The sequence below is a fragment of the Panicum virgatum genome, chromosome 4N, assembly GCF_016808335.1.
Source record: "Panicum virgatum strain AP13 chromosome 4N, P.virgatum_v5, whole genome shotgun sequence".
NCBI lineage: Eukaryota > Viridiplantae > Streptophyta > Magnoliopsida > Poales > Poaceae > Panicum > Panicum virgatum.
The window spans coordinates 25,039,352-25,111,440 of record NC_053148.1 but is presented as its reverse complement, the minus strand read 5'-3'; positions in this window follow the sequence as shown (position 1 = coordinate 25,111,440).

Below are 72,089 nucleotides of genomic sequence, written 5' to 3'. Positions count from 1 at the left end.
GTATGTTGGGGTGCCAGGCCGGCCGGCCTACTGGTATTTTGTCCATTTTTCTTGATTTTTGGTACACTAGTTTCTGCAACCACAACTCATCCAAAACTTGTTGCACTTGTTAGAAATAAGAAAAATATGCATGGAACATGGAGTAAAGCTCATGTTATTCCTCTAGAAGTTGACGGTCAAAATGGGAAATAATGGTCGTCAACAACCAGGCATCCTAGGATCTTTCCCTTGTGTACCCCGAAAACACATTTTTCGGGGTTGAGGCTCAGGTTTGCTTTCCGGAGGTTGGCGAAGGTTTCCGCCAGGTCTGAGATGTGGTCCTGCCGTGCGGCGCTGATGACGACAATATCGTTGACATAGGCTAGGATGTTCCTTTTTAGCTGTGGCTCCAGGACTTTGGAGGTCATCCTTGAAAATGATTGGCCAGCATTTTTGAGACCTTCGGGCATTCTTACGAAACAGTAAGTGCCGAAGGGGGTTATAAAGCTTGTTTTCTCTTCGTCTTCGGTTCTCATCCAAATCTGATGGTACCCTGAGAAGCAGTCCAAAAGCAACATTAGCTGACTGTTTGCAGCGTCGTCAACGATTTTGTCAATTTGTGGGAGAGGGAAATCATCTTTTGGGCAAGCTTTGTTCAAGTTAGTAAAGTCTATGCACATTCTCCATTTGCCATTCTTCTTCTTGACAGGCACTATGTTGGCGAGCCAAGTTGGATACTTGACTTTGCGGATAACCTTCGCGTCCAGCAGGTGCTGTACCTCCACTTTGACAGCGGCAGCCTTTTCGTCGGACATCTTTTGGGGATTTTGCTTTTTTGGCTTGATGCCAGGTTTGATGTCGAGGCGATGCTCAACTATATCTCTGCTGACCCTCCGAAGGTCACCTACTGACCATGCGAACACGTCTTTGTTCTTGTTTAGAAAGTCAAGCAGTTCTTTTTCTTTTAAAGCGGATAGTGTTGCACTTATTGTTAGAACCTTATCCGGGAGGTGCTTGTCAAGGGGCACTCTTTTGACTTCGCACCCTTCGTTGAAGGTTACTTTCTCTTTGTTGGGCTTTTCGGAGATTGTTATCTTTTGAGCTTCGAGGACATGTACATTTCTTTACCCTGGGGCTACCCCTCGCTCAATGTCTCTGGCGAGCTGCTAATTGCCACGCACGGTGATAATGCCCCTTGATGCCAGCATTTTCATGCACAGGTACAGTTGGTATACGACTGCTTTGAATTTGTTGATTAGTCCTTGGCCGAAGATGGCGAGGTAGGGGTAGTTCATCTCGACAACGTCAAAGGTGATATGTTCTGTTCTTGGGTTGATGGGGTCATCGAAAGATATAGGGAGTGAAATTTTTCCGAGGGCCTCAACCCTTTTCCCTCCGAACCCAGTTAAGGGGATTTCGGCTAGTTGGAGGAGGTTTCTATCTATGTTCATTCTGTCGAAGGTTCTTGACAAGATGATATCTGCAGAGCTGCCAGTGTCAACTAGTATTTTCCCGATGGTCCAGCGTTGGATGTTTGCCTCAATCACCATTGCATCGGTGTGCGTGTAGCTATTGAGGCTCATGTCCTCCTCTAAGAAGGTTATCGGCATGTGGGACCAAGGTGTTTTCTTTGCCGGGCCGTCAACTAGGATGCTGTTGACTTGTCTGAAGTAATCTCCGCGCTGCCTCTTATTTTGGAATTCGAGGGTGGAACCACCGGATATTGGCATGATCATGCCGAAGGATGGCAGTGCAGCTGTTTGGGGAGTTTGGGAGCCTTGAGGCTCTTGCTTTGGGGGTGGGCCTGGCGGTGGTGGACTTCCTGAGCCTGCTGTTGGATCGAAGGTGGAGGTAAGGAGAGTGGTTTGGGGTAAGTTGGTGGCTGAGGGGGCCAATTGTTTGGGTATGGGTTGTAGGTGATGGCGGGCGTGGGTTGAAAGGTTGGATTGTATAGTGTGGGTGCTGGCAGGAATGGCAGCGCCGAAGGTCCTGACCACGCAGTGTGGCTGACCAGTTTTGCCTTTTTCTCTTCTTCCATTTGCTCTAGTGTTCTCTTCTTCTCGGGGCAGAAATTGGTTGTATGATCCGACTCGTTGTTGTGAAAATGACAGAAATTTTTTTTCGGTCCATGCAAAGGTCCTCGACCTTTTCCATGACTGTGCCCGCGGCCTCGGCCCTTATGCCCTGATGAATGATTAAGACCTTGGTTGTGCTGATTTTTTGGGGACTTATTTGGGGGAGTCATGAATGGGTCCTCTGATCTTGTTCAGGGCTGTTTTCTTGCGAAGGTTCCACAGGGAACATCAACTGCAGGTTTTTGTTCTGGTAAATCCAGTTGTTTTTTTAGCCTGCCTCATTATCCTTCACTGTTCAACTCTCCGTCTGTGATCTGCATCTGACCTGGCGTATTTTTGTACTTCTGCATATAGGTCACTGAGCATTCTAGGTGGCTCCTAGACAGATGCGAGGCTAGCTATCCGGGTAGTAAGCCGACGATGCACTTGGCGATTGCATCTCTTTCTGGGAACTTTGGAATGAGAGCCTTTTTCTGGACGAACCTTCGAAAGTAATCATAGAGTGGTTCTTTGTCTCCTTGCAGACACTGAAAGTTTTCTATGGTGTTTGGGTCGAGTCGCCCGAATGTAACACCTGGTTTATAAAAGGACATAAACCGAGCAATCATATACATGCCAGGATCAAGTCACACGTATATACAATAGAATGAACAGTATATCACAGCACATATCACGAATAAGACATAATAAATCGAAATACGAATGTTATTTAATACATTAATGACAAAAATGTCTGATACAGCGGAAGCGAAGTACAAATACGATAAAAGCTCTCCGAAGCTGAGCAGGGCGCCACAGGGACGTCGACTGGGAGACGAACGCCTAGAAGTCCTCGTAGTCCTGGTAGCGCTGAGCGAACTCCCTCATGTCGGCAGGAACTGAGCAGCAGTAGCGTAGCCAAGAGGAAAAAGTAGAGAAGAGGCAAGAGTGAGTACACAACTTGTACTCAACAAGTATAACACAACTATGAGGCTCTAAGGTTGGCTGACTCAACTGCATTAGCTTTTAAGTGTTGGCAAGATTTTATTAAAGCTATTTACTACAAGTTGATGAATTACCATGAACCCCGTTACATAGTAATTAATCAGAATTAATCATGTTACTACTAAGAACCAAACCAAAACCAAAACCAAACCACCAAGGTAACCCCGAGAGGCAGCTCCCTCGTCGGAAGGAGATAACCCCACTAATCAAAAGGAGGATCTGGACCGCTCATAACCGTGAGCACGGCTAGTATACCAGTTTTACACTCTGCAGAGGTTGCACATCTTTACCCACAAGTCGTGAGCTACGCCAGTTGTTCATCACACTTCCTTAGGTGAGATGACTAGCGACTCACTACGAGGCATTTACAAAGAATCTCGTTGGTAGGGAGTAACCGCGAGGGTGGATCGGCGACTATGGAGCAGGTCTAGTGGGCGTCAAGACACGAAGCACAGACGAGGCCACTCAGCACGAGGGCCATAGAAGCTTACCGCCCCTGCCCCGCAGGTAAGTTACTCCAAACCAAAAAGATCTAATTATTACGCCAAGTCTATCCCATTCTAGCCTTGTGGTAGCGCTGTTGTCCCAGGTTGTCGCTCTATGAACCGGTCCTTATGGAGAGTGGCCAACCAAACACTAAGCACCGTGCTGGCCCCCTAAACCATGTTTCTACAAAAACCATATTTTAACGAGACGTGAGCCACCCAAGCACGAAGCACAGAGGGCCACTCTCAGAATTAAATTCAAGTAAACCATTAATCAAATTAATTAAAAAGGACCAGAGTGTGTTATAGCGCAGCAACCTAGCACAACTAAACAAAATGCAACCCAAAGGATATATAAAGGATATAAAGTGGCTAGGACAGTCCTTATAGGCATACAGTATTAAATGCAGTATGAAATTGTATTTAAAGATGATAGGTTGTTCATGTTATACTTGCCTTCCTCGTACTGCTCCTGCTGCTGCTCAAAATGCTCAGAAGACGGCTGCTCCGGGTACTGGTACTGGGGCTCCTCCGGTAGCTCAACGTCTACTCACGAACGCATGGCCAAAAACAAGGCACAACAATAAGCATACAAGCAAACACTAATAAAAGCTAAGAAACAGTACATCAATTCATAAAAACAGCACACTAAACTAGTCTAAATCTACTCTACGCGTTACAACGATTGCGTGGACATAAAGAACGCTTAAAACGGAGCTAAAATGGATAAACTAGGCCTAAAACAAGGTTCAGGGGCTAAACTGCAAGAAATCGAAGGTTCCAGGGGCTTTTCTGCAAAAACCGAGGGCCTAATCGTAATTAAACTAAAGCTTTAGGGTCTAACTCGCAAAAACTTCAAGCCTGGACTGCGGGTTGTATTTTAAAGAAACCCAGGGAGCTACGCGTTAAAACCAGGACTTAAATCTAATTATTTTTGAACACAGGTGGACCGCGGGTTGATTAAAGAAAACTCCAGGGTCTCTTTAACAAAAATGCCAGGGCGAACCGGTAAGATTGGATCTAGGCGCTTGGATCTGGATCGGACGGTTCAGATCTAAACAATTGGGTTCTAATCTTGGCCGTCCATCCGATATCGGGCGGCCAGGGCGGTTCGGGCGCGTGGGGGCGGCGCGGCTCGCCGGAACTCCCTGTTCCGCGGCGGCACGTGACCGGAGAAGGTCAAGGCGGCGCCCTAGGGCTCGGTTTGGGCCGTGGTTTGGCCGAGGAGGTAGCCAGCAGCATGCGTAACCCACTAGTGGTGTTGTGGAGGTGTTTTGGGGCTCCGAGCGGAATGCTTGCCGAAGATGGCGGCTCGGCGGCGCAAGGCTCGCCGGCGCTGGCGTGTTCCGGTCCTTACGGTGCGCCTGGGCTACGAAATTTAGCGCAGAAAGCAAGATGGGGCTGGGACGTAGCTCACCAAGGGCTCGGGTCGAAGGGGAGGCCGTGCGGCGGGGTTGTCGTCGTAGGTCAGCGGCGGCGCACGGCGGAGCTCGAAGAAGGGGCCGCTGCTGGGCGTCTCTGGCCCTCAGATCTCCTTGGTTAGACTCCTGGAGGTGCTGCGGAGAGGCTACAGGGTCAGAGGGCGCTTTAGGAGTCGCCGGCGGCGAGAAATCGGGCGGCGGACCACTTACCTGCGGCGGCGCTCCGGCGAAATCCCGGCCGTTGCAGGTGCTGGGGTCGTGCGCGGAGGCCTGGGAGTTGTTCTTGGCGCCAAGGTGAGGCCCCTGCGTGGCTCGGGAGAGGATGCCGTGCAGCGGGGAGGCACGGCCACGGCGGTGCAGGGGAGCGGCGGCTCGGCGGAGCTGCGCAGGCGAGGGGAGCTAGGGTTATGGCGGCGCTGGTGTGGATGGGGTGCAAGGGGGGGCCTTGGGCCTTCTTATAGGGCGGCGGCCAACCTAGGCGTGCGCGCCTGGGGTGGGAAGGCCGGCGAAATCCTCGGCGAGGATCACGGCTTCGGTTGCGCGAGGAAGGGAGACGAGTCCGACTACGGGGCCCGGGCTATCAGCGGCTGGGCGAGCGCGTGCGGGCGCTGACGCCTTGGGCCCAGGTGGCAGGGAGCGCGCGCGGCTGAGGAGAGCGGGGTGTCGCGTGGAGCGGCCGAGTGCTGGGTGAGCGGGGGCTGGCGCGGGCCGCGCTGAGGGGCGCACGCTGGGCCGGCGTGCGTCGCGGGCCGAGAGTGTGCGGGTGGAAGCAGGCCCATGCGGGGCGTTGAGCTGGGTTTGGTTGGGCCGAGGGGTGGGAGAAGGGGTGACTGGGCCGGTTAGAGTGGGTTTTGGGTTTTCTGGGTTTGGGCTCCTTTTTCTAATTTCTTTTCCTTTGTAAATCTAATCCTAATTCAAACTCAAGGCAAATGAATTCAAATTTAAATTCGAATTCACACAAGCACTCAACAAATAAAACAATGCTCCAGCATGATGCAACAACAAAAATTAAACCTATGATAAATTTTAATTACTTATAGAACAAAAATTTAGATTAAATGCAAGTCTAACTCAATAAACCTTAGAAAATTAAATAAAGCCAATTAAATTTATTAATAAATGCTGAAATTTAAATTAGGGTGTTACACCGAAGCCTTGGAAGTCCTGCCTGAGCCTCGCCTTTAGCTGAGGCCGGCTTGTGATGGAGCCCCAGGGTTGGTGAGAGTACTAGTTAGCTAATAGACCTTCGCTGGCCACGATGAATGATTTTGCCATGATAGGGCCGTCGCCGCCCGCCGAAGCTATGGTGGCTTCATAGGCCATGATGAACTGAGTGGGGTCCTCAGAACCGTTGTACCTGGGGAGCTATGTTGGCTTATAGCCCAACGGCCAAGGTGTGTGCTGCAAAGCTGCAGAGAGTGGCGAATTTGGGTCATATGTGCCAGCCGAAGATGGGACGTAGCGGTCTTGGAGGGTATGAATGGTTCGAATGTTATGGATCTTGTTCTGATGAGGAGTCCCCATCGGAGGTTGCTGTTCATGATTGGACTAAGTACTTGCACATTCTTGCTGCATTTTGACGATTTCTGCTTGCATGGCCGCTATTTTGCGCTTGGCTTTGGCTAGTTGGTTTGCTCGGTTCAGTGTGTTCTGCTACGTGGCCAGCTACTTGGCGAGGATGTCTTTTTGCTTCTCCAAGGCCTAGAGCTGGAGGCTCACGACAGTGAGCTCATCTTGGTTGGACCCCGAAGGTTCTGTAACTTCGGGTGTTCCATTGGGTGGTTGGTTGTCTTGTGGTGGGGGTTGTGTGGAGAGGTGTTCCTGGGAGGTTCGGGAATCATTTTGAGTGTGATCCGCAGGAGGGTCTGTGGGTTTCCTCTTGTGTGGTGCCATCGAGGGTTTGTTTACGAGCTGGGAACACGGTGGGCGCCCTTGTTGGGTTCTTGGCTTCCTTACAACCCAATCAAAATGCATACACGGAGGTTAAACGGAGTAAAGTGGCAGAGTTTCGCCTTCATATATTCATAATCGAGACGCTACCTCGAAGGTTCACGGTAACCTTTGGATCAGCGGTTGACCTTCATTCGCCTCTCTGGACCTTTGGTAGCTCCCGGGGACCTTCGGGCCTTGTCAACCTTCGGCTTCTTCTGGAAACCTTCGGCGCATTTTCTGACCTTTGGTCGAGAGGGTAACCTCCGGGCTTTCAGTGACCTTCAGACCCTTCAGCTCCTGCCCTGCAGTTTCGGGCAACCTCCGGCATCTGAGATGATGATCCCCAACACCTGGATGTCCATGCGGGGTCTATCCTAACTGGTCAACTATGAAAATCCCTCATCGAGCACAAATAAGTTTTTGATACTCTAAAATAAGTGGACACGAGTCTCCTGCTTGCTTAGACTACCAAGGAAATTTTCAACTATGGAACCCTTTTTTGCCTCAAGTATTTGACGGGTGTTACTCGCTTGCTTGAAGTACAAAAAGAGTTCTGTTTTCCTTAGTACTCTGAGTAGTTGTCGAGAGTCTCCTGTTCACCTAATCAAAGAACATTCTAAGCTCCTAACCCTTCAAGTACTCGATGAGAGTTCCCCCTTATTTAATCGGACAATCGAGTCCATAAGAGCATCGCTCTAACAAAACATTTCTTTCCACAAAGAAATTCGGACTAAGCTACGGCTTATGACACTAGTACTTTTCCCACTTGGTTAATCCTATGGGATTCAATCCTAACCGGTCAGCACTAGAGTTCTTATCAGAACCACATAACTTGATCCTATTCGAGAATACTTTGTCTCTAAAGGAATCTACGGATACAATTCTTCATATCTACTATCATGACTGAGTAGGCGCGATGCCGCCAAAACTCAGGAAATTCGAGTACAATTACTCGACACATCAAAGGATTCCACAATCCTACCATAAAACAAGTACTTGATATTACACAAATATTCAACATTTGTTCAAAAGTACTTGCGTCCTATACGCCAACTCAAATTATCAATAAGTTCAAGGGGACTCGGGCTTATTCAGGGACTTTACTATCTGGTTGGCCACCACGGAAGTTTCTTCCAAATATTGTCTGAATTGTTCTTTAGTACAATCAGCTTTGGCGCCCTTCCCAAGTGCATCAAGACGTGTACTTGGCCAGTAAGATTTCACGAACCCAAGTACATGCCCCACATACTGTCGAGTGGTTGTGGAGACGTACCTTTCGAAACATTTAGGTACTTTTCGAAGCTTCCCCGCCAATGTGAGCGGTTCGTCTTCATTCCCTTCCGGGATCTCCATAATCTCAGCCACTTCTTGGGCAGCATCCCTTACTTGCCTCAGCTCCACGAGCTCCTGCTGCATCGAATCTCGGAACTCTGATAGGTCTTTCAGCTGCTTCATAGCTGTCACCACCTCCCGGTCAGAGTCCTCCTTGATCCTCTTCAACTTTTCAATTTTATCTGCGTTTCGGTACATCAGAATCTTTAGATCCAGTACCAAGCTTTCCTCAATCTTTAAAGATTTTGTGCAAGATGTGTATCGATTAAAAGAAAAGCTTACAAACACCAAGCAAAATAATCTAGTCGACTGCACCATGTATGCTAAAGACAAACCTTTCTTGGCTTTGGAGAGCTTCTTAAGCTTCTCCTGGAGGGCAGCCTTCTCGGATGAGAGCATTTTTACCCGCTCCTTCAGAGTATTCAGCTCTGTATCATCTTGGGCTGGACTACCCTCCTGCCCTAGTACCTCCTGCCAAAAAAGCACAAAAAGATCAGTACACACTACTCGATCTATATGCAAGTACCCGAAATATTCGACTACTTACTCCTAGCAGCTTGAACGCAAGCTTCAACTTCTCTTGCGGCACGACACTTCCCGATGAAACTTGGGAAGTACTCACCCGCACTTCAGAAATCGTCCTTTTTGGCGTATCTTCAATTACCCCCACAATATTCCCTGGATTCTGGGAATCTAAAGGGAAAAAGCGCTACTTAATCAAATTAAGAGCAAAGAAAAAGTACTTTTTTCAGTACAAGGCTTTATAAGTTTACTTGTAGGGGTTTCCTCAAGAAGCTTCTCACCACCCTTCTCCTTTGGAAGCTTGTCGCTTCCACTACCCCTCGGGAGCCCTTCTTCGCTCCTCTCAGTATCAGGAAGTGGAGAGTCCAGAAGCATGGCATCGGCCATGTCTTCTGCATCACGAGCACTCATATCAGGAGTACTCGGGGGCTTCTCCACTGCAGATTTTGGGGCTGAGTCATCTTCAGTATCCCCTTTTGCCTCTAAGAGTGTGTCTCTGTCAAGACAAAGTAGCTAAAACTACTCGATACACATACAAAATCCTACAATTACAAGTTTTTTAGACAACTTACATAGGAGCCCTCTTAAAGGCAAGCGCCTTGATGCCCAATTTTTGGGACGGCCTCACAATGACGGCCTGCTTACCGGCATCGTCAGTATTACTTACATTGGAACTACTCGCCGGTAGAGTAGTCCCAGTCCCCTTTGATGGGTCCACTGTAGTGGAAGGGACGGTTTGTCCCACCACAGCATCATCCCCAGATGCTGAGATCCGTGGCATCTTTGCCGCCGGACTTGATAAAGCAAAAATTCAAATCAAAACTAGCAATCCGAAAACAAAAAGTACTCGATTGCAAATCAACTAGCCACTTACCTGTTGCTAATAGTTTGTGAGGAGCCGCGACGCTTCCTCACCGCTGACCGTGCACCCCTCGGATGCCCGGTTTGGGTGTCAGTACTTGGGGCGGAGCTATGCTCCCTGTCACTCCTGTCCTCACCGGCCTCCTCATCTGCACAACCAAGGTCAGATATTAGTACTGTTTATATGAAATTTCATATGAATATACTGCAACTTGGTTGACAGCATAATAGCGCATAGAAAGGACGAATAAATGCCTGGCAGTGGAGGACTACTTTTAAAACGCTCCACGTCCTCCTACAGAAAGCAAATACTATCAGATTCACACTAAGGTAAAGTACTCGATTACTACATATCGACTACTCTTATCAAGTACCTGCTTTGGAGGACTCGCAGCAGAAAACATATCAGGAACAAAGGGAATTTTCTTTACATCTCTTAGTAGTCGCTGTACTCGACTAAACACTTCCTCATCTGAGATCTCTTCCTCCGAGTACCTTGATGAGTCAGTTGTTCCCTGATACTGGAAACCAAGCATTTCCCGAGACTATATAGGCTGGATCCTTTTCTTCATCCAATTGAACATGACTGCTTCTCCAGTCACATTCTTTTGCCTAAGATCGGCAATCCGTGTGAGTAGCTCAGGAAGTTGACCCTCGTCGACTAGTTTCTTGTTCCACTCAGGCCACTGAATCGGAGGGCCTGGAGTAATCGCTGGGACGCTCTCCCACTGGTTCTCGACATAGAACTACTTGGGGTTCCATTCGATTACTTTATTACTAAGACTATAAGGGATATAAACTCTATCCTTTTTTCTGTCTAAGGTGAAGACCCGCACCTCCTACTACATCTAAAACATAGGAAACTGGCTACGGTTTAAGGTGGAAAAGAAATCGAAAAAGCTCAAAATGGGGCTCGATGCCCAGAAAAGCTTCGCACAAATGTATGAAGATGGAAATGTGAACAAAGGAATTAGGAGTCCAGAGAAGAAAAATGAACAAGGAAACCCCAATCCTCTTTCGAGATAAGAAGTAAAAGCAACAATTTCGCCCGTATTCTCATACGGACGATCCTTACCTAAGGCAGGACACCATGGGATGACGCATTTGTGTGCCAAAAGACCAGCAAAAACTAAAGTTTCTAGGTTAGATTTAGAGCACTTACTTCCAATCCTTCCTGATTCATGGGTTGGCTCCGCAGCCGCACCCTTGCCCTTGCTCGACTTCTTGGGGGCCATCCGGAAATCAACGAAGCGCTTCACGCGCATACACTGGCTAAACCCTAGGCGGATTGGGGAGCAAGAGAGAGCAGGAAGATTTAGATCTGGGGCCTTGAAAGCAAGAACAGATCTAAACAGTAAAAGCGAATGGCGACTAGTGGGGTAAAAACCTAGTTACCATTTCATTTTATAATGGCAGTGGCAACATGGTAAAAACACTCAAAAGGCCAACAGACCGTTGCCAATCGCGCAAAACATGGGATTTTTTGAGACATTCCTTTTTTCTAAGATTACATTCTGGAAAAAGAAAATACTCACATCTCTTGTCAACTACTCGACTTTACTGGGATTGCAATCCAGGGTAAAGGAAAGAACTCGACATAGTACAACTACTCGATAATACAACTCGAGTACTTTTTCCTAACTAGCTTTACAATGACTCGGACATGCATGCACAATGCCTGGATCTCTTGGAGCTTCTAGTCGACGCTTGCTGCAGCTAGATCAGCCCGAGGCCATAACAAAGTATAAACATGTTATTCCCATTAAGGGAATAATGATACTCGTATTCTGGGAGAAAAGTTTCAAGAGTTTGGAGGCAGATTACAGTAATCGTCTCACAAGATCTTGTCGGTGTTTACCGCCAAGCCTGCTCAGGGATATCCTTAGCAGTAAGGTTTGTAGGTAGGGATCGATGGCTCTGGAACTCGATGGTGCAAGGAACACAAAGATTTAGACAGGTTCGGGCCGCGAGTTGCGTAATACCCTACGTCCTGTGTGGTGGTTTGTATTTCCTTAGGTGTTGATTATCCTTTGGAGGGGGTCCCTGTCCGCCCTTATATATTGGGGGGACAAGGTTGCAAGGAAAGTCCTAGCCGAGTACAGTTGTGTGGCAGAACCACCTAAATTATCCCGGCTCAAGTGCGCAAGCCATCACCATAAAGGCAACACCAGCTCAAACGCACTTCAAACGGAACAATTCTTGGTCTGTCGGGTAACGTCCCGATACAACCACCGGTTCTCGGATCGAACAAGCATACCACGCACGAAGGCGAGTCCAGAGATATTACAACCCCAATTTTACAACACAGGCATAGTAATGATTACAAACCAATTCAAACCATTATTACAAAACCAACTTTAGTAAAACATTTATACAAGCCTTAAGAGTAAAATTTCAGAGTTAAAACAGCGGAAGATAAAACCACGATGGCTACAACACGTCGCAAAAGTATACCAAGCTAGCCCAAGCATGGTATTACTCATCAGGGTCATTGCCGGCCGAAGACGTATCCCACTCTACGGACCAGCCAGGAAGCAAAGAGTAGGGCCAAGGCAAACTAGCGACCTGGTCCTCAAAACTCATACCTGAAAAAGGGTTTCAACAGCAAGGCTGAGTATTCTAATACTCAGCAAGACTTAACCATCAATGGGTATACTAACCCCACCTTAGCTAGACTATGCAGGATTTGTGAAGGCTCTGGAGTTTATTAGCTGAAAAGCAATAAAGAGTAGGTCCTTATTTTCAAGTTTTAGCTTTCAAGTTCTAGCTGGATTAACCATTCTAGGTTTGCAACTAGCTATACAAACATGGTATAGAAATTATTTGTATTCAACAAATTGAGTATGATCCTTGTTTCACTTCTTACTCTATGCAGCAAAGGGATTAAGCAGTCTCATTTCATCGTGAGAGGCGGACGATTCTGAATCGAAATTCAACCTTGCAAGGATAAACCTAGCACACACGCTTGGAGCACTGTCGAGTCACTTCCATGCAACCTTTGGCTTTTCTTTCCGGTTCATGGATCAGGTCCACTCTCCCCGACTATAGGGCTCTCCCTCGTCCCACAGGGCACTTTCTCTCGTCCCATAGGGCACTCTATACCTCGTCCCTCATAGTCGTAAAGTAACACTATGAGTTTCCATATCCTTTATCATGTTATTCATCTTATCCCTAAAAGAGAGTGGGAGGTATGTCCACTTGCCGGGCCGAGAAGTTACTAGGCTTGCCGCGTACCATATTTACGGCATATGGCTAGTACTTTCAAATGCTTAACCACCGCTACCACAAACTGCGGCCTTAGCAATTTCATGTACACAGATGGATTACCGATGAAGAGGTTGACCAAATCCGTCCATGGTCCTTATAGTGATTGCAGAAAGGTAAACAAGCAATTCCTATAGAACTCGCGAGTGATAGGCAATCACTCGACTTTTACCGGTCCTATAAGCTTAGCAATTATTCGAACTCAGGTCTAGTGTTTAGTACATAGGTTCCTAGGATCATGCATCTAGGGTTTCAATTCAAAACCTAAGAACTGTAAATGCACAAGTAAGTAATAACAGTAAATGACAATAATTTGAAATATAGGTTATGTCCGGGGCTTGCCTTCTCGGTAGTCACTAATATTTCAGCCCTAGGCTCTTGCGAACTGTGGTCCGGGGCTTCAGTTAGTACGGCGGTGTTTGCTTGAGCTTCGAGATCACCTCCTTCGGAATCCGGGATCAGCTCGTACGTCCCGTCCGATAAAGCAGTCGTATCTATATGTAATGCAAAAACAGTATTATAAACACACATGGGCAATCGTTTATAGAGTAGTTAAATAAATTTAGCAAAAATTACCCTAAACAGAACATGAACATATTAAGCTACCCTGTAAAAATCATGCCAAAACATGTAGCCATTGATTCACAACAAATCATTCATTCAGACAACGAACAAGCTTGAATTATACAGGTCAAACTAGAGCAAAGCAGAAGCTCAAAATTTAACAGCAGGCCTAACACAGAGATGAATTAGCTACTGTGAATTTTTCATGATTTTATCTACACAGAATTAATTCTGAGAAAATAAACAAAACAGGCATCAGATTAGCAAGATTCATTTTTAGCTCCTGTTCTATTCATGAACCGGGGCTCAAACTTTATTTACAATCTAAACTATTCAAAAATATCACTCAGAAATATTTTCATGATTTAACATCAGCATAAACTATTTATCTTAAATAAAGTCTACTAAACAAGGATTAAATCAAAGAAATAGCTACACATGAGAACTGGTCACGAAATTTTTATACCAATACTAGTGTCACATGAGTAAATCACCATAAAAATTTCATTACAATACATAGCTTCAATCATCAGTTAAGAAAAAGATAAAACATCTAGTCTTTATGTACCTAGTGACATAAATTAACTTGTACAGCAAAAACTTTCAACAAAAGCCTAACATATTATGATTCTACTACATAGATCTTTACACAAGGATTCCATAACATCAAGATTTGCTATTTTACGAATTTCCTACGAATTTCTACTAAATTTCAAAGTTCACTGCTAGAAATTACAAGGAAGTCCTTAGAGCACTATTCAACTGAGCCTATGGCTATTCAAATAACCCCCTGGGCTTTCTCGAATTCAAACCTGAGGTCCTTGGCTGGGTCAGAGAGATGGGGGCAGTGGTTTGACCGGCGAATCCGATGAGAGGGGTCACCGGCGGCGAGGGTGGAGGGGTGTGTGAGCTTCACGGGTTCAAGGCGCACCTTTGGATGGTCTAGGGGTGCAGGGAGGGGCTCCGAGGCGGCGGCTCGACGGAGCTGGCGGGTCGGCGGCGGAGGAAAACGACGGAGGCGGCGCTCCGGTGATGGATGGTCGATGAGAAGTGGTCGACTAGTTGCGCGAGGGCGGGGCAGATCTAGTGGAGGGGTTGGATTGAGCGGAGGAGGTCCGGAGCTATGCGCTCCACGGTGAGCAGGGGGCGGCGGAGCTCTGCGCGGCGGCAGAGCTCTACGGCGAGGGGTTTTAGTGGACGATAGGCGACGAGAAGAGGCCAGGGAGATGTGCGAGGCTCAAGCGGTGCTAATTGCGGGGTCAGCGCGGGCGGAGGAGCTGCGGTGAGGCGGGTCGACAGCGGCTTGAGCTCGCCAGTGTTACGGATGAACGGCGGCGCTGGTTTGGGGAGTCGGGGCAGGGAGCATGCGAGAGAACGAGGGGAAACTGATGCGGGACTCCTCCCAGTGTTGGGGCGCACGCGAGATGGGGAGCCGAGGCTCTGTGCTATGCTAGCCACGGTGGCGGCGAGGTGGCAGCCGCAGAACCTCGTCGGGGTGGCGTGGCGAGGGGTAAAGGGCTCCAGCGCGAAGGGTAGAGCGGCGAGGAGGTGAAGCGCGACGCGTGGAGCAGCTAGAAGGCAGGAGGTGGCGCTGGGGAGGCGGCCCATAGTGGTGGGCGGCACGGCGACACGCCGTCGGCGCTGAACAGGGGAGTTGGCCTGAGGTGCAAGAAAATGGACTGCTTTGCAATTTCTGAAATTTCCAGGGACCAAACTGTAAAGCAGAGGTAACTTTTAAAATAGGGCTCAAATGAAAAAGTGCCCAACATGAAAGTTGTTCAACTTTTCAAGATCTACAACTTTGATGTTGTGCAAAAATTTATTTGATCAAAGATTCAAGAACTAATTTTGAAAACATAAGAGGGATTTTGAATTCTAGGAATTTTGTCTTTTTCAACGCAATTTCACTTCAAATTTAGGCTGAATTGAAAAGATTCTTGCCATGTAATGATTACACTATATTTTACAAAAACACCCTCCACAAAATCTATAATTGCACACCCTATTCAAATTAAACTATAGAAAGGACCTTGCATAAAATCATAATTACACATATAACCTTTTATATTTACAAAAAGATCCTTTTTCAAGCAATCAAGCACATGATGCATAAAATAGATACACAACTATTGTGCAGACACCTAGGGTGTCACAGCCTTCCCCCCTAAAAAGGAATCTCGTCTCGAGATTCGAGAATAGGAAAGGACCGGGATGCTAAGTACCTGGATTAAGGAAGTCGGGAGAATTTTGTTGCTCCGAAAGTTTAGCAAGAGTAATAATGTTGATCTTCCCTTGCATGTCTTGCTTCTTGCCCTTGCCTTGATTGTTCTGGCTAGTGTTCTGGTTGAAGTTCTGACTCGAATAAGATTTCTTGGGTTCTGGACAATTTTTAGCAAAGTGGGAGGTACTCCCGCAATTGAAACAACGGTTGTAACTATTCCTGCGACTGAACGGTCGATCATTTGTCCTTGGACCAGAATGTTGCTGTTGCTGTGGTGTTGAGAATCTAGTTGTTCCTTGCTGCTGGGGTGGCCTAAGAATCCATTTGCCTGATGGAGCATTTCTCGGTGGGGCCTTAGGAGCTGCGTTTGGCATCAAACGATATCTCGGTGGCTGCACACCGGAGAGTCCAATCGGTGCCTTCTCTTTCTTCCCAGCACTATATGCTGTAATGCAATCATCCTGGGTAATGGCCATATTAACTAGCTCATTAAAACTATTGGGGCATACAAAGTTGAGACATTCCCTGAGCTTGGTGTTAAGGCCACGACGGAAACGATCCTGCTTCTTGGCATCGGTGTCTACATGATGACCCGCATACTGGCACAAGTGATTGAAGAGTTGTATGTACTGAAGCACGATGCGATTTCCTTGTGTAAGTGCCAAGAATTCATTCAGCTTCCGATCCAGGAGTCCCTCGGGAATGTGATGTACCCTAAAGGCTGTCCTGAATTCTTCCCAATTGACGACATAGTCGACAGGTAGCATGGCATGATAATTATCCCACCAGATACGAGCGGTGCCACGTAGCTGTTGAGCGGCGAAAAGAGTCTTGTTTGCTTCGGAGCATGGTACTGGTAATAAAGCGAACTTTGACTCTATGGTTCGAAGCCATGCATCTGCGTCCAAAGGTTCATCGGTCTGGTGAAACAACGGGGGATGGGTACCAAAGAATTCCTGGTTTCCAGCTGCTTGGAGAATATGATCTTCACGTCCACGTGGCTGATTCTGTTGTCCTAGCACTAGTTGTTGTAGAAGTTCAGTTTGCAAGGTCATGACTTCTACTAAGTTTGGAGGTGGTGGTGGCGGTTGCTGAGATCCACTAGCTTAGCCATGGCTGAATCCTTCAGGGGTACCACGCGTTGATCTCATCATCTAATTCAAGGATGATATCCATTAGATCAGTGTTTATCTTTGCCTTCATCCTCACATGGTAAGGTGTAAAAGTTGTAGGATATGATTCATTGAAACGTAAAGCTTCAAAAGAATCAAGAGTGATCAGAATATAAACAAGGCTAGTTGATCACTTGAAAACTCCTTGAACAATAGATCAAGAGTCCAAACTCGATCTAAGCCCCAGTAGTTTACCTCTCCTAGGGTTAACTAGGTTTTAGAACAAGGCGCTCACCATATTTCCCAAAAACCATTCAATCAAAGTAAGCACTCTTAAAAGACATTCAAGTTTAATGCATGCACGTTCTAACCGTCCTCACAAGATAAACAATTGCCAACTATCGTTGGGCTTACGTAGTTAGCACGGTGGCATACATAAATATGGCTCTCCCTATATAGCTAGTCGATACATTCTAACCATTCTTAACTTATCGAATCGCGGTTAGTATACCTGCAGAAAATTGACAGAACATATATATATCCATTGAACCTTTCATGCCAGCACTCATGAAAGCGTTCCCATACATTACCGCTCACTATAGAAGCGGCAGCCATACAATTTCCGCCGTATGGCCAACGTTAACATACACCACTCAGTGGCGTATTCACAAGTTCCTTTACTCCCAATATAGTCGACCGAGGTTGGTATATTGGCAGCAGCTCAAGTAGGTCACTGCTTGAGCGCAGCGTTTGGTTCGCATCGCCGACGGGAAGGTCAGACTCCCTCAGCTGACTGAGTACACTTTACTTCCAATATAGTCAACTAATAGTTGGTATATTGGGAGCACCTCAAGTAAGCCACTGCTTGAGGGCAGCGTTCGGCTCGCATCACCGATAGGAAGGTCAGACTCCCTCAGCTGACTGAGGATCCTTACCTTCTTACCTTAACGTAGGTGCGTCGTTACAGGAATTAAGAGTTGCTTGTGAGTATGGTTTGACAAAACGTAAAGTGCTGGAAGTCAGATAACATAAACCATACATAAATAGCCACCTAGTAATTCCCTTAAATTCCCTAGGACTTTACGTTCTATGCGCAACCCTTAACGAATCTACGTTGGTTTCCAAAAATATCTTGTTGGTCAAATTTATATACGGAAATTGATTTTTAAGGTTCCAACACCTCTGGTGTATGCTTGCAGCTCTGATACCAGCTGTGGCAGAACCACCTGAATTATCCCGGCTCAAGTGCGCAGGCCATCACCATAAAGGCAACACCAGCTCAAACGCACTTCAAACGGAACAATTCTTGGTCTGTCGGGTAACGTCCCAATACAACCACCGGTTCTCGGATCGAACAAGCATACCCCGCACGAAGGTGAGTCCAGAGATATTACAACCCCAATTTTACAACACAGGCATAGTAATGATTACAAACCAGTTCAAACCATTATTACAAAACCAACTTTAGTAAAACATTTATACAAGCCTTAAGAGTAAAATTTCAGAGTTAAAACAGCGGAAGATAAAACCACGACGGCTACAACACGTCGCAAAAGTATACCAAGCTAGCCCAAGCATGGTATTACTCATCAGGGTCATTGCCGGCCGAAGACGTATCCCACTCTACGGACCAGCCAGGAGGCAAAGAGCAGGGCCAAGGCAAACTAGCGACCTGGTCCTCAAAACTCATACCTGAAAAAGGGTTTCAACAGCAAGGCTGAGTATTCTAATACTCAGGAAGACTTAACCGTCAACGGGTATACTAAACCCACCTTAGCTATTCTATGCAGGATTTGTGAAGGCTCTGGAGTTTATTAGCTGAAAAGCAATAAAGAGTAGGTCCTTATTTTCAAGTTTTAGCTTTCAAGTTCTAGCTGGATTAACCATTCTAGGTTTGCACCTAGCTATACAATCATGGTATAGAAATTATTTGTATTCAACAAATTGAGTATGATCCTTGTTTCACTTCTTACTCTATGCAGCAAAGGGATTAAGCAGTCTCATTTCATCATGAGAGGCGGACGATTCTGAATCGAAATTCAACCTTGCAAGGATAAACCTAGCACACACGCTTGAAGCACCGTCGAGTCACTTCCAAGCAACCTTTGGCTTTTCTTTCCGGTTCATGGATCAAGGCCACTCTCCCCGACTATAGGGCTCTCCCTCGTCCTACAGGGCACTTTCTCTCGTCCCATAGGGCACTCTATACATCGTCCCTCATAGTTGTAAAGTAACACTATGAGTTTCCATATCCTTTATCATGTTATTCATCTTATCCCTCAAAGAGAGTGGGAGGTATGTCCACTTGCCGGGCCGAGAAGTTACTAGGCTTGCCGCGTACCATATTTACGGCATGTGGCTAGTACTTTCAAATGCTTAACCACCGCTACCACAAACTGCGGCCTTAGCAATTTCATGTACACAGACGGATTACCGATGAAGAGGTTGTCCAAATCCATCCATGGTCCTTATAGTGATTGCAGAAAGGCAAACAAGCAATTCCTATAGAACTCGCGAGTGACAGGCAATCACTAGACTTTTACCGGTCCTATAAGCTTAGCGATTATTCGAACTCAGGTCTAGTGTTCAGTACATAGGTTCCTAGGATCATGCATCTAGGGTTTCAATTCAAAACCTAAGAACTGTAAATGCACAAGTAAGTAATAACAGTAAATGATAATAATTTGAAATATAGGTTATGTCCGGGGCTTGTCTTCTTGGTAGTCACAAACTATTTCAGCCCTAGGCTCTTCCGAACTTTGGTCCGGGGCTTCAGTTAGTACGGCGGTGTTTGCTTGAGCTTCGAGATCACCTCCTTCGGAATCCGGGATCAGCTCGTACGTCCCGTCCGATAAAGCAGTTGTATCTATATGTAATGCAAAAATAGTATTATAAACACACATGGGCAATCGTTTATAGAGTAGTTAAATAACAAATCTAACTACACAAGGCATCATGATCAACAGCACAAATGAAGTTTACTAACTTCATAAACAAGTGGGGGTGATTTCCTATAACAAGTAAGTCATGGTTTGCTAATAAATAAACAACTCAAAGCACAAATAGAAATAAATTTAGCAAAAATTACCCTAAATAGAACATGAACAGATTAAGCTACCCTTTAAAAATCATGCCAAAACATGTAGCCATTTATTCACAACAAATCATTCATTCAGACAACGAACAAGCTTGAATTATACAGGTCAAACTAGAGCAAAGTAGAAGCTCAAAATTTAACAGCAGGCCTAAACAGGGATGAATTAGCTACTGTGAATTTTTCATGATTTTATCTACACAGAATTAATTCTGGGAAAATAAACAAAGCAGTCATCAGATTAGCAAGATTCATTTTTAGCTCTTGTTCTAGTCATGAACTGGAGCTCAAAATTTATTTACAAGCTAAACTATTCAAAAAGATCACTCAGAAATATTTTCATGATTTAACATCAGCATAAACTATTTATCATAAATAAAGTCTACTAAACAAGGATTAAATCAAAGAAATAGCAATACTAGTGTCACATGAGTAAATCACCATAAAAATTTCATTACAAGACATGGCTTCAATCATCAGTTAAGAAAAAGATAAAACATCTAGTCTTTATGTACCTAGTGACATAAATTAACTTGTACAGCAAAAACTTTCAACAAAAGCCTAATATATTATGATTCTACTGCATAGAACTTTACACAAGGATTCCAGAACATCAAGATTTGCTATTTTACGAATTTCCTACGAATTTCTACTGAATTTCAAAGTTCACTGCTAGAAATTACAAGGAAGTCCTTAGAGCACTATTCAACTGACTCTATGGCTATTCAAATAACCCCCTGGGCTTTCTCGAATTCAAACCCGAGGTCCTTGGCAGGGTGAGAGAGAGGGGGGCGGTGGTTTGACCGGCGAATCCGGTGAGAGGGGTCACCGGCACCGAGGGTGGAGGGGTGTGTGAGCTTCACGAGTTCAAGGCGCACCTCTGGATGGTCTAGGGGTGCGGGGAGGGGCTCGGAGGCGGCGGCTCGACGGAGCAGGCGGGTCGGCGGTGGAGGCAAACGATAGAGGCGGCGCTCCGGTGATGGATGGTCGACGAGAAGTGGTCGACTAGTTGCGCGAGGGCGGGGCGGATCTAGTGGAGGGGTTGGATTAAGCGGAGGAGGTCCGGAGCTATGCGCTCCACGGTGAGCAGGGGGCGGCGGAGCTCTGCGCTGCGGCGTAGCTCTACGGCGAGGGGTTTTGGTGGACGATAGGCGACGAGAAGAGGCCAGGGAGATGTGCGAGGCTCAAGCGGTGCTAATTGCGGGGTCAGCGCGGGCGGAGGAGCTGCGGTGAGGCGGGTCGACGGCGGCTTGAGCTCGCTGGAGTTACGGATGAACGACGGTGCTGGTTTAGGGAGTCGGGGTAGGGAGCGTGCGAGAAAATGAGGGGAAACTGATGCGGGACTCCTCCCGGTGTTGGGGCGCACGCGAGATGGGGAGCCAAGGCTCTGTGCTGTGCTAGCCACGGCGGCGGTGAGGTGGCAGCCGCAGAACCTCGTCGGGGTGGCGTGGCGAGGGGTTAAGGGCTCCAGTGCGAAGGGTAGAGCGGCGAGGAGGTGAAGCGCGACGCGTGGAGCAGCTAGCAGGCAGGAGGTGGCACTGGGGAGGCGGCCCAGAGCGGTGGGCGGCGCGGCGACACGCCGTCGGCGCTGAACAGGGGAGTTGGCCTGAGGTGGAAGAAAATTGACTGCTTTGCAATTTCTGAAATTTCCAGGGACCAAACTGTAAAGCAGAGGTAACTTTTAAAATAAGGCTCAAATGAAAAAGTGCCCAACATGAAAGTTGTTCAACTTTTCAAGATCTACAACTTTGATGTTGTGCAAAAATTTATTTGATCAAAGATTCAAGAACTAATTTTGAAAACATAAGAGGGATTTTGAATTCTAGGAATTTTGTCTTTTTCAACGCAATTTCACTTCAAATTTAGGCTGAATTGAAAAGATTCCTGCCATGTAATGATTACACTATATTTTGCAAAAACACCCTCCACAAAAGCTATAATTGCACACCCTATTCAAATTAAACTATAGAAAGGACCTTGCATAAAATCATAATTACACATATAACCTTTTCTATTTACAAAAAGATCCTTTTTCAAGCAATCAAGCACATGATGCATAAAATAGATACACAACTATTGTGCAGACACCTAGGGTGTCACAAGTTGGAGTCCTACTACAACACAATCGGGTAGTTTCCTTTGTACTGCAGCTAGTTCTATGCCAATTCGGGTTGTTACAAGAGAGGTAAGGTACATCCATGAGCGATCCCTTACTCTAGAACATTCTATGCCTATAAGCAGTCCCGCTGCCCCCGGTCTGACAAGCCCCTGAGCTCTTCGTTGCCGAGTGCTGCAGGCGTCGAGTACTTGGCTACCGTCTTCGAGTACATCAAGTAGTCAGAACGTCCTTCTGGTTGCTTCTGGGCCTTCCTTTAAAGACGTCGAGTAGTCCTCCAAGTTCTTCTAGTTGCTCCGAGGCCATGTGGTGCTCAAGCCCCGAAATCTTGTTCATATATGGTGCGCGAAGTACTCGCGCTCCATATGGAGTAGACCCCGAGCCTTAGGTTGAATCGCAGAATCAGGCTGAGGGTCACTTCAGTCTTGTTTCCTTTTTTATTTTCCAAAAAAAATTAAAAAATAAATCTCTGATGCACATATCCCGCAGCCCCCGAGTCTTGAATTTAAATCTCTCCATTTAGATTTAAGAATCAATGTAAACTCGTGACAAAAATGAAAACTTCCCTGAAAAGGAAAGAATCCGTTGGCATCCCAAATATTCATGAAATTGCCCCTAGAGACTGTATAAAGCCGGATGAAAACTTTCGAGGGTTTTACCCCTTGAACTCCTGGCCGCCGTCAACCTCAGATTCACCTTTGGCTCTTGTCAGTCAGATTCCAAAAGCCCCTCTCTTAGTCCCCGAGCCAAAACTCGTGACTTTGAGATGGCTCCCAAGAAGAACAAATCCAAGGTTGAAGAGGAAACTGTCGCCAATATGTCCATGGGCTGGCGTAAAAGCAAGATGTCTGAATCATTGGTGCAAGAATTGGAGAAAATGGGTCTCCTCCAAGAGCAGGGCGTGAGCCAATGGCGTGCTGGTGAAGGAGAAGATTACCCTATGGAAGGTACCCTTGAGACCGTTATGTTCCGAGATTTCGTAGAACGTGGTCTCACTCTTCCCGTCTCAGAGTTTTTCTATAGACTGCTTCAGTTTTGGGGAATCCAATTACACCATCTCACTCCTCAATCCATCTTGCATCTTTCCATCTTTCCTCATTTCTGTGAGGCATTCCTTGGAATTCTACCCCATTTCCACCTTTTTCAACATTTCTTCTTCCTTGCTCCGGTCCCTAACGCCACCAATCCTGCCGTCGTCGGGGGATGTGAATTGGTACTCCGTCCTGAGACTCGAGGCGAGTACTTGGCTTATGATCCAGCTGGTAAAGGAGCCGAATGGAAGAAGTTCTGGTTCCATGTTGGGAACTTTGAATCTCAACTTTCAGAAAGAATTGCTGGCGCCCCCAAGTTCAAGAAAGCTGGTCGAGTAAAGGACCTGGTAGCAAGCAAGTTGAAATCATTCTTCATGTGATTGCCATTATCAAAAACAAAGGAGTTACTAGAGATCATGTGGTCTTCTCATTTATTAGTCGTCGGGTGCAACCGCTCTAGCTCCGAAAGCATCCTGCCTTTAGATATGAAGGCACACAAGATTCCACCAGGATGTCTCCAGAACTGATGGCTCAGTCTGAACTAGTCCAGAGGTGCTGCAAAGTACTCGACAACTTCGACAAGTCTTTGATACTTCCAATGCTCTTCTGGGCACAGAATCCTCCCGAGAATGCATGGGTATGTATTTTGAAAACCATGTCGAGTACTTGTAGTTAACTGTTTTTGATCTTCTGACAAATCCTTGGCTTCTTTCTTCAGAAAAATTATAAGTCCTGGTATTGTATGCCTCTGACTTCTGTAGATGCTGACTCTGATGACAATAAGAAACAGAAGGCGACTCCCAGATCTATATTGCAGAGAAAAGTTCCTCGTCTTGATGCCGGCCAGTAAGTATATAATATTCTATTGATTTTATCCTGTTTGCCTCAGCTTTCTTATTTAGAATCTTGCTTTGCTAGGATCCAACATCTTCTGGCGCATGAGAAAGATCAAGTTCAAGACTTTCGCAACTGGATGTCGAGTGGTTCGGAAGGAACTAGTCGATCAGCCCCAGAGTCACCTGTAATTGGGTTGATCGAGACCCCAGCTGCCATTTTGCCAAATGTAAACACAGCTGAAAAATCAAGCGAGCCAAACCCTGAAGCACCTGAACATACTCCTGCGGCTGCTGAAGGAGCCTCCAAAGCTGGTGGGTCTGGAAGTAGTGGAGCTAAAGGGTCAAAAGGTCCTGCCGTTCGACTAGTGCCTTTCCAGTCTATGCCTCACTCAACATAGGAGGAGTTGGGAAAAGAACTGTTTGATGATCCACTGTTGTCTCTAGACAACTTGAAGAAATTGGCAGACTGTATGCAGTGGAGCTTTAAATTTACCAAGGTGAGCCCTGTGCCACTACTTGTCTTCGTCGAGTAGTTGTTGAGGTCTGACCAATCTTGCCTTGAATGTCCCAAGATGTAGCCAATCGCTCCTTCCTGAAGTCTCATGCTCTGTATAAGACTGTAGACAATCAGAAAACCTTAGAGGAGCAAAAAGCCATGATTGCCAAATGACTGGATGAATCCCTCGCTGCTCGTAATAAGCTCTATGAAGCAAATCGACAGCATCATCTAGAGATTTGTGATATGAAGCGTCAGATCACGAATCTTGAAGAAGAAAGATCAAGGCTTCAAGAAGAAAATTCCAGACTTCAAAAGCAATTGCAAACTGCCCAAGCCTGTAAGTATCCAATCTTTTACTTTGACTTTGCTTTGTCAAAAATAATTACTGGAAAAAACCTTGCATCATGTTCTCTAAAAGACCATACTCGACTAGTAGCAGTAGCTCAAGCTCTTGTGGATGTGGTTGGTTGTGAAGAGGAGTCGTCGAATAACAAGTCCTTGGTGGAGCGTTTAGAGGAAGCTCCCCACAAAATTTTTGATGTCGTGGCGGCTACATCCAAGAATTACCTGACCCAGATGATAGGAGTTGTCAAATCTTATTTGCCTCACTTCAACTTTGCTCCCATAGCTAAAGGAATATCTCCCACTTGTTCCAATGAAAAGTTCTGAGACTATTGTAAGGAATCAGAAGTGACTGCTGAGGAAATTCTGAAGAACATGGCAGAGTGGACTGCTTATAACAACTCTTGTAATCTTCATTGGGTTCTTGTTAATGTTCATAATTTGTATCCTGTTGGTGTGTCTTTAGAAGCATTATCTGATACCGTAAGATAAGTACGAACTAATTGATCAAGCAAGTAGAATACTCGAATGGAGTAATCCTTGAAGTTAATCATTTAGGGTGAGTCCCATTGAACTACCCAGGTAGAAAAACTTGTAAAGATATCCATAAACTACTCGAGGAAGCGAGTAGTGTATCCCAACCAAGGACTGGAGTAATCCATAAGACAAAACTGTTAGGTACGAACCCCGTCGGGTTGCCCAAGACGTAAATGTCAAAGGGATATCCAAAAATTACTTGAGCAAGGCAAGTAAGGTGTCCTTTAATCAAGGATTGGAATAATCCTTAAGGCAAAACTGTTAAGTATGAACCCCATCGGGCTATCCAAGACGTAGATGCCAGAAAGATATCCAAAACTTACTCGGGCGAGGCGAGTAAGGTGTCTAACTTGTAGACTGGTGTAACTACTAAGATTGACCTGTTAGGGCGAACCCCGTCGGGTTGCCCTAGATGGACAAAATGTAGTAGTATCCATAACATACTTGAGCGAGCGAGTAGTTTTGCCTTTACAACAAGGCTGGAGTTCTTTATAGTTGACCTATTTGGGTGAACTCCATCGAGTTACCCAAGATGGACAACTAGTAAAGGTATCCATACACCTTCTCGAGCTAGACGAGTAGGTTGTGCCCTTATATTAAGGAAAAGGATGCGGCTTGTGTAGTTATCCTGATGGAGAACTGTGTAAGCTATCCTGGACTGGTGATGCTGTCAGCTAGAGAAATTGCCTTTAATGTAGTCGATATGCCAGTAAAGACCCTTGCTTTATTAAAGAAATCAACTGACAACACCATATTGCTTGGATCAAGGGTAGAACTTGCGCAATTGCTCAATATTCCAGGAATTTGGTACCTCATTGCCATCTGCATCAGTGATTCTATATGATCCTGGTCTGGTAACCTTGGTTACGATAAATGGTCCTTCCCATCTAGAATTCAGCTTGTGTAGTCCTGTCTCATCCTAGATCCTTCGTATTACTAGATCTCCAATGCTGATGGATCTTTGCTGGACATTGCGGTCATGGTAGCGTCTGACTCCTTGAAGATATCTAGCCGATTGAGTTAGAGTGTTGACTCTGGCCTCTTCGACTGAATCTAACTTGAGTTGTCGAGCTTCATCTGCTTCTCCTTTTTAATAAGCTTCCACTCTTGGAGATCTCCACATGATGTCTACCGGTAGTATGGGCTCTGACCCATAGGTGAGAAAGAAAGGAGATTGTCCAGTTGCTTTGCTAGGCTGGGTTCGCAGCCCCCAGACTACATGAGGAAGTTCTTGAATCCACTTGCCACCTTTCTTGGTGTTGGCATCATAGAGTCTTTTCTTCAAGCCATCGAGTACTAAACCATTGATTTGCTCAACTTGTCCGTTTGCCTGTGGATGAGCTATTGAGGCATATTTGACCTTGATGTAGGAGTTGTCACAGAAATCCCAAAAAGATTGTGATGTGCAGTTAGAACCAAGATCTGTAATGATGGTGTGAGGAAAGCCGAATCGGTGGATAATGTCAGAGATGAAATCCACTGCTCTATCGGACGAGATCTTGACAATGGGCTTGTACTCGATCCAATTGGTGAACTTGTCGACTGCTACCAGCACATGATTGAATCCTCCTAGAGCTACGGTTAATGGTCCGATCATGTCCAAACTCCAACAGGCGAACGACCATGATAGAGGGATTGTTATCAAGTTATGTGCTAGGTCGTGAGTCTTCTTGCTGAAGAATTGGCAGCCTGGGTACCTTCTGACCAGGTCTTCTGCGTCCGAAACAGCTATTGGCCAGAAGAATCCTGACCTATACACCTTGCCGGCTAGTGTCCTTGATGCAGCGTGATTGCCGCAAACTCCTTCGTGTATTTTCTCGGAGGATGTCTTTGCCTTCTTCAAGGGTAACACACTTCATGAGGATGCCTGAAGCAGAGCGCTTGTATAGGTTTTCGCCAATGAGGACCAAACCATTGCTACGCCTGATGATGCGGGCAGCTTCAGCGCTTTTAGGATCAACATGTGGTGGAAGCTTGAACTCCTTGATGAAGTCGATAAACTGAGTCTGCCAATCTTCTTCAATCATCAGTACTTCTCTGACTGTGGCCGGGGCCTCCATGTCAGTGGCTTGTTGGCTTTGTGATTTAACTGATGGGTTATGAAGTTCATGGACAAAAACTCCCGGTGGAACAGCTGCTCAAGTAGATCCAAGTTTGGAAAGGACATCGGCTCCCACGTTGTTGTCGTGATCGATGTGGTAGATTTCCAATCCAGAGAACTTGTTTTCGAGCTTTCTGATTTCTTCAACATATGCGTCCATGGTATCCTTGTTGATGTCCCATTCCTTATTGACTTGTTGGACGACGAGTAGAGAATTGCCGTAAATGAGTAGTCGCTTGATGCCAAGAGAAACTGCTAGTCGGAGACCATGTAGCAGTGCCTCATATTCAGCTTCATTGTTGGAAACCTTGAACAAGATTTGGAACACATACTTCAATTGCTCTCCCTTTTGGGAGATGAATAGAACTCCGGCGCCGCCTCCGTCGAGCTTGAGTGAGCCGTCAAAGTACATTACCCAATGCTCTGGAACATTGTGAGGTGCTGGAATCTGATTTCTCCGCCATTCAGCTACGAAGTCGATTAGTGCCTGTGACTTGATTGCTGTTCTTGGCTTGAAGTTGATTTTCAAGGCTCCCAGTTCAACTGCCTACTTTGAAATCCGTCCAGTGGCATCCCGATTGTGGCGTATATCCCCCAATGGGAAGTCAGTTATTACTGAGATCTTGTACTCATCGAAGTAATGCCTGAGTTTTCTGGAGGTGATTAGAATTCCATACAGAAGTTTCAGAGTTGATATCTAACCTTTGATTCAGAGAGTACTTCACTGATGAGGTAGACTGGTCTCTGAATGCCATAGGCATGGCCTTCCTCCGGGCGTTCGACAACTATCGCCATACTGACTACATGAGTAGTTGCAGCGATGTAGAGAGTAGTTCTTCGCCAGGTAATGGAGCTGTCAGAACTGGTGGTGACTGGAGGTGATGCTTGAGGTTTTCGAGTGCTTCCGTGGCTTCTGTAGTCCATTCGAATTTACCTTGTCGCTTCAAGAGCTTGAAGAAGGGTAAGCCCCATTCGCCAAGCCTGGACAAGAATCTATTCAAAGCTGTCATGCAGCCTGTAAGCTTCTGGACGTCCTTGATGGTAGCTGGGGCATCCATGGCCATGATGGCGTTGATCTTCTCTGGATTGGCTTCAATTCCTCGGTTACTGACGATGAATCCGAGTAGTTTTCCAGAGGGTACGCCAAAGACACACTTGGTTGGGTTGAGCTTCTAGCGGAACTTCCGGAGGCTGTTGAAGGTCTCTTCCAAGTCAGTAATAAATTGATCCTGGGTCTTGGTTTTGACAATGATGTCTTCAACATAGGCTTCAATATTGCGATGTAGCTGGTTAGAGAAGCATAGCTGTATCGCACGCTGGTAGGTAGCACCAGCGTTCCTCAACCCGAAGGACATGGTCTTGTAGGCGTATGCCCCGTAAGGGGTGATGAAGGCCGTCTTGATTTGGTCTTTTTCTTTTAGGGCGATCTGATGATACCCTGACTAGTAGTCGAGGAAGGACAACAGGACACATCCTGCTGTCGAGTCGATTACTTGATCAATGCGTGGTAGCCCGAAAGGATCCTTTGGGCAGTGCTTGTTTAGATCGGTGTAGTCGACACACATCCTCCACTCGTTGTTATTCTTCTTCTAGACGAGCACAGGGTTAGCCAGCCATTCGGGATGATAGACTTCCTTGATGAACCCTGCTGCGAGTAGTTTTGCCAGCTCTTTCTTGATGGCTTCTCGTTTGTCCGGTGAGAAACGCCGTAACCGTTGCTTCTTTGGTATGGCTTTAGGGTCGACCTTCAAGGCATGCTCGATCAACTCCTTGGGCACCCTTGGCATATCTGCTGGTTTCCACACAAATACATCTCGGTTGGCCCTAAGGAAGTTCACGAGCTCGAGTTCCTACTTATCACCCAGTCTTGCTCCGATGATGGTTGTTTTAGAGTCGTCTCCCTCTTGTAACTAGATAGTCTTGGTGCCCACATCACCGGTTGGTTTAACCGATGATTGGCTTGGCTTCTTGGAAGGCATCGGCTCCTTGAGTGAGAGTTCCTTAGCAGCAGCAAGTATTTCGCTGACAGAACTAGGGACCCGGATTGTGGCCGCATGATCTATTACTTCCTTGTCACACTCGAAAGACTTGAGGAGGTCTCCACATAGTGAAAGGACTCCTGTATTGCCTGGCATCTTGAGGAGCAGGTAGACATAGTGCGGTACTGCCATGAACTTGGCTAGTGCAGGTCTTCCCAAGATAGCATGGTATGAAGATTCGAAGTAGGCTACTTCAAACTTGATGTATTCTGTCCGAAAGTTCTGTTTTGTACCAAATGTAACTGGGAGAGTAACCGAGCCGATTGGCGTAGAGGAATTCCCGGGGACGATGCCGTAGAATGGAGCCTTGCTTGGAGTAAGCAGACTCATATAGTTGAGGCCCATCTTTGCCAAAGTACTTGCAAAGATCAGGTTGAGCCCACTTCCGATGTCAATGAGTACTCGAGTAAGCTTGGAGCCCTGGACGACTAGATCGAGTACTAGCGGGAACTTTCCAGGTTCAGAGAAGCTGGTCCATTGATCTTCCTTGGAGAAGGTAATGGGGACCTCGCTATATTTCAGTGGCCTCTGAATTACTAGCTCGACTGAGAGGATCTCTCTGAGTAGGAGCTTTTGAGCTCGCTTGGAGAAGCTGGGATCTCCTCCGAATATGACATTGACGACATTTTGTTGTTGTTGGAAACCATCGTGGTCTTTCTTGTCGTCTTCATCATCTTTGCCCTACTTTTTCTTAGGGGTATCTGCAGGTGCCGACTGGAAGGATTTACGTAGGATCGTGCACTCCCACATCGAGTGGTTGCTCTTGGGGTGGATTGGACATCTCTTGTTATGAAGAATCTTGTCGAACTGGTCCTGCGGCTTGTCGTCCTTCTTACCATGCAGGGTGCGATCCATAGTACCGAATGTCGTCAGGCTTGCGTTTACGCGTAGGATCTCACTGGTTGCTGGGCCCTCCACGGTCGTTGTGGCGCTTCCTATTGTTGTCGTTGTTGTGGCGCGGGAAGCGACTACGTTCTTGCTCTTCTTCATCTGCCCAGCGCTGCATCATGTCTCGTAAATCCACCACCGTTTTGGGGCGATTATGACCGAAGTCGTGGTACAGAGATTGGACGGTGATGCCACTTTGGAAGTAGTCGATGACATCATCGTCGGCGACGTTGGGGATGGTGGCTCTTGTGTCGAAGAAGCGCTTGACGTAGGATCTGATCGACTCGCCTTGCTCCTGCTTGCACATGGACAAGGCATGTCAAGTAGCTACTCGATGTAGCGAGCCTTGGAAGTTGTCGATGAAGGCCTTCTTGAGGTCATCCCACGAGTGTATGGACTCATGTGCCAAGCTTTCGAGCCATGTGAGGGGTGCGGGCTCTAGGGCCATCGGGAAGTAGGGGACCTTGGTGTTGGTGTCTCCCCCTGCAACACTAACAACGGTCGAGTATAAACATAACCATTGAGCAGGGTCTTGCTTACCATCATACTTCTGGATGTTTGTCGGCTTGAAATCCTTTGGGTACTCGATGTTGTTGAAGACTCTGCTAAGGGCGGGGAAGCGATCGGAGTTGTCCACAAGCTGTGCTCTACGTCTTGCGTTGATGATATCCCGTGCGTCCATGATGGAATCGGCTACCTCTTCCCTGTTGTTCCCGTGGATATTGTTATTGTGGTTTGGCTGAGGCTCAGGGACTTGGTTTACTGGTGGTTGGCCGCCCCTGGGGCGATGGCTGCTCGCGGCTTCTTGATTCTCTTGATTTCTTTGGTTTTGCTACTCCTGTTGTTGTTGATGCTGGTGGCCTCCGGGGGTACGGCTTGCCTGATGTATGACTGTTGCAGAAGCCCTTGATCGCATATCGTGGAGTGAGGACAGCGGGTTCTGTCTCTCGAGTTGTTCAACAGCATTCTTGGCGAGATTTATGACTCATTCTATCTCTAGATTCCGGGGCATCGTCATGAGTCGCAGGGTTGCTTTTGTCATCGCAACAATTGGTGTTCTGAAGACCGGGTCTGCGACATTGTTGAATTCGTTGTTGAGGTTGCGCGGAGGAAGACGAGCACGTTCAGCTGCATGAACCCTGTGCTCCTCTTTACATTGATTTGTTGCCCTGCGAGCTGTGCGAGTAGCTTCATCTTCATCTAGTGGAGCATCTTGAGTCAGATTATCTGCTGAAATCTGATCCAAGGCTTCGTTTGGATCATGCTGACTAGCTTCAGGTTGTTGGATGATGACTGGAACCAAACGTTCAGGCGAGAAGCTTTCCAAGTCTGAGTCGTAGTCAGCCAGAACAGTTTCTCCGGAACCAGTTTCCCTCTCGGTTGCGAGGAGAGTACCGTGTTGAAATGGAAGATCATCAATACTTGTGACTTCTTGAAGGTTGTCGAGTAGTTCCGCGAAGGTACTTCAGCAAGATTTGAGTTGCAACTTTGCTAGCGCATTGGTGATGCAATCCAGGCTATCTTGATGTGACTTGACTGGATCAGGGTATACGTCGAAAACGGGTGCCTCCCGGCTAGTGGTGACCAAGTGGTTTTCGACGCGGAGTAGATGATCCAAGTTATTTTCATAGATGGATTTAATCATCTATTTATAAGCAGATGATGAATTGCGCAAGCCGAAAACGGGTTGAGCAAAAGGAGTCCCAATCCGAGTAGATTTCAGTTTGAGATTGATTTGAGTCCGAGTGGAACTCGAGTTGTCTTTGAGTTTTGCCTCGATCTCCTTGGCGAAGTCGGGAAGCAACATGATGCCGTGATTGTTTGATCCGACGAGTTTGTTGGAATCTTCTGACGTGGTGATCTTCAGTGCGGGAGAGTTGGTTAGGTGGCTATCGAAGACGCCTGAACCATTGGCGACGAAGACCCACGAGCCGAAGATGAATATGGCGCCTTGAGGAGGCGCCATGGTGCTGAAAGCGAAGGTGGCCATCGAACTCGTCGATGAACTCGCCGAGTCCCCTACCTGGCATGCCAGCTGACGGTGTTTACCGCCAAGCCTGCTTTGGGATATCCTTAGCAGTAAGGTTTGTAGGTAAGGATTGACGGCTCTGGAACTCGATGGTGCAAGGAACACAAAGATTTAGACAGGTTCGGGCTGCGAGTTGCGTAATACCATACGTCCTGTGTGGTGGTTTGTATTGCCTTAGGTGTTGATTATCCTTTGGAGAGGGTCCCTGTCCGCCCTTATATATCCGGGGGGACAAGGTTACATGGAAAGTCCTAGCCGAGTACAGTTGGAGTCCTACTACAACACAATCGGGTAGTTTCCTTTGTACTGCAGCTAGTTCTACGCCTATTCGGGTAGTTACAAGAGAGGTAAGGTACATCCATGAGCTATCGCTTACTCTAGAACATTCTATGCTTATAAGCAGTCCCGCTGCCCCGGGTCAGACAGATCTCTTGTAGCATCTTGCGGAGAAATTACTCCTTCTCCCTGAATACGTTGTGACAAGATTAAGTCTCCTTACCAGAGATGTCAGTTCTTGGGCACCCAGAGACAGGCAACCCCAAGGATGTGACACAACAGGACTCAACCCATCGACCCCAAACTTGCCTCATTGGAATATGCAAGGACGAGATGTCCAAAATGGATCCGATGAGAGCATTGGGGTTGCAGGATGAGGTAGTAGGGACTTCACTTGTCACTCGCAAATTCTCTTTTAGCATCTTTTGTTGGAAAGAACTACACAAATCTCAAGAGGGCGAGAGCAAGAACACCAAAAGCATGCCATAGCTTCTGAACCACGGTGCTTCTGGCAATAGCCTCTCACCTATCCTTTATAGCTACAAGGGACTTTACTGGAGGACAACCCGTGACGCTATAGTGGCAACATTCACAGACGCATTCAAGGATGCAATAATGTAGATTCTCCATACAGTAAAATCTCACGTGAGCATACAGTAAAGAGCAATACATCCCGGGTTTTATTTCTAAAGTTATTTCGGGTGCAATCAGTGTGGCCTATCCAATCGTATCATTTTTCTAGGATTTTTTACCCAAAAAAGAGGTCTTTTCAGATATCGGATCTGATGAATCCTGCAAATATTCTGAAGAATAAAATATGATGCCACGTCTTAAATCCTTAATTCCAAATCTTTGCTCGGGGGGCTACCCGCAGAATAAGAGATTTTGATTTCAGGCTCGGGGGCTGCAGGATATGTGCATCAGAGATTTATTTTTCAATTTTTTTGGAAAATAATGAAGGAAAAAGACTGAAGTGACCCTTAGCCTGATTCTGCGATTCAACCTAAGGCTTGGGGGCTGCTCCATATGGAGAGCGAGTACTTTGTGCACCATATATGATCAAGATTTCGGGGCTTGAGCACCTCACAGCCTCGGAGCAACCAGAAGTACTTGGAGGACTACTCGATGTATCTGAAGGAAGGACCAGAAGCAACCAGAAGGATGTTTTGACTACTTGAAGTACTCGAAGACGCCCAGCCAAGTACTCGATGCCTGCAGGACTCGGCTACGAAGACCTCTGGGGCTTGTCAGACCCGGGGCAGTGGGACTGCTTATATGCATAGAATGTTCTAGAGTAAGGGATAGTTTATGGATGTACCTTACCTCTCTTGTAACTACCCGAATAGGCATAGAACTGGCTGCAGTACAAAGGAAACTATCCGATTGTGTTGTAGTAGGGTTCCAACTGTACTCGGATAGAACTTTCCATTTAACCCTGTCTCCCCGGATATTATAAGGGTGGGAAGGGACCCCCTCGAAACACATCAACACCTAAGGCAATACAAACCACCACACAGAATGTTGGGTATTACGCAACTCGCGCCCCGAACCTGTCTAAATCTTTGTGTTCCTTGCACCATCGAGTTCTAGAGCAGTCGATCCCTACTACAAACCTTACTGCTAAGGGTATCCCTGAGCAGGCTTGGCGGTAAACACCGACACTCCAGATGGCTCAATTATATTTTTCTTTCCCGGCTATGTGAACGAGATCCCGCTACCTAACCCGGGACTTCATTTATACAAAAGCCGTGGTTATACTTTTAAATTGCAGCCTATAGAAGCACCTCGCAGGAGTAGCGTGTCCGGAAGAATGACCAGAAGCATGTCTCAGAATGCTGCAATGGACATACCGCCACCTCCACCACATGCTTTTCATGGTTATGCAGGGTATGCACCAGCTGGAGGAATGGCTGGCTCCTTGTCCGGACAGCAGGCCGGCTGGGACCAGTACATCCCACAGCAGGCGGTCGGAGGATCATCGTGGCAAAGTGCAGGTAGCAATGAGTGGGACCAAGCCACACGCGCTAACTGGGGTAGTAGCTCCAGTTCAGGCGGGGCGCCTTCGCTCTTTGTCGCCCGCCGCTCATTCTCCGCCCGAGGTTATCGTGACCTCACTCAGGGGCTTCACGACCTCAACATCCGAGTAGGCGACGTCAACGAGAGGACGCAGCAGATCCAAGGAACTCTCAACCAACACATTGAAGACACCACGCGGTACAACACGCAGCAGCAAACAAACCATAACACTGCAATGGAACTGCTTCAAAAGCAGTACAACGAAAGTCAGGCTTTCTACCGGTTCTATGGGTATCACCCTGGACCCGGTTAGTAAGCCAGTTTGGGGGGGGGGGGAGAGGAAGCCTGAAGGTAACATGTATCCATGCATTTGCATATTTCCCTTTCATCATCTTGCATTGCATTGCACAAAAAAAAGAAAAGAAGAGGTTTCTTAGTAAGAGTCCTGTTTGTTTTTATTTCCTTTAGTTCGTTTATTTTGTTTTCTAATGAGCAGTAAGAATGCCTAAGTTCTCCAGTTGAAATGATGAACAATTGCTATGTTTTAATTTCCTCTTCATGCATAGTGTACAACTCATATTCTCCAAGAACAGAGTTTGTTGGTTTTAAGAAGAGTTTACCTTGAACCTGAAATTTTGTGGGGTGCGAGTGCATGATCCAAGTCTAAGCTAATGAGGAATATGATATGATGGAATAGAGTTGCTACAAACTTGTTCTAGGCGACAGCTTACGTCAGGAATTTTCATCTTTCAAAAACCATAAAATAAAAAGTTCCTCGGTGATGAAATATTCCTACCAGAGCCATATGCATGATGCCTACAAAGAGACAATCCAAATACCTGCTGCTTGTATCATTTTGAGCTTTGCAAAATTTTGTGACCTTTGTGAGTTTCTTTTTCTACTCTCATGATCGAGAACCACATACACACTACCTCCATTTGCTAAAACTTCCACACTAGAAGGGTAGCATTTCCATACTATCCACTTATTTCCTTTTATGCTCCACATTCTATAAAGTCTCCCCCAATTTTTTTCCCAATAAAGGCATCACCTGTGCGTCGAAAAAAAATGATGAGGGCACATGAAGGCCCATGAATGTAAAAAAATATATTATATGGATACATGAAGGTCCATGCAAATACAAGATGGCTAGCCATGCCTAAAATCACTAGAAGGGAGAGACCATACATGGAGCACCTTATTCTTGCTTCCCATTTCATCCACCACACATCCACACACATGCACTTCTCGATCATGGTTGTATGGCTTGTTTACTCTTTTGGGTTCAATCTTTGGCTTTGCAAAATATTTGAAACAAGTATGCTTTACTCTTTTCCCTACCATGAGCTCCACATAAGCCTTTTAGAAGTAGGAGAAAAAGGGCATATAAAGGCCTTGGTGAGGATTCAAACACTTTGAGCGATTCGAAAGTGTCATTTGAGGATATTGTTTTTATTTGAAAACAAATCTCTTAAAAACCCCCAGATGTAAAGTTGAGCAAGGAATGGGTGAGTGGTCTCTATGAATCATTCTGTTTCTCAACCGCCCAAGACAAGGAGAAAAGCCAAAAGCCCCATGGAGTCTAAGGTAAAAAGGGTGAGCGAATCCTGACCAACTTATTCAATTTGAGGTAGAATGTTTTGTTGTAACTTATGCATGGTGAAGAAATGAAATATTGTAGCAACTCCTGATCAACAACCTAAAGTCTAGCTTTGCTCAGGGACGAGCAAAGTTCAGCTTGGGGGTCTTGTTGACGCTCACTAACAACCATTTCTGAGCATCAATATGGTCACAATAAATGGATGAACTTGCATTTCTTACACTCATGCCACTAATAAATTACCAAATTCCACATGTCTCTCTAGATTTGTATGAGTGCAGATTTTAGCATGAAATGAAGGGCAATCATACCCTTTTTAGCAAAGGAGCAAGACGCCATCCAATCAGATGCCACCACACAAGCATCACATGGATTGGAGGGCCCACCAGAGAAGGAAACCGACAATAAAAAGGCCGAGACACAATCCAATAACAAGTGGGCCTAGATAACAACCCACACGAAGAAAGGGAAGGTCGGTGGGCCCAGTGGGGTGGTCGGCCGACCGGCCCATGGGCCCCACCGCCTTTAGGCTCCACGTGGTTGTCCCCTATTGGTCTCTTATCTCGGTTCAAGGAGGAATATGCCCATTCCCTAGCCAAGGAGAGGGTGGCTCCCCCCTATATATATGAGGGGAGGGGCTCCATTTCAAGATATGGAGGAGATGGAAGATCCCCATCATCAATACAAGCTACACTAGAAAATCCTTCAAGATGTAGTTCATCTTCACTTGTAGAGGTCTTAGGACTAGAGGAGTTTAGGTATGTGTCATAGTTCAAGGTCTTAGGGTCTTCATGAAGAGTCCGGTATATCCTTTACCTTCTCTTTATGTATTGTCTTGAGTTTGTACTCGAGTTTATTTATCTATTCAGTACTTTGGTTCATATGCTCATGATTGTGTGTATGATCCTGTTTGTGAGCCATGTTTGCTTTGTTTGATTCATATGCTAGACTAGTCCTTGTTACATGGCTTTGTTTCATCTTCCTTAATTGGGCGCTCTAGAACTAAGGCCCTGGATAGACAAGGGTGTCCTTGCGCATGGATAGAGTGGTGCTTGTCAGCGTAGGCGTGGTGACTGGGTTAATAACCACGTTTGAATGCAACTCTATCCCATGGTTTGTAGAGGTAGCCGGCAGGTGGTGACAGCCCTATTCGAGCCCTAGTAATCCTCCACGTTCGGATAGAGGGGTAGGAGGTACATAAAGCCGTCGGGTGTTCAGGCTTGTCCTGCTCATATGGATGCGGTCTCCCTAGTCCATGTGCGTAGGCTTTTTCTCTGTGCATGAACAACTCAATTCAGCTTGCTCATGAGTATGCGATAGATTATGGCGATGGTTACCCTTGATCTCGCTCTTGCCTCTCCGATATTCCAAGGGCAGGTTTATCTGGTGATGTTTGTATGTTTTACTACCCCCTTATCACCATGAATACTATTTTCTTGCTAAAATCATTGACATTAATCCATAGTGATTCCCCTAACTCAATTAGATTCTTAACACCACTGCCTTCCCTGCAGAAATATAAATGACACACCGGGTTACTCTCGGGTAAAATTCTACTGCGGTACTCCGTGCATTTGTGGATTTATTCGTTACCCATGAATTACCTGCCACTCCCCTTGGGATCTGTGGGCATCATCGCTGTCGATACACATAGCACAGGGGCCCTCCATGGTGACACACTCCACGGATTTAATTTCTTCGACAACAAATCATTCAACTGCTTCCTCAACTCCTCTTGAAAAAGGCGGGACAAATGGTATGGGGCAATAGATACATGACGAGTGCCAGGTATAAGGTCAATATGAAACTCCACTTCACGCTTGGGCGGCATTCCTGGTAGCTCATCAGGGAAGACATCAGGATAGTCTCGCACTACCAGAATTTTCTCAATATTCAATGGCCTGATGGGCGTTTCAACTAGGCTCCAAAGAAAGCATGTCTTTATGGGGCGACGGCCAAGAAAGAGACACGCCATCACTAGTACAGAAAGACTAGGTGGATTAGCTTGAAAAGTTATGGTCTGTCCTGATGGCGCCTCAAGTGTAATAGTTTTCCAAAAACAAGAGATAACAACTCTATAGCGATGTAGCCAATCTATGCCAAGAATAACATCAAAAACCGGTAAGAGGATCACCATCAAAGTAGCCACAAAGTCATCTCCACCTATAGAAACAGTGCAACCCGGGCACACCACTGAACTTGATATCAAGCCCCTAGGAGAACTAACATGAATTGACTCAAAAATCTGCTAGCTAGAAATATTAGTAGCACCCGAGTCAAATAAGACATGAGCATCATGTGAATCAACATTAAGAGTACCTGAAACCACATCTGGGCATCCAATAGTAGAGGCTGTAGGCATAGTGTAAGCTCCAGTAGGTGCAGTCGAACTAGAACCTCCTATCGCATACTGAGGAAGCTGAGCTGTAGGAGCAGGCGGAACGGGTAACTGTAAAGGAGCACGTGGTGTAGGAAGCTGACGTGGATACCAATACTAATCCGGTGGAGGATAGTAATATTGAGGACACGAAGAATATGGAGCTGGGGGACCGGCCATCATCTGAACTGTGCCACGAGAAGCACCAACTGTAGGAGCCGAACCCCTAGAACTAGCAACTGAAGTGGATCCAGTAGAAGAAGAACCTGAATGTTGCCACTTGATGATACAATTTGGGTTTCTCTTGCAAACCTCGCCAATGTGCCCTTCCTTGCCACAAGTGTTGCATGTACCCGAAAAACTGCACTCTGAAGCGTGATGCGACTTCCCACACTTGAAACAAATTAAACCTTGTCCTGGAATAGGACGCATGAATGAGGAATTCCCACCGTATTGCCCCGAAAAAGAATTAGCCCTTGATTGCTTGGACTTGGAAGGCTGCTGAGACGGTTGGTTTCCGTTAGACTTCTTGAAAGAGGGTTGTTGTGAGGGCTCCCCACCCTCCTGGTGAACCCTCCTATGTTCAACCCCCGTGTTACTTAAATTTCCATTACGCCTCTGCTGGAGCATTGTAAGATGAAACTGAGTCTCCATACCACTAGCCTCCTCAACTGCTGTGATATAAGTGGTAGGAGGGTTTCTCCCCATCACCTCCCTGTACCGAGCATTAAGTCCCGTGAAGAACTTCCGAGCCTTCTCACGCTCATCACTTGCCACACTAGGCACAAAGCGAACAATATTGCTGAAATCCCTCTCATACTCATCCATTGTCTTGTCCCCCTGCTGAATGTGGTTCAATGCATCATTCATCTTGTCCTTGAAGGAGTCCGGATAATACTTAGCTCTGAATTGCGCCAAGAAAACCTCCCAAGTTATAGCACCTCGAGAAGGAGTCCATGCATCACATACTCCTACCCACCAAATATCAGCCTGGCCCGTCAACTGGTGAGCCATAAATAGGACCATCTCCTCAGCAGTCATCCTACATGCAGCCATGACCTTCTCCATCTTGCGCAGCCAATCAGCAGCATCAGTAGGCGTTCCTGAGCCATCAAAGGTATCCAAGCGCGTAGACATCCACCTAGTAAATGTCATTGCCTGAACCGGGGCATTTTCACCACCACCAATAGGAGCTCCAGCAGCAACTGAGTGTTCCTCCCCCCTTCAACCTCTTCATTGCCCTAGTTAACTTGTTCATTGTTAACCTGCTGGTTAACATCCCCTCTACCATGACCACGACCTCTCCCACGTGTTGCGTTGCGTGCACTCCTTCGCGGCGGCATAGTTCTAATAATTTGGAAAAACAATAAGGTACGATTAACAACACATTAACATAGCTTGAATAAGCACATAAGAAAAATAGATAGCAGAAAACAAAATGCAGCCCATGCAACCCATCCTATTGTGCATAAGTGTGTCAAATTTTAATTGTTGGCCTAAATCAAGTTTCACAAATGTTTAGCCTTAAACAATCTAACAAGGAAATATACCCTAGCTCTGGGTACCAACTGTAATGCACCAAGTACCGACCTACCTGGAGGTTACTAAAGACACATTAAATCGCACAAAGTATAAATAAAATTCTAGTAAATTTCGGTAGAGTCTCCTCTGTAATTTCTAACATTCGCGGGCACACAAGTCATAAACTAGGAAGATGGTAAAAATAAATATTACTAAGAACTCCACATCGACCAGTGTTGGTATTTTGTAACATCATGAATAAAATCCGCAAGCACACGGATACCGCTGTAGCTTTCACCCAAGAGTATTCCAGGGTATCATGTCCACTAGGGAACGTGAGTACACTACCTACGGATTTAGGCTGTCGAAGGACACATACACTGGTGTAGGAGGATAGGAAAGAGAGGACTTTCTAAGATCTAGAATCTATGTTTAGAAGAAGAGATCACGTCGCCGTTATACTTCGAGCTAAAGGTATCGACCGGCTTATACAAGCCGATAGTTCCAATATGATGCTCTATCTAATATCCGAACATGGAGGATTACTAAAAGGCTCAAATAGGGCTGTCACCACCTGCCGGCTACCTCTACAAACCGTGAGACTATCAGACAACTGAGTGGTATAGTCCAGCCTAGACACCACGTCTCCGTCTTTCCCTACTAACTCTAGAGGCGATCAGGGTTATCCTTTTCTATCCGGAGCCCACTCTAGAGTCAAATGCTACTCGCTAGCATACACATCAACTAATATAAGGCAGAGATGATAACTTGCGATCTAAACTATAATTCTAAATAAGCAATGAAAGTCTCGAACACTTACAACCGAATAAGCATCCGTCGATGTACAAGCGGAGAAGAGCACCAACAAGCCCGGCACATCCCCCGACTATCTCCCTCACTCTCGTAGAGGTACAATTTGGAGAAGAGCACCGTTGCTGGCGCCCCTCCTGAGTACCTCTACTCCTAAACTCCTACTAAACACAAGCTAAAGATGCTCTACACTTGGAGGTGAGTGATGTCTTCATTTGGACCCCCTCCCCTTGTATTTATAGGAGGGAACCACCAGCCATTCGCCCGAGAACCGACCCAAACCGCCATGGAGGACCAATAGCACCTCGCCACGTGTCATCTGAGAGGCGGTGGGGCTAGTGGGCCGCCACCACTGGGTCGGGCGACCTGGAGGTCGGCCGACCGTGGGCTGGGTCCGTTTGGCCCGGTCTTCGGTCAGGTGGCTGCTAGGTGGGCCCCCATGTCATGTATATGGGTAAGGGCCTGTCTTAAGCCAGTTTGGTAGCACTGGTGGGCCCTTGGATCCTCGTGAATGCATCTGATTCGTCGAGAAGGTGTTGCCTCGGATCGATGACGTGTTGCCTTGCTTATGGACTGCGTCTCTCTCTCATGTACAGCTGCCAAGTGGGCCCTTTTGGTGTTTGGGCTTGCTTGTGCTTGGCCCAGGAATTTATGCCTTGGATAATATGCTTGTTTCATGCAGTTTTGGCCCAAATTCACCTGCACACATTCTCAGACCAGCATCTGTGGAATTCATCAAATAATCATCCTATACTAACATTTATTCCTTCTGATGCTCGACTTTTGCACTATAGTTGACGGTCAAAATGGGTCGTTAGGGACCGTCAACAAGATCCCCCACACTTAGTTCTTTCCACGTCCTCGAGTAAAGGCAAGAACTAAGGCGGACCTGACTTCACATGATATGATATCTGCATACAAATTATTCTAGGCCTTACCTTTGCCTGTGAATTTTGATGTGGCTACCATGAATTGTTTGGGAAGTTGAAGAGCGGAACGGTGTTGACTTCAGTCTCCTCCACTTTCCTACTATATGACTGGGGTTTTGGAAATATTTTTGTAAAGACCAACCATAGCTTTTACTTCTCCAGAGGATCTCTCATGTCGCTCACTGTGTATATATATCCTCACCAAGGCATTGCTTGTTTTCATCCTACTTCTAAAGATGGCTTATGTGGAACTCATGGTAGGGAATTGGAAGCATGCACTTGTGTCACATATATCGCAAAATTAAACAATGGATTCATGGAGATGACAAATCACACAAGCTGATCAAGATTGTGCACATATGTGGAAGGTGGATGATGGAATGCAATACACCTTTTATGAATCTCTCTCTCCTTTATTTGGATAACATGAGGACATGGCTATATATGTATATATATATTTTTTTTCATTCTTTTTTTTCATGGACATCGATGTGTCCATTTTTTTTTGGGTCATGCTTCTTGGGCATGCCATCTTTTCTCTCTCTTTTTTTAATAGCCCATGCCTCATTTGAAGGATACTAGAGAGAGAGATCATTAAACATGGAGTTTTATTTTGTGGATGGATGGAATGGCATAGCTGACTTCCAGTGTAGAAGCTCAGCTGGTGGAGTGCACATGATCTTGATCAAACAAGTATGAAAGACATCTCACTAGGGTCACACAGTTTGATGAAGCTCAAAGCAACAACAAGGCACATATGTGTAAAGTTTTATCTAGAGGATCAACATATGGCTTTGGTAGGACAAGCACGTGGAGTTGTAAAGCTATGGGGGTTTTCTTCTTTTTTTTTGATAAAAATTTCCCAGACACATAAGCAGATAAAGCACAGATTCTTCCACCAAACCATATCTCACTAGTCAACAACTTAACAATTATGGGTTCCCTAAGATATGATTCACAAGCTCAGGCTTAGCAAAGAATAAAAGGTATGCAAGCCAATCATAGAGAAGCACAGAACCAGAGGATACCCTTTCGAGTTTAATTTTAATGATTAAGCAAGATTTCATTTAAACTCATAGGTTAGGGAGAGTATGAGGGGTAGAGTGCACAAACCGTCGCGATGAAGAACGAATGGTGGTAGCACCAGTTCGTTTTGGCCTTTTTCATGCTGGTTCGTTTGGTGTTGCGCACGTGTTGTGGGAGATCTCAAGTGTATATGCATGAGAGTTTCAAGAGATCTCCCCCACACTTGTTCTTGTACCTGGTGCTTATGCAAAAACAAAAATATGGAAACAAACTAATAGCTCTACTGATTTTAAGAACCAGGGAGCTCCTAAAATTTATTGAAACTAAAATTTAATCTCACCATGACACTTACTCAAGCAAGGCTGAATCAAGGTTGCATCAGCATGAGTATGCCATGCAATATTCATCCGAAACCTTGTCTTACCTTTCCATTTGAATTCAGCTCAATGACTCACCCAATTGGATTTGATTTTTCTGCAGAGGTTAGTCCACATATGCAACCAACATCTATACAAGGTATTAACAATAGAACATCAATCAATCTTGACACAAGGTCTAGCTTGACTGAAGAGGACATTTTAACCCGAACACCATGCTTGATTTAAAACGCCTATGAATGTGTTGTGCACCACACACATTCAAACCAAAGCATACAAGGATAGATAAAGGGAGCATGGAAGCATGATTAAACATTATTCGAAGAGAGATAGGTATGAGTTTGTACCTGGTGATTCTCGGGCGACCTCCCGGCAGGGCTTTGTTTAATGTCAAAAGCAGGACATTGAGAGTACTTACTACGGAATTTTTTTGATGGAGTCAATATTGTCACCATGGCAATCCCTCTCTCTCTCTCTCTCTCTCTCTCTTTTCATCATTTTTTTATAGAGCAAGATACGAGGACATACACCAATTCCAAGACAAGATATGAATTGAGAAAAGAACTTACTTCGGGGTACTCACATACCTCCCCCGCACTTGCAGTTTGCAAAACTTCAAGTGTATGGAGTTCAGGTCTCCTTCAGTAATTGTTCCTCCATCAGGACATATCGAGGTGTTGTAGTTGGTGTAGCTCTCATATTCGTAGGCATTGCTTGTCCATCATTCTTTTTGATCTTCCCCTAGAAAGGTTAGTGACCAAAAATACCCGAAGGAAAACTATATCCTAGAACATGCCCTTGCCTTTTTTGAATGGGAAATAAATAAATAAATAAAGATAGTCCGGGCTATCTCCCGGTAGTGCTTTGTTTCTGGTCATAAGCTTGACCATGATAACTCTTGTAGCCATCATTGGTGGTGGGTCATGTTTCACCACCAATTGTTGAAGCTAGCTACAAGGTTAGTGCCATGGTGCACCCACGAAATCTGCAATGTTTACGATAAACATATACATCTACAACCAACCGTCTAAAGATTTTGCAAAAGAGGACCTTGAGTTGGTTGTAGTCCTCGTGTGTGCATGGTGCACTAAGCATGCCTGACTCTGGAGCTGCATTGAATGAGCATGGTTTACGTGGTATGTCAAAAGTAAAATTCCCAAGCTCATTTGAGGAATCCTTTTCATTGGACTCCAGAGTCGGCGCCTCACAAAATTCCATGACCCATTGATTCTCCATCTCAAGAGATTCATCATGAAAGCTTGATGTTGATTCTCGATTAAGGTCGAGAACAACATATTCTAGGCCAGCGGGAAGAGGCTCAAACTCGATCAAGGGTGATGATGAACGTTCATCTCCACAAAATTGAAGGCTATCTTCCGAGTTGTATTCTTCAGAGGATTCTAGAACTCCAAAGAGAACAGGCTCGGATGATATGAACGGAGATGTATGCATTATCTCCTCGAGTGGGTTTCGCTCAGGAAGAGGCTTGGCCAGAAGATTTTCTAGATAAGGTGTAGCAGTGGCCGAGCTGGTTTCCCTAAGCTTCTCATCTAGGCTCTCATGAGATGCTAAAAGTTTTTCTAGCGGGAGGCCTAGGAGAAGATCAAAATCGAGGATATCGTAGATATAAAAATCTAAATGCACCTCGATTTTGTCTATGGTGATAGGCACGTCCCTTGCAATCCCCAACATTCAAAGTACAGTCCGGATGGACTTTTAAAGTATTTGTCGGTCGGGGTTAAAGGCTTGCTACCCACAAGAGTATCCAAAAGGTACTCGGGTAAGATGCAAACCTCAGCATAGGGTCATGAAGATCTTCTATGATTTTTCCCTTCATAGAACAAGTGATGGTTGCAGAGGTTGGGCTAAACCGAATCGCTTCAGAAGCACGCTTTGCCTCCTTCAACCAATCAATTGCGGGTGTATGACAGGAAATTATATCGAGGGTCTCATAAAGACACATCAATTTCATAGGCTCCTCGTGCCTAAGATGATTCGAGGTATTTTTGATGTTCCCTGAAGGGTCATCCTGAAATAGGGAAGAGAACTTCGAAGGTTGAATTTCTTCTTCCTTCGGTGTTCGTGGTTTGGGAGATGGCTCAACAAATGAATATTGGGATGTGGAAGATGAAGGCTCAGATTCGGGTGGTGAGAGACTCTCATGGCTCGATGCGGATTCCTCCTGGCAGGGTTCACTATGGTCGGTAAAGAAGAAAGAGTCTTCTAAGAAACTATCTAGGATGTCCCTTCCTTCTTCCAGAGTTGTGTGTGCGAACCATCCTCCGCTGGCATCGTCAAGCTCTATGGCAGTTTCCATGTCTAAACCCGAGTAGAAAACTTCCAATGATACTTCATCGGGTATAGACATGTCTGGGATAGATGCCAAAAGGCATGAGAATCTAGCCCATGCTGCACCTATGGACTCCTTCTCTAATTACTCAAAATCGAGGATTTCGATCGGTAGGGAGTCTATGCGTTCAGTGAGGGAGAACGAGTAACAAAATTCATCTCGAAGCTCCTCCCAATCACCGCTCATATTTCCTATCGTGCGGGTGTACCATTGCTCCGCCCTCTCTATAAGAGAGAAGGGGAACAATTTCCACCGCAAGGCTTCTTGTGTCATGCCTAGGATTTCTGGACCCGAACACAGTTCCTCGAATTCTAGCAAATTCTCATAGGGATCTTAATGAATGTCTCCTGAGAAGGGTCGCTTCCGAACCATGGCTATAAAGCCAGGGTCGAGTTCATGGTTAGATGAGGATGATGGTGATGGCTCAGAGAACTCGCCCATTGGGGTGGAGAGCTGTGGAGAGGATGGCTGCTCCATGGGTAGCGGGGGTTGAGGTAGCAATAAAGAAAAGGAAAAATATATGAGGGGCGACTGAGTCTGAAGATAATGTAGCTGTCGTTCCCCGGCAATGGCGCCAGAAAGCTTGTTGGTATTTTGTAACGTCACGAATAAAATCCGCAAGCGCACAGATACCACTGTAGCTTTCACCCAAGAGTATTCCAGGGTATCGTATCCACTAGGGAACATGAGTACACTACCTACGGGTTCAGGCTGTCCAAGGACACACACACTGGTGTAGGAGGATAGGAAAGAGAGGACTTTCTAAGATCTAGAATCTATGTTTAGAAGAAGAGATCACGTCGCCGTTATACTTCCAGCTAAAGGTATCGACTGGCTTTTAAAAGCCGATAGTTCCAATATGATGCTCTATCCAATATCCGAACATGGAGGATTACTAAAAGGCTCGAACAGGGCTTTCACCACCTGCTGGCTACCTCTACAAACTGTGGGACTATCAGACAACTGAGTGGTATAGTCCAGCCTAGACATCACGTCTACGCCTTTCCCTAATAACTCTAGAGGCGATTAGGGTTATCCTTTTCTATCCGGAGCCCACTCTAGAGTCAAATGCTACTTGCTAGCATACACATCAACTAATATAAGGCAGAGATGATAACTTGTGATCTAAACACTAAATAAGCAAAGAAAGTCTCGAACACTTACAACCGAATAAGCATCTGTCGAGGTACAAACGGAGAACAGCGCCGACAAGCCCGGCACATCCCCCAACTATCTCCCTCACTCTCGTAGAGGTACAATTTGGAGAAGAGCGCCATTGCCGGCACCCCTCCTAAGTACCTTGTTGGCACTCCTTAAGTACCCATTTTATCCCTTGTTTATCCTTAATAATGGCATGAATTTAATATCAAAATCACTAACCGTCCTAACCCCGGCCTAATTATTGGTCATTTTCACACTTGCACATATATATATTTTGGAGGAACTTCATTTCTGCAGGTTTTTGGCCTATTTTGGAGCATGAAATGACAAGGCCCGTGATCGAGCGCTAACACGGAGAAAGACGAAGGCCAAAGCCCAAAGGGAGGACCAAAGCCCATGTTGATTCGAAGCCCATTCACGCACATCCATCCTCCAAGAGAGCCCAAAGGACCGAGCGCACGAAGATGAGATCAAGATACTTCGGGATTAAGCAAAGCAAATGAAAATTTAAGGAAGGATTCCCTATCCTATCCTTTCCTCGAAGATATCTCCAAGATAACAACGTCGAAAGGGGTGCAATCATGAAGGACATAAACTCTAAAAGATGCGAGGAGTCTACATGCGAAAGATGAGACCGAGGCGAGCCCGAAAGGGGGTAGGCCGGCCGGCCTAGGCCCATGGGGCCGGCCGGCCTAGCTCGTTTCCGAGGCGGTTCGGCCTCCCCTTCAACCGGTGGCTTCCTCGGCTTATAAATAGCTCGCACCTTATTCAACTCGAAGCATCCATCCACCCAGAACTCAACGAAAACCTAGGGCCAAGACCGGAGGGAGACGACGGCCGCCGCAAGTCTTCGAAGTTGTCTAGGAGATGGCTTAGGCCACCCCTTGCTGCCATGGCCTCCCTGCGTGGTTGTGCCATGGTGGAGTTCATGAGCTAGTTGGAGTCGTCAATGGTATGTACTCGGTGTGACCATCCAAACGAATCTATTATGTGAGTAATGATAATCATGTCTTCCGAATCTATTATGTGAGAAGGTACTCGATTTCGTTCTTTTCTTTGGGTTTGCTTCATCTTAGATCTATTATCGATATAGATCGCTTAGCATGATCTTGTACTCATGGTGGCTAGAGGTTCATGGCGGAACTACCAAAGGGGGTTCGACTTGCTTCAGGGTACTTTCGACCAATAGAGTGGCATCGTGACAGGGCGTTGCCACTGAGTAGGTGGAGTATCGAGGGATCGGATTGGAGATTTTGAGTTTAAAGATGCTTTTGATTGAGATGCATGATTTATTTGCTCGTTAGCTTGAACTACAACTAGATGACGATAGGCCTAGTCATGTCTTTGGTTTTGCTATGATTTAGCCTATGTTCATGGATGAGATCAACCTTTACACATCACTCATATCTGTCAAAGGTTTACTCTTTATATGCAATCAATGCTTCATGTTAGCATAGATCCGTTAGATTAGATGGAAAACCTTAGGTAGTTCTTTGTCGATCCACGGATTGATAAACCTTGGGGGAATACTCTAAGGGAAAAGCTACACAAACCGTGCGCTTGCGGTATACAAATCAGGGCACTAAGGAACGTCAACAAGCTTACGAACCCTAGGGCGATCTATCTAGTTTTTGGACTAACCCTAATTTTATTATTGCATATACCCTTGTTTTCTTGTTTGTGTCCTTGAAAGCATGTGGAAAAAGTTAGACACCAAACATGGACTTCGAGAAGTCCATAATCCACTTCGACAAATTTCAAAAATCGGCAACAAGATGATCGAGGAGCCTCGACATGGAACATCGACAATGTCCACATCGACATGACGGCAACAACATCAAGATTCACTCTTTAGTGGTAGGTGCTAACTTTTGTTAGTGGCCCAGCATCCGCTATCGAGTCCCCACTCCCCAAAAGCAAAAGATGGTAAATAAGGTACGCCGCCGTGTCAATTAATTTTAAAGACTGATGTTTTTGGGAAGAATTGTTTGTTTAAGCAATAGGTATGAAGCATGCCCGCTAAGAAAATCGTTCGATCATCATCATCTATGAAGTGTTACTGTTGTGATGAGTTTTTCGTCCAAGATTAGAGAAGTACCATGAGCAAATAATAGATTATTTTGAAGCTCCATCAAGTCTTCTTTCCAACGGATCAAGAACCATCAGCTTTGGAGATAGGTGTTAAGAGTTATGGTAAAATCTTTCAACATTGCGCGTTCTGAAATCCCTCTAGACAGATTGCAGCGCCGTAATAAAACGAGCATAACTTCTTTATCCGGAGTCTAATTGGGGTGAATAACCACTTGTTGGAAAGATAATTTGATGCACCTTGCAATGGAGGAGAAGTTTGGTACATGTTCTGCACTATATGAAGGGTAATTCAATGAGGACAGAGGCAGTAGCAACCGACGAAGAAGGTGATGATGATGTTAAAGGATGATTGGAAGGCTGTGTACGCGAAAGATGATGATTTGAAGTTAACCAAAGCTGGAGGCAACAAGATTAGAAGAACCACAACACCACCTATCTTCTCCAGTGAGATGCTCGATATACTTCTAATCAAGTGATGCTATCAAGGAAGGAAACCATTCGGATCATCAACACGAAGCATAGGAGCATCTTCCAATCCCGACACCATGGGTAAAGCAAGAACAATGGAGAAGACACATCATTGAAGCCGTGATATTTGCTGGTGAATCAATGGTGATGACCTTGAAGCCTAGGGACGCACAACACTACGCTCTAAAGACCACATGATCGAGATCATTGACATCTTCGGATAAATTCACAAGAAGATATTATTCTCATCAATGTCCAGCTCGACCTGAGAAGCAAATAGTGGAATATTTTTGGATATTCAAAAGCCCCATGAAGTTCTGGTTCCAATGAATCAAGAATGAAGCCAATCGAAATTTGAGAAAATTGTATATTTGGGACATGAAACAATGGGCTTCGTAGTTTTACCATCTCTAACATTGGTTTCGCAAAAATAGGCTCCCAAACGTTGGCCATTTGATTTCCATGCTATTTAATGTATTTCTCCTCTTTTCTAATATTCTTCCATGTATTTGCAACATGAGTAGACTATTTTGCCCTTCTGCTTTTGATACGAATCGAACTAGTGTCGAGACAGCTAGGAGGGTTCCCTACCGGAATAGGGCCCAGGCGGCGCTTGGCCGCGCCGGAGGTGGCCGGCCCTCGGACCGGAGGCGCGCCGGGGTAGGGGAGCGGGTCGTGAAGCGGGTAGGGGTGGCGCGGCAGCCGGACGGCGAGGGAGGCGGTAACAGGTGGCGGCTGGACTTTGGTAGCTCCGGGGAGCATTTGGGCATTTCTCTGTGTATCAATTTCGCGTGAATTTGGAGGTTCGAGGAGCTTCATTGGGTTGCGGGGGTTCCGTTTTGAGGGTTGGCTCGGCCGGTATGGGTCTCATGGCGGCCGGCGACGGCATGCAAGACCGGCGGGCGACGGTGCTCAGGGCCGGGCCAAGGAGCGGCGCAGGAGGCTGGGGGGGTGGGGTGGGGGGGTGATGGTAGCTATGGCCCTCCATGGACGTCGGAAGACGAAGCGACTCGCGTACGGGAGACTGGAGATGCTAGCCATGGCCCTCCATGGCCGCCGGAAAACTAAGTGACTCCCGTATGGGAGACTTAGAAAGGACGTCAACGATTCCTATCCAAAAGCAGAGGGCAATATAGTCCACTCATGTTGCAATTACATAGAAGAATATTAGAAAAGAGGAGAAATACATCAAATGGTACAAAAATCAAATGGCCAATGTTTGGGAGACTATTTTTGCAAAACCAATGTTAGAGATGGCAAAACTGCGAAGCCTATTGTTTCAAGTCCCAAATATGCAATTTTCTCATCGAAGTTTCCTACAAGAAGTTATGGCCAAAACATCAAAGGTCGTGTACTCTGAAATTTTCTGGACATCACGCAGCGCTAAAGTAAAATGGTCATAACTCTCTCGTTTGGACTCTGTCTAAAGTGAATGACCACTTGTTGGAAAGGTAATTTCATAAACTTTTCAATATATCTATATTTTGGTATATGTTCTGTTGAGTATACAGGAGAGATTCCGCAAAGAAGAGGCAGGAGCAACGCGATGAGAACAAGATAGAGAAGATGACGATGACAACAATGAAGGGGAGCTTGGGCGATGCTTTCATCAAGCGTACATGATAGAGGCTTGGAGCAGAGGAAGAACCCCAATGACATTGGCGAATGAAGACACAAGCGGTCGACTTTCGACAAATGAAGATGTTGCAAGCAAACCACGATGGATTAAAAGAGGCGACATCAAGCTGCATGGACACTTCGGATTCTCGCACGAAGGACCATGGCTTCACATCAATGAGAAGGTATGTGAGAAAGTCGAGCTCTATGACTTTAAATGAAGTGCTTTGCGGGCCGATCTTTTATTTTATATATATTAATATGACCGTCTACATTGCACTCTTTAATCGGAATATCACGTAACATTGTACCATTGCTCCAACAAAAACCATAACTTCATGTTGTTCATTCTAAATATTATTGAGGGAGCACTTTGTTATTTGATCTTGGGAAACTTGTAGACCTTTTTGTGTGCCTATTAGTGTTTTGAGTCTTTCTCTTTGTGTCTTTTTAGAGAGAATTATGAAGCATTGCACCACCCTTTGATTCTAAACTTGTGGCTAATTAACTTAGGCTAACTTTCTATTTTGTTTTAGACCACCTCATCATGTCATATCATTTTATTCACCCACCACGTGTTGCATTGCATACCATATTGTTCGTCTCACCCTTGCATTGCACTGCACGTTGCATTTAAAAAAAACCTTTTCTAAAAACATTGACTAGCCTCGCTTTTGAGATCCTAAAACCCTTAGGAAAACCACTCATAGAGCAATCCTGAAACCATAGGGTATGTTTTTCATTAAAAAAAATCTAACTTTTGTTTCTCTCTAGTTTTTTTGAAACCACCTTAGATAGAATTTCTATACCCAACACTCTCTCTCTTCAAAATTTTTGTTTTAAGCCAAAAATATATGAAACCCATAAACCTACTTCTAAAACTTTGTTAGCTCGGTTGCTTGATCCTTTTTCGATAAATAACCTTTTGATTGACAAAAGCCTCACTTCTTATGAAGTGTCGCGAAGGCTTTTTGTCACTCTTATCAATTTTTTTTGAATAAACTAGTTGCGGAACAACATCGAAAGGTCCTTTCAACCTTGCTAACACTTGTCTTTGCTAACTTTGCATTTGCACTTTGCATCCATTCCATCGTTCATGCCCTCATTTTGCTAGCTTGGTCTCAATCTTATTGATGTATGCTTTCCTATCTATGTAATGCTAACCATGATAGCATTTACCTTTTGCAATCTTGTGTAAACATGGTGTTTAAACATGATTGAAGACCATCATCATTTAGTTACCAAGCTATGAGGTTGCATTTGGTTGGTTTATAAGCTTTGCAATGCGCTTTATTTTTTCTTGTGCTATGAAGGCCTATTGATTTTGGGATAGACATGGTATTTTGACCTTGGTTAAATAAGTCTTTTTGGCTATGGAGAAGTTCGGCAACCTAGTTGTAAACATGGTGTTTAGAACTAGGTGTAAACATTGTCTTTGTTTATATACCTTCCTCTCATTTGCATTTACACTAGCACACACGTACACTCACTAGGTTTTTTTTTCCGCTAAGCTAGCTGTAACACCCGGTTTATAAAAGGACATAAACCGAGCAATCATATACGTGCCAGGATCAAGTCACACGTATATACAACAGAATGAACAATATATCACAGCACATATCACGTAAAAAGATATAATAGAGCGAGTACGGATGTTATTTATTACATGAATGATAAAAATGTCTCATAGTTTGTGTTATTTATTACATGAATGATAAAAATGTCTCACAATATATCTCAACGATGGGGCCCACCTCGAGGGGTACACAGACCAAGCCTCGTAGCGCAGGGACCATTGAAGCTCACCACCCCTCCTGCCCCGTCGGTAAGTTACTCCCGAACCAAAATTACCTAATTAGTAAGCCAAGACCGTCCCATTCCAGTCTTGTGGTTGAGCGGTTGTCCCAGGTTGTCGCTCTATGAACCGATCCTTATGGAGACTGGCCAACCAGGCAGTAAACACCGTGCTGGCCCCCTAAACCATGTTTCTAACAAAACCATTTTATAACGAGATGTGAGCCCCTCAAACGGGCCACTCTCAGAATTAAGTTGCATATACCATTAATCGAATTAATTAAAAAGGACCGAGTGTGTTGTAGCGCGGCACCTAGCACAACTAACCAAAATGCAACCCAAGGGATATATATATATAAAGGATATAAAGGGGCTAGGAAAGTCCTTATAGGCATACAATATTAAAATGCAGTATGTAAAATGTATTTAAAGTGATAGGTGTTGTTCATGTTATACTTGCCTTCCTCAAACTATTCCTGCTGCTCAAACTGCTCAAAGGGAGGTGGCTGCTCCTGGTACTGGTGCTCCTCCGGTAGCTCAACGTCTACTCATGAACACATGGCCAAAAACAATACACAACATAAACATACAAGCAAACAATAGAAAAAACTAAGAAACAGTGCAACAATACATAAAAACAGCAAACAAAACTAGGCTAGAACTATTCTACGTGTTACAACGATCGCGTGGACATAAAGAACGCCTAAAACGGAGCTAAAACGCACAATCTAGGCCAAAAACAGGTTCCAGGGACCTATTTGTAAGAAAACTGGAGTTCCATGGGGTTTTTGGGCAAAACCGAGGACTAAAATGTAAAATCCGGAAAGATCCGAGGGCTAATGTGCAAAAAGACCGGGGCTGGACGGCGGGTTCTATTTCCAGGAAGTTCAGGGTCTAAAGTGTTAAAAACAGGACCCAGAAGCAATTACTTTTGAACGCGCATGGACCGCGGGTTGATATCAAGGAAGGTGGGGGGCTCTTATGCAAAACTGATAGGCTGAAGCGGTATGGGCCGATCTGAACCGTTGGATCTTGATCGCGCGGCTCAGGCGAAGCGGTACGCGGCTTCTAATCCAGGGCGCCGATCTCAGATCGAACGGCTGAGGGCTTCTAGGCGAGCGGGCGGCGGCGTAACGCGCCGGCGGCTCTGTTCCACGGTGGCGCGGGCTGAAGCTCGCCGAAGTTGGGCAAAACTAGCGCTCCGGGGCTCGATTCAAGCAGAGGTTTGGCCCAGGAGCATGAGCACGGCATGGATGATCCACCTGTGGCATCGGCGGGACTCGGGAAGGCTCAGGGGTGCGGATGCTTTGGCGGCGGCGGCTCTGGGTGTTGGTGCTCGCCGGCGTGTGGCATTCCGGGGGTTCCAGGGGCTACGGCCCATCCAAACTAGCGCCAAGACGATAGAGGAGGGTTTGGGGAAAGGGAAGAAATGGGCCCGCAGGAAAGGGGGGTTGGATTGGGTTTGGGTTTTGCTTTGGGCTGGTTTCTAGTTTTGGGTTTTCTTTCTATTTCTCCTTTTCTATTTCTAATTCAAACTAACACACAACTAGGTGAATTCAAATTCAAATTTGAATTCACAACTAGCACTCAAACAAATAAATTAATGCACCAGCATGAATGCAACACCAACAATTAAACCTATGATAAAATTTTATTTACTTGAGGAACAAAATTGGATTATATGCCATACTAAACAGACCCTACCCCCCTATAGGAATCTCGTCCCCGAGATTCAGCTGGGCTGGCTAGCAAAGAGATCTGGATATGTCTTCCTCAGCTCATCTTCTCGCTCCCATGTAGCCTCAGCTTCACTGTGATGACTCCACTGAACCCTGCACATCTTGATGCGCTTGTTCCGTGTAACCCTCTCCGATGTCTCCAGAATCTTCACCGGATGCTCAGTATAAGTCAGATCTTCCTGCACATCTAACCCATCCAGTGGTGCCTGCTCCTCGGGTACTCGCAGACACTTCTTCAGCTGAGAAATATGGAAGACATCATGAACTCCTGAGAGGCTGGTGGGCAACTCCAGGCGATAAGCAACTTCGCCTTTCCTCTCTAGCACCTTGAATGGACCAATGTACCGAGGTGCTAGCTTCCCCTTGACATTAAACCTGCGGATCCCTCTCATCGGAGACACCTTCAGATATACATAATCACCAACACTGAAAGTCAGGTCTCTCCGTTTGCCATCTGCATAGCTCTTCTGCCTACCCTGTGCAATCCTCAGATTCTCCCGCACAGCCTGTACCATCTGCTCTGCATCTTCTATAATATCAGGGCCAAAGAGCTGCTTCTCACCAATCTGATCCCAATAGAGAGGAGTCCTACACTTTCTGCCATACAATGCCTCAAAGGGGGACTTCTTCAAACTGGCCTGGTAGCTATTGTTGTAGGAGAACTCAGCATACGACAGGCACTTATCCCAACTAGTACCATACTGAATAGCACAAGCTCTCAGCATATCTTCCAACACCTGGTTGGTTCTCTCCGTCTGCCCATCTGTCTGAGGATGATAGGCGGTATTGAAACGCAGCTTCGTATCCAACGAATCATGGAGCTACTCCCAGAACCGTGAAGTGAACTGAGATCCTCTGTCAGATATGATTTTCTTGGGCACACCATGCAAGCAGACAATCCGGGAGATATACAACTCTGCAAGTCTGGCACCGGAGTAAGTAGTGTTCACCGGTATGAAGTGAGCAACCTTCGTCAGACGATCCACTACTACCCATATAGAGTTGTACCCTTTCTGAGTACGAGGCAATCCAACGATGAAGTCCATAGTGATTTCCTCCCATTTCCACTCTGGAATCTTCAAAGGCTGTAATAGACCTGCTGGCCTTTGATGCTCAGCCTTGACACGCTGATAGGTGTCACAACTAGCCACGTACTCTGCCACTGAACGCTTCATCTCATGCCACCAGAAGCGTTCCTTGAGATCATAATACATCTTCGTGCTGCCCGGATGAATAGAATAAGCTGTATCATGAGCCTCACTCAGAATCAACTTCCGGAGATCCTTCACATCTAGCACACAGATCCGGTTCTTGTACCACAAGGTACCCTGGTCATCCTCTCTAAAATGAGTAGCCTTGCCTTTCTTGAGCAACTCACAGATCTCCTGCAGCTTCTCATCTTCTTTCTGATGCTGCCTGATCTCTGCCTCTAGAGTGGGTACTGCCTCGAATGCTGCACTCGAAGTATGATGCAAGAAACCCAAACTCAACTGCTCAAACTCCTCACATAACTCCTGAGGCATCTGGAAAGCAACGGCCATGTTGACATAGCTTCTTCTGCTCAAAGCATCTGCCACAACATTGGCCTTACCCGGATGATAGTGAATCTCCAGGTCATAGTCCTTGACCAGCTCTAACCAACTCCTCTGCCGCATGTTCAGCTCATTCTGCGTGAAAATATATTTGAGGCTCTTGTGATTAGTGTAGATATCACACCGTTGCCCATACAAGTAATGTCTCCAAATCTTCAGAGCATGCACAACTGCGGCTAACTCAAGATCATGAGTGGGATAGTTTAGCTCAGGCCGACGTAACTGCCGTGAAGCATAAGCAATCACTCTGCCCTCCTGCATCAGAATACAACCAAGACCATCCTTCGAAGCATCACAGTACACCATGAACCTCTTGCTCTGGTCTGGCAGAGTAAGGACTGGCGCCGTAGTAAGCCTCTTCTTCAACTCATGAAAGGCCATCTGACGCTCATCTGTCCATATGAATGCCGCATTCTTCTCTAGCAAAGAAGTCAAAGGCTTCATGATCTTGGAGAAATTCTCAATGAACCTCCAATAGTATCCTGCTAAGCCCAAGAATGACCGGACTTCCTTCACCGTCTGCGGTGTCTCCCACTCGAGCACATCCTTCACCTTGCTCGGATCAACTGCAATACCTCCCTTGGAGATGACATGACCGAGGAATGGAACCTCGTCAATCCAGAACTCGCACTTGCTGAACTTAGCATACAGCTGATGCTCTCTCAATCTCTGCAACACGAGCCTCAGATGCTCTTCATGCTCTTCCTCTGTCTTGGAGAAGATCAGAATATCATCAATGAAGATCACCACGAAGACATCCAGATAATCCATGAAAACCATGTTCATCAAGTGCATGAAGAAAGCCGGGGCATTAGTCAAGCCGAAAGACATGACCGTGTACTCATACAGCCCGTACTTGCAGGTGAATGCCGTCTTCAGAATATCCTCAGGACGGATTCTCAGCTGAAAATAACCCGAACGCAGATCGATCTTCGAGAATATACGAGCACCTCGAAGCAGATCAAAGAGATCCTCAATACGGGGCAGTGGATGCTTGTTCTTGATAGTAACTGCGTTCAGCTCCCGATAATCGACACACATTCTCTTCGAGCCATCCTTCCTATCTACTAGCAACAATGGAAAAGCCCAAGGAGAGAAGCTGTGACGGATATTGTAACACCCGGTTTATAAAAGAACATAAACCGAGCAATCATATACGTGCCAGGATCAAGTCACACGTATATACAACAGAATGAACAGTATATCACAGCACATATCACGAATAAGACATAATAAATCGAAATACGAATGTTATTTATTACAATAATGACATAAATGTCTGATACAGCGGAAGCGAAGTACAAAATACGGTAAAAGCTCTCCGGAGCTGAAGCAGGGCGCCACAGGGACGTCGACTGGGAGACGAACACCTAGAAGTCCTCGTAGTCCTGGTAGCGCTGGACGAACTCCCTCGTGTCGGCAGGAACTGAGCAGCAGTAGCGTAGCCAAGAGGAAAAAGTAGAGAAGAGGCAAGAGTGAGTACACAACTTGTACTCAACAAGTATAACACAAACTATGAGGCTCTAGGCTGGCTAACTCAACTGCATTAGCTTTTAAGTGTTGGCAAAATTTTATTAAAACTATTTACTACAAGTTGATGAATTACCATTAACCCAGTTACATAGTAATTAATCAAGTTTAATCATGTATCTACTGAAAAACCAAACCAAAACCAAGCCACCAAGGTAACCCCGAGAAGCACCTCCCTCGTCGGAAGGAGGTAACTTCACTAATCAAAAGGAGGATCTGGGCCGCTCATAACCGTGAGCACGGCTAGTATACCAGTTTTTACACTCTGCAGAGGTTGCACATCTTTACCCACAAGTCGTGAGCTACGCCAGTTGTTCATCACACTTCCTTAGGTGAGATGGCCAGCGACTCACTACGAGGCCTTTAAAAAGAATCTCGTTGGTAAGGCGTAACCGCGAGAGTTAGGTCGGCGACGATGGGGCCCACCTCCGGGGGTACAAGCACAGGAGCGCAATCCAAGCACAGACCAAGCCGGAGGAGCAGGGACCATTGAAGCTTACTACTCTTGCCCCGCAGGTAAGTTACTCCAAACCAAAAAGATCTAGTTATTACGCCAAGTCTATCCCATTCTAGCCTTGTGGTAGCGCTGTTGTCCCAGGTTGTCGCTCTATGAACCGGTCCTTATGGAGAGTGGCCAACCAAGCACTAAGCACCGTGCTGGCCCCCTAAACCATGTTTCTAACAAAAGCCAATTTTAACGAGACGTGAGCCACTCAAGCCACACAGAGTGCCACTCTCAGAATTAAATTCAAGTAAACCATTAATCAATTTAATTAAAAAGGACCAAAGTGTGTTATAGCGCAGCAACCTAGCACAACTAACCAAAATGCAACCCAAAGGTATATATAAAGGATATAAAGTGGCTAGGAATGTCCTTATAGGCATACAGTATTAAAATGCAGTATGAAATTGTAATTAAAAGTGATAGGTTGTTCATGTTATACTTGCCTTCCTCGTACTGCTCCTGCTGCTGCTCAAAGTGCTCCGAAGACGGCTGCTCCGAGTACTGGTACTGAGGCTCCTCAGAGGGATCAACGTCTACTCACGAACACATGGCCAAAACAAAGCATGAAAATAAGCATACAAACAAACACTTAACAAAAACTAAGAAACAGTACAACAATACATGAAAACAGCGCACAAAACTATTCTAGAACTATTCTACACGTTACAACGATCGCGTGGATATAAAGAACGCTAAAAACGGAGCTAAAACGCGTTTTCTAGGCTAAAAACAAGCTCTAGGGGCTTATTTGTAAGAAAACTGAAGTTCCAGGGGGCTTTCTGCTAAAACCAAGGACTAAAACGTAAATAAACATTAAATCTAAGGGCTAACTCGCAAAAAGAACTAACCTGGACGGCGGGTTCGATATTTAAAAAGATCAGGGGCTTAAGTGAATAAAACAGGACCTCTGCGTAAATATTTTTGAATAGATCAGGACCGCGGGTTGATTAGCAATAAAGGGAGGGGCTCTTTAGAAAAAAAGTCAAGGCCGAACCGGTACGCGCCGATCTGGATCGTTGGATCCAGATCTGATGGCCTGGGTTTTAAGGCCGCTGGATCTAATCTTGGCCGCTTGTTTCGGATCGAACGGCCGAGAACGGTTGGGCCCGCGGGGCGGCGGCGCGAGTCGCCGGAGCTCGGCTCCGCGGCGGCGCACGGCCGGAGTAGGCCAAACTCGGCCTTCCCGGGGTCAAATCGATTGGGATTTGGGTCTATGATGGACTACGCGGCATGCGTAACCCACCCATGGCCTGAGAGGGGCTAGGGAAGGCACGGGGTGGCGTGCGCGATGGCGGTGGCGGGTTTGCGCGGCGGTGCTCGCCGGCGTGCGGCGTGCAGGCCGTTCTGGGGCTCGGATTTGGCACGGGAAGAACACGCGTGACACGGGTAAGCTATTTAGGCATTCGTCGCGGGTTTTCAGCACAGAGAAAAGGAGACGCGCCACAGCGTGGCGGCTCGGCGGCGCTCCGGCGAACCCTCTCGCACGGCACCGCGGGGGTATAGCGGCCTACACGCGCCCAAATCTAGCGCACAAGGAAGGGGGAAACACTACGAAGCTCACCAGGGGCTCGGGGTGGACGGTGGTGAGGCGCAGTGGCGGAATTCCGGCGGCGTAGGCGCGGCTCGACGGAGCTTGTGCCCGGAAATTCCCGTGCAGTGCAGGGTCGGGGTCGGGGAAGAAGGGGTCGACGGCGCTCCTGAATCCAAGGCGAAGCTGTGGCGTCGACTTGTGGTGGTGTAGCGGCGGCGGAACAGCGGGACCACGGCGGTGCTGATCCCCTGCTCCAACTCCGGGAATGCGGCGGTGCTGGGCTAGGGTTTGGTGGCGGCTATGGGGGCGGGGTGAGGCGCAGGGGCTGCAGGGGTGCGTTTTAAGGAGGGAGCCGCTGATCCTGGGCGTCCGTGCCGTTGGGGCGCGGCGAGATTTCCGGCCGGGGATCCCGGCCGGTCCGTTGGGCGCGCGCTGAAGGAGGAAGGAGGCTCTGACAGCGGGGCCGCTCGGTCAGTGGCGGGAGGCGACGCGCGGGGCGAGTCGCTGGGCTGGGCGAGTGGGGGTGACGCGGGCGCAGGCCGGGATGGGCCGGCTCGAGCTGCTGCGCGAGCGGGGGTGCGGGGCTGGGCGCGTGGGCGCTGGGCTGGGCCGAGCGAACTGGGCCGCGGGGAAAGTGGGCCGGGGGAGAGGGTTGGACTGGGCTGAGGTGGGTTTGGGGTTTGCTGGGTTTGGGTTTGGGCTGGGTTAAGGGTTTGGTTTTTCCTTTCTAAATTCTATTTCTCTCCTTTCTAAATCTAATTCAAACATAGTTTGAATTCAAATTTGAATTTGAATTCAAACCACACTCAAATAAAATTATGCACCAGCATGAATGCAACAAAAAAATTTAAACCTATGATAAATTTTAATTAATTAAGGAACAAAAATTAGATTAAATGCCAACTAAACACAATAAACCTTAGAAAATTTAACTAAAGCCAATTAATTTATTAATAAATACTGAAATTTAAAATTAGGGTGTTACAGATATAGCCCTTGGCTAGCAACTCATCAATAGTATTCTTGACTTCCTCATGCTCTATAGGTGCCATGCGGTAGGGTCGCTTTGCAATAGGAGCAGTGCCAGGCAAGAGATCAATAGAAAACTCGATGTCGCGTTCAGGCGGCATACCTGGTAAATCATCCGGAAAGACATCCGGGAATTCATACACCACGCGAATACCGTCCGTGGGTCTAGCCTCCATTTGATGAAGAAATCCCAAGGGCTCTGAAGCACTGACTGTCACCTCTTGGCCATCAGATGCTGTCAAGTGGACTGCCCGATGAGCACATTCAATTCTGACTCCCCACTTGGCAAGAGTATCCATTCCCAGAATCACATCGATACCCTTGGTGTCTTGCACCCTCAGATCAGCACTGAACGTTGCCCCCCTTATGGCTATACTGACTCGGGGGCAAACAATATGGGATCTCAACTCCCCTCCTGGTGAAGAGACTAGTAGACACTTCCTTAATGCAGTGGTAAAGAAACTATGCTCCTCAACATATGACTTGGTGATGAATGAATGAGTAGCACCAGTATCGAAAAGCACTGTAGCTGGATGGGAGTTGACCATGAACGTACCAATAACCACATTAGGAGCCTCGGCCGCTGACTCGGCCGTCACGTGGTTCACTCTGCCCTGTGCTGGCGCCCTGGGCTGAGCTGGGCGCCCCTGCTGTCCTGCCTGTGCCTTCCGGGGGCAAGAGTTGGCATAGTGCCCCGGCTGGCCACAGTGATAGCACATGCGAGAAGGTGATGGAGCCTGCAGTCCGACAGGAGGAGCTGCCTGCGGTGCTAGCAGAGCTGGTGGAGCGGCACGAGCCGGAGGTGCCAGTAACCTCAAGCCCTGCCTGCTTGCTGCAGCTGTCGAGGCGGGTACTGCTGCGGCCTCTGCTAGTACTGCTGGGGAGGCCACAGGGACATCGACTGGGAGACGAACACCTAGAAGTCCTCGTAGTCCTGGTAGCACTGAGTGAACTCCCTCGCGTCGGCAGGAACTGAGCAGCAGTAGAGTGTCCCAAGTGGAAAAAGAGTAGAGTAGGCAAGAGTGAGTACACAACTTGTACTCAACAAGTATAACACAAATTATGAGGGTCTAAGGTTGGCTGACTCAACTGCATTAGCTTTTAAGTCTTGGCAAAATTTTGTTAAAACTATTTACTACAAGTTGATGAATTACCATAAACCCAGTTACATAGTAATTAATCAAAATTAATCATGTTACTACTGAGAACCAAACCAAACCAATCCACCCGGGGAAACCTGCCTCGTCAAAGGAAGATAACCCCACTAATCAAAAGGAGGATCTGGGCCGCTCATGACCGTGAGCACGGCTAGTATACCAGTTTTAGGCTCTGCAGAGGTTGCACATCTTTACCCACAAGTCGTGAGCTACACTAATTGTTCATCACACTTCCTTAGGTGAGATGACTAGCAAACTCACTACGAGGCCGTTACAAAGGATCACGTTGGTAAGGTGTAACCGCTAAGGATTATGACTAGCCCACCTCGAGGGGTACGCAGACCAAGCCTCATAGCGCAGGGACCATTGAAGCTCACCACCCCTCCTGCCCCATCGGTAAGTTACTCCCGAACCAAAATGACCTAATTAGTAAGCCAAGACTGTCCCATTCCAGTCTTGTGGTTGCGCGGTTGTCCCAAGTTGTCGCTCTATGAACCGATCCTTATGGAGAGTGGCAGTAAGCACCGTGCTGGCCCCCTAAACCATGTTTCTAACAAAACCATTTTATAATGAGACGTGAGCCCCTCAAACGGGCCACTCTCAGAATTAAGTTGCATATACCATTAATCAAATTAATTAAAAAGGACTGAGTGTGTTGTAGCGCGGCACCTAGCACAACTAACCAAAATGCAACCCAAGGGATATATATAAAGGATATAAAGGGGCTAGGAAAGTCCTTATAGGCATACAGTATTAAAATGCAGTGTGTAAAATGTATTTAAAGTGATAGGTGTTGTTCATATTATACTTGCCTTCCTCAAACTGTTCCTGCTGCTCAAACTGCTCAAAGGGAGGTGGCTGCTCCTAGTACTGGTGCTCCTCCGGTAGCTCAATGTCTACTCACGAACACATGGCCAAAAACAATACACAACATAAACATACAAGCAAACAATAGCAAAAACTAAGAAACTATACAACAATACATAAAAACAGCAAACAAAACTAGGCTAGAACTATTCTACGCATTACAACGATCGCGTGGACATAAAGAACGCCTAAAACGGAGCTAAAACACAAAATCTAGGCCAAAAACAGGTTCCAGGGACCTATTTGTAAGAAAACTGGAGTTCCAGGGGGTTTTTGGGCAAAACCGAGGACTAAAATGTAAAATTTGGAAAGATCCGGGGGCTGACGTGCAAAAAGACCGGGGCTGGACGGCGGGTTCTATTTCCAGGAAGTTCAGGGTCTAAAGTGTTAAAAACAGGACCCAGAAGCAATTACTTTTGAACGCGCATGGACCGCGGGTTGATATCAAGGAAGCTGGGGGGCTCTTATTCAAAACTGATAGGCCGAAGCGGTATGCGCCGATCTGAACCGTTGGATCTTGATCGCGCGGCTCGGGCGAAGCGGTACGCGGCTTCTAATCCAGGGCGCCGATCTCAGATCGAACGGCTGAGGGCTTCTAGGCGAGCGGGCGGCGGCGTAACGCGCCGGTGGCTCTGTTCCACGGCGGCGCGGGCTGATGCTCGCCGGAGTTGGGCAAAACTAGCGCTCCGGGGCTCGATTCAAGCGGAGGTTTGGCCCAGGAGCATGAGCACGGCATGGATGATCCACCTGTGGCATCGGCGGGACTCGGGAAGGCTCAGGGGTGCGAATGCTGCGGCGGCGGCGGCTCTGGGCGTTGGTGCTCGCCGGCGTGCGGCATTCCGGGGGTTCCAGGGGCTACGGCCCATCCAAACTAGTGCCAAGACGACAGAGGAGGGTTTGGGGAAAGGGAAGAAATGGGCCCGCAGGAAAGGGGGGATGGATTGGGTTTGGGTTTTGCTTTGGGCTGGTTTCTAGTTTTGGGTTTTCTTTCTATTTCTCCTTTTCTATTTCTAATTGAAACTAACACACAACTAGGTGAATTCAAAATCAAATTTGAATTCACAACTAGCACTCAAACAAATAAATTAATGCACCAGCATGAATGCAACACCAACAATTAAACCTATGATAAAAATTTTAATTACTTGAGGAACAAAATTGGATTATATGCCATACTAAACACAATAAACCTTAGAAATTTAAATAAAGCCATTTAAATTTATTAATAAAAGCTGAAATTTAAATTAGGGTGTTACACTAGCTATGCCACAATTTGAGAACTTAGGAATGGTAGGTTTGTTGGCAATTGTCTCTACTCCCGACTGTCACCTAGGGGGTAGATTGTGCACTTGAATTGTTTTGCAGGCATGACAAAGTGTTCCCATGAATTTGTGATCAAAGAAGAAATCAAATTCGTCAACATCTCCAAAATTCAAAAGCAAGCCCTGCTGTTTTCATTAAATTTTGCACATCGACAGAGATGTACAAGGAAGAAAAAGTTGATATTCAGAAGCTCCATGAAATTCCCGTTCCAACGCATCCAAGATCAATGAATTTGAAGACCCGTACAAGGAGATATGGCAAGAACATTGGACGTTGCGCGTTCTCAAATTTGTCGAGACATATTGCAACGCTGGGATGCAATGGACATAACTCTCTTGTTAAGAATCAGTTTTGGGCGAATGAGGACTCGTTGGAAAGGAAAATTCGTGCACTTCGCAATGGAGCAATGTTTCAGTACATGTTCTGTTCTGGAAATTGAAAGAAAAATTCGTGAAGATGAGGCAGCAATGGGACAATGAGGAATTGAAGGCGGCGACGACGATGTGAAGCAATGATTGGGACCATGACTTAGTACAAGTAGAAGTTGAAGGAAATTGAGGCAACAAAGGTGAAGACACATTGAAGATGATATTCATACACATGAGGGAAGGACTTCAAGAATTTCAAGATGGTCCATCTTCTCCTTCCACGCCTAGCATCATGCTAAGCATGGGGGAGGATTTCGTGGACAAGGAAGAAAGATCTCATGGGGTTAAGATAATCACGGTTGCCACAATAAGATAATCACGGTTGCCACAAGATGCTCATGATTCTTCTTCCATGCTTAGCACAATGCTTAAGTATGGGGGAGGCCGCGCTACACTTCATTACGAGCATCGAGAAGGACGGTAATTCTTCCTCAACTCTCTCTTTTTCTAAATGCTTGTACATATATGCCTTCAACCATAGATGCAACCTTTGTATATATCTCTCAACCTATCACAAAGTGTAGGATCACCATCACTTTGTGCTCACCACATTGATACATTTTTGGCAATGCCTTATGCTTATGGAAAAATGATGAAAGTTGCTGCTTTGTTTTACCTACGATATGTTGTATATGACTTGACCATTTGCTCTCAATTAAATGGAATTAAAATGATTAAATACCGGCTCTTTTATTTGTGGAGGTTAAATGACTAAATTCTAAACCCACATATTCTATGTTGCTCTTTGATTTAAGACTACCGATGACCTTACACCTTGTGTTGTTTCATTTGAAAACTTAATTCCTGTGCTATCTACATTTGTGAATCTCTTGCAAAGTTCTACCTACCAAAGCCTATACATACATATTCTTTCATGATGAAACCTTTAGATTGCAAACTTATATTTTGATGAGTTGGATTAAGATTGATTTCTTTGGTATGAGACTAAGAAGCTGGTCATTCTATTTTTTTTTGTGTAACCTTCTTTTTGCTAGCCTATTTATCCATGCATTGTGAGTTTTTACTTTGGGAAATTTGCAAACCTCGCTGGATATCCACCCTAAACCAAAAATATCTTTTTGTGATTACCTCCTTGACCACAACCCAATTTGAGTATGGATTATCATTTTGACGGAATCAAAAGAATCAAGGGCACCATATAAAGAAAAGTTTTGGGAGACAAGGCTCTCCGGAGATTCAAGAGCTTCTACGAAGAAGAAGGTGAATTTGAGATACTTACCCTAGCTAGTTGGTTCTCCCACTATTCATACTCGAGGACGAGCATTCGTTCAAGCATGGGGGATGGCTGGGTAAGTATTCTATGCTATCAAAAGTTCTAAGGAGCAAAAAGAAAGAAAAAAAAGAAAGAAAGAGAAAAATAGAAAAATGAAAAAAAAGGAGAAAAGAAAAGAAAAATGAAAGAAAAAAAAGAGAAGAATAAAATGCTCCTTAGTTCTTTTTGGCTTCATTAATTTTCCAAGTTACTTTGAAGAACTATTCCATACTCAAATCTTCCAACCATGTGCAATCCGATAACGAGAACTTCATTTGTGTCTCGAGATCATCCATTTGCCACTTGCACATGTCCACCTATCTAAATGTGTGTGTTTCATCTTTCTCCCTCTCCAACATTATTTTCCAATGGCCTTTTTGACTAGTCTCAGTAAATCCAATAGATCTCTCTCTTAGTTTGACAATTTTTCAGATATAATGTTTTGCTAAGATTGTTTTTACCTACCAAGCTCCACATAAGCCTTCCACTTTTACATATGAGTAGAATAGGTTGAAGACAATCTAATGTAGGCTTGAGCGACTTGATGAGATGAGTATTTCCATGATCTTTTGCAAGAGAACCTCACTTATGTTTGATATGCATTCTTTTGAAAACTCTTCACGGTGAAACAAGGTAAAGGTTTGAAGTTCGCTTAAGTTTGAGAGCATTGCATTTTTCTATTATTGTGGCTTGTTCTTTAATTGCTAGTCTATCTTCCATAATGAAAAAGTAGCCGGTCAAAACATGAACTTAAATGCTAAATACTTGAGAGAGCAATATGTCTTGTTATGTATGACTAAGTGCAGAGAGGACATTGAGGGGCAACGCTGATTTCTTTACAAGCAAAGCTCCTGGACTTACTTGAGGACGAGCAAGGTTTAAGCATAGGGGGAATGTTGGCACTCCTTAAGTACCAATTTTATCCCTTGTTTATCCTTTATAATGGCATGAATTTAATATCAAAATCACTAACCGTCCTAACCCCGGCCTAATTATTGGTCATTTTCACACTTGCACATATATTTTGGAGGAACTTCGTTTCTGCAGGTTTTTGGCCTATTTTGGAGCATGAAATGACGAGGCCCGTGATCGAGCGCTAACACGGAGAAAGACGAAGGACAAAGCCCAAAGGGAGGACCAATGCCCATGTTGATTCGAAGCCCATTCACGCACATCCATCCTCCAAGAGAGCCCAAAGGACCGAGCGCACGAAGATGAGATCAAGATACTTCGGGATTAAGCAAAGCAAATGAAGATTTAAGGAAGTATTCCCTATCCTATCCTTTCCTCGAAGATATCTCCAAGATAACAACGTCCAAAGGGGTGCAATTGTGAAGGACATAAACTCTAGAAGATGCGAGGAGTCTACACGCGTAAGATGAGACCGAGGCGAGCCCGAAAGGGGGTAGGCCGGCCGGCCTAGGCCCATGGGGCTGGCCGGCCTAGCCCGTTTCCTAGGCGGTTCGACCTCCCCTTCGACCGGTGGCTTCCTCGGCTTATAAATAGCTCGCACCTTATTCAACTCGAAGCATCCATCCACCCAGAACTCGACAAAAACCTAGGGCCAAGACCGGAGGGAGACGACGGCCGCCGCAAGTCTTCGAAGTTGTCTAGGAGATGGCTTAGGCCACCCCTAGCTGCCATGGCCTCCCTGCGTGGTTGTGCCATGGTGGAGTTCATGAGCTAGTTGGAGTCGTCAATGGTATGTACTCGGTGGTGACGATCCAAACGAATCTATTATGTGAGTAATGATAATCATGTCTTCCGAATCTATTAGCGATCATGTTCTCTCTTTCGATTTCGTTCTTTTCTTTGGGTTTGCTTCATCTTAGATCTATTATCGATATAGATCGCTTAGCATGATCTTGTAGTCATGGTGGCTAGAGGTTCATGGCAGAACTACCAAAGGGGGTTCGACTTGCTTCAGGGTACTTTCGTCCAAAAGGGTGGCGTCGTGACAGGGCGTTGCCACTGAGTAGGTGGAGTATCGAGGGATCGGATTGGAGATTTTGAGTTTAAAGATGCTTTTGATTGAGATGCATGATTTATTTGCTCGTTAGCTTGAACTACAACTAGATGACGATAGGCCTAGTCATGTCTTTGGTTTTGCTATGATTAAGCCTATGTTCATGGATGAGATCAACCTTTACACATCACTCATATCTTTCAAAGGTTTACCCTTTATATACAATCAATGCTTCATGTTAGGATAGATCCGTTAGATTAGATGGAAAACCTTAGGTAGTTCTTTGTCGATCCACGGATTGATAAACCTTGGGGGAATACTCTAAGGGAAAAGCTACACGAACCGTGCGCTTGCGGTATACAAATCGGGGTGCTAAGGAGCGTCAACATACCTCTACTCCTAAACTCCTACTAAACACAAGCTAGAGAGGTTCTACACTTGGAGGTGAGTGATGTCTTCATTTGGACCTCCTCCCCTTGTATTTATAGGAGGGAACCACTAGCCATTAGCCCGATAACCGACCCAAACCGCCATGGAGGACAAATAGCACCTCGCCACGTGTCATCTGAGAGGCGGCGGGGCCCGTGGGCCGCCACCACTGGGTCGGGCGACCTGGAGGTCGACCGACTGTGGGCTGGGTCCGTTTGGCCCGGTCTTCGGTCAGGTGGCTGCTAGGTGGGCCCCCATGTCTTGTATATGGGTAAGGGCCTGTCTTAAGTCAGTTTGGTAGCTCTGGTGGGCCCTTGGATCCTCGTGAATGCGTCTGATTCTTCGAGAAGGTGTTGCCTCGGATCGATGACGTGTCGCCTTGCTTACGGGCTGCGTCTCTCTCTCATGTGCAGCTGCCAAGTGGGCCCTTTTGGCCTTTGGGCTTGCTTGTGCTTAGCCCAGGAATTTATGCCTTGGATAATATGCTTGTTTCATGCAGTTTTGGCCCAAATTCACCTGCACACATTCTCAGTCCAGCATCTATGGAATTCGTCAAATAAGCATCCTATGCTAACATTTATTCCTTCTGATGCTCGACTTTTGCACGATAGTTGACGGTCAAAATGGGTCGTTAGTGACCGTCAACAACCAGCATGACCAAACGAATTTAAGCGACATCCAAACGACCACACGACAGTTCTCAAAGTCAAAGAATTATTGAGTCTAGAGATTTATTTTAAAGAATGGTAAGGTGTGTGCTTTTTCATAGTGAAGTGACTACTCCCATCCCCTGCATACTTGATCATCGGGTACCTAATAGCCAAATAAACACAAGAGTGAGTAAAAATACTCAGCAAGCACAATTCGGAATCGGAAGAATGACTGCAAGTATATGAACAACATAAATCCACAATCAATGGATCAACAATGAAACAGTAGTTTCCGTCTGAAACGGACGTCACCTGAAACTTCCTTTGCACTTACCGGTAAAGCCGAAATAAGTGGGACCAGCACTTATTCATAGGAACCTGAACTTAAGAAATAATTTGCACAACCAGTGTTTATTCAAACCCCTAGCACTTGAATAATATGTAAGAAAGCACACGCAACTTGAACATTTGATTAAATCAGAAAATTTAAGCATGAACTTGAAGAATCTGACATATGAACTAAAGCCACAAAATAAATATAACCCAAGCGGGCAACCGGAAGACAACAAGCATATCCACACAATAAGAAATTCGTCATTGCACTTGCCTTAACCTTACCGAGAATCTGGCGTCACACGCTCGCCACTAGGATTTATCAAACCTGTAAAATAAATCACTCTTAGGAACTAATTCTTATCGACCAGGAGCCTATAAACTCGAACAAATCCCAAGAAAAAAAGCCTAAAACGTTAACTCTCACAATTTCTGAAAATTCGACTAATTCTCTGAGTTACTCCCTGTTTGGTCCATAACTTTTGATTCGCTTAACCAAATGTAGTAAATAAATACATCTTGAACATCTAAAGAAAATTGCCTACAACTTTTGTTATAGTACCCAGGTGAAATTCGGTCTCTAAATAAGTCTAAACTATATAAACAGATATCTGCACAGATTTTAACCTAGTCGGACAACAGTACTAATTTGAGGATTACTCCTAACTCGCTGATCGGAATTGAGTGAAACCAGTGCCATCAGAAAGATATCGACGAAACCTACAACTTTTGTTGTTGGAGCTGGATCAAAATCCCCACCAATTAATTCTAGAAACATAGGAAAGAAATCAATCTAATTGATGTGACATAACTGCAATTGATCTGACAGTTAACTAAATCTCTCCCAAAAACCCTCGCATCCACGTTGTGACCAGAGGTTAGCTTCTCCCTTTAATCTCACAAATTTCCAAGGGCTTTAGGAAAAAGTCTAACCTTGTTTTTTTCTCTTTCTTCTCGCGCCCTGATTGGTTGCCTGCTCCCCTCTTGCCAGGCGTAGGCAGCAATAAGATCTCACGAGCTGCAAGGGCAGTTGGCAGCAGCATGTTGCCTAGATGCGGCATGAGAGGCGGCTGGCGGCAGGATCCAATCGGTAGAAGGAGAAAATAGGGGAGGGGCGGCACAGAATAGGAGACGGGAGGAGGAGCGGCACAGAATAGGATTCGGCAAAACTACTGATGGAGGTAGATAGAAACAGAAAACATAAGTCACATCCAACGGTCTAGATTGATCGACTCGCCATTAAATCATCCGTTATCCAAACTTGGCATGTGAGTAGTAAAAAGGATTCGCTTCGACGAGCTCTACGCAACCATGGTCTCCAATCATCCATCCGACCAATGATTCACAAAGTCAATTTTTGGTCAACTCCATAATCTTCCTTGACTTGAAATTGAAAATTGTCTGAATTATAAGGATATGACAAGTTTCTGGTACTTGCTTTTTGGCTTGCAAAGCTCACCAAAAAGGCAGGGGCATATGTTGGCAGCCGAAATTGGCAACTACTGAGGACCGACCGGTCTGGTCCTGTGTAATCCGAATTTGGTTAGATTTGATTTGTAGAGTCCGTTTGTAACCCGATTTAGAAGGGATACGTCCTCCCCGACCTATAAATATAAAAGCCACGGCCGATTGAGGTCCTACTACTCAATCGAATCAATCAATCTACTATTTTCCTTGTTTTCTTCAAATCCTAGCTTTTCCAACCTCGTGTTGTTCTTTGTTAGTCTCCACAGCGTTCAGGGGCGTCTTGGGTGGCCTGCTGATTTCAAGACAATACTAGATCTGCGAGCTCCAACGGAGTCCCTCCCGAGCTCGTAGCTTTAGTTCTTCGCAAAGCTTTCTGCTCCCGACCGGTCTGACCGGTCGCCGGAGGTCTTCATCTGGTTGCAATCGTTGCGATCCTGTGCGTTCTAGCATTTGTGTGTTGGCCAAATCTGCGTCAACAGAGGATCCAAACATGGAGCAGTGATAGTTGTAGCTATAGGAGGAGTGGAGGGCTTACTACCATTGGGCTGGGTTTAATCCCAACCAACAGCATTAAGTCTGAAGCTTAGCTTGGGGGAGGACCCCCACGAGAGGTAACTTGTATCAAACTCTATCTTTACCGCTTTCATAACGTTGCATGAAACAAAATAAAAATTTACAAAATCTAGAAAATTGATAAAAATTTGCATAACTAAAAAATTTGCAAAACTTAGAAAACCCAAAAATATTTGCTTGCTTTTTAATATGTGTAGTAAGCCTGTGTAGTTTTCCCTGTTGTGATGATGAATAGTTGCTCTGTCAATTCCTTTCATAAGCCTAGTTACAACCTTATGCTCTATCTAGTTTTGAGTTTGGTGGCTAATGTTCAAGCCTTAAGCTTGAAACTTGTGGGTAGAAAAAAGCAGAACCAAGTCTAGGTTGTTGTGGGCTATGATATGGCTAATTAGAGTTGCTATGATCCTCTCCTACGTGATGCTTGATATCCGGAGTATTTGTTTTCAAAAAAATACAAAAAATAAAATAAAGTTCCTCAATGATATGAAATTCCCATCCAAAGCCATATGAGTTACAAGTTTGAAAAGCCTTTCCAGATATGCAACTTATTTTCTCATTGAGCTTTGTCAAACTGTTGTGACCCTTAGTGAGATTCATTTCATACTCCCATGATCAAGAGCACGTACACATCCACTACCACATGCTACACTTCTACATAGGAAGTTAGCAATATATCCACTCATTCATCCACCAAATAAAAGACTCCATGTCACCGTATGACATCTCTCTCATAAAGGTTATGCAAAAAGAAATAAAAAAATGCATACCCAAAGAAGGTATGCCACATGCTCCGGCATGTCGAAAATAAAAGATGCATACCATAAGAAGGTATGCCACATGCCCACAAGGCATGTCCACAAAAAAAGAAAGAAAGAAGAAAGAAAAAAAAGATAGCCCCAATCCAAAGAAAAAGAAACAAGAGAGAGATGATTCATACAACAGAGTTCATCCACCATCCACCAAAAATATATATATTGACACACTTGCACATCTTGATCAAGGTTTATGACTTGTTTCTCC